Source organism: Mus musculus, chromosome 12 (assembly GCF_000001635.26).
Source record: "Mus musculus strain C57BL/6J chromosome 12, GRCm38.p6 C57BL/6J".
Taxonomy (NCBI): domain Eukaryota; kingdom Metazoa; phylum Chordata; class Mammalia; order Rodentia; family Muridae; genus Mus; species Mus musculus.
In genome coordinates this window covers 59,638,324-59,710,412 of record NC_000078.6, presented here as the reverse complement: position 1 = coordinate 59,710,412, position 72,089 = coordinate 59,638,324, and the positions used below count along the sequence as shown (strand labels likewise).

The window sequence follows — 72,089 nt, the reverse complement described above, 5'->3', positions numbered from 1 at the left end:
TCGCAATGAAAAGAGACAGTCTGTGGTTCCAATAAAGTGGATGTGTAAAACCATACCTCCCGCCCCCCACACCTCAAGGTGGGCCTGAGATTAAATACCATTTGAAGGGAGGAATGTCTGGGAAAGAAAGTTTATTGGCTAGGCCCTCCAGGCTTCTAGGTACCGCACTAGAATGGTGATCTCTGTCTTGAGCATAAGTGACCACAGGCCATGTCCTTTTCTACATGTTGGGGACTTGGGGCATTATTCTTACACGACTTATAGCCACAAATCTATGGGAGCTGTGGCTAGTGACAGGGGTCTGGTGCCTGGGAGCACCTACCATTCCTTCAAGGTCTCCTGGCCTTCTAGACTTAGCTCAACTGAGGACTAGGCTACTTTTCACCGTCCACCGCCTCACAGGCCTCCTCCTTCTTCCCCATCTTAATTGTGTCTATATTGTCAGTTGTTTTATTGCTTCTTCTCAATTATAAGCCTCAAGTGTAAATATTAGGTGATTAATAGTGTCAGTGCAAATTTGATTTTTCATAAGAACTTTCCCAAAGGAGGAAAACATCAGAAAGGAGGACTATCGAAACATTCAATTTTGTAACGCTGCTCAATTTCAGGTTTTGTCCTTGAAGCAGATACTGAGTCTTCCCAGACTGACATCAGGCTTGACATTTTTCTCTCTGAAACAAAGGTACTTAAGGTTCTCACATACACACATGATGGGAAAGTTCATCCCACCGAAAGTGCTAAAGGATTTAACTGTTGGAGAGGCACTGCTTGAAACGCATCATAAACTAAAACCATCAACAGAGGAGCTGCCGCCTGCCTATTCTCTTCACTATCCTAATGGCAAAAGCTTTTGACACCCAGCAATGTGTTTAGCAGTCTAACAGAAAATAACAAAATGAAAGATGAGAAAATTTGTAAGTCACCTTGCAAAGTCCCTTTGCTGAACTTGGAATGAAATTGGATAAAAATGACCACAATATAACCTGTTGAGTATGCTCTATTTTCATCTAACTTCAAGAGAGGATTAGTTGTTTTTACTCTTGAAACTTAAAAGCCTTAGGTCTATTTCCCTGTGAGAGGTAAGACAGAAACATACCTCTGATATTTGCTGTCAGCATTATAATGAACATTTTATTGCAACCATTATCTGAAGCCTGTTTCAGTTTTCATTGCTGTGGTGTTTACCACCCAAATATTTTATAAGCAAGAAATGTGAGCTAGGGAGATGGACTGAAACTGCTAAAATTGGAAATTATCATGTTTAATGCATCCATCAATAAGGTCACTTGCTGCTTTCCACATTTGCTTGAAAGCTTGTGAATTTGAGTAGAGAAAGCAAGCAGTAGATAGCCCAAGAGGGGTGGTGACATGGCAAGCAAGAACAAAAGAAGGCACAAGGGAGAGAGTCAGAGACAGAAACCAGAGCAGAGAAAGCAGGGAGGCCTCCAGGGAAAAGACAGACTGCAGGAGTCAGGGACTCCAGGTAGAAAAGAGGGAAAACATGATACAACTTCCGGGGATGCTTAGGCTTAATGAAAAAGAGATAGAGACTGATTTTGCAGTCTTCTAGAAAGAACTTGGAGAGATCAAGACAAAGGGGCTCCTGGACTAGAAATGTAAGAGGGTAAGCAGGTTGTGGAGCAATGAAGTTGTGCATTAGTTCATTGCTGTCAGAGCCGAGTCTCTGGGACCCCTCACACCGCTGTATACCCTGTGAGCTGTGGCTAATTACTCTTTTTTTTCTAACTACCTATTTGAGGATGCTTATAATAAACAGTCTGGAAAGACACAGATAGTGCCTCTCTCTAGAATAAGAGCAAGCAAGCTCTACTTGCCTTATAAATGTTTTAGATATAGTTTGTTAGGTCTGTGCTGACTTTGTAGAACCTAAAATAGCTCCAGTTCACCTGACCCTTCTTCCCCAACAATATGAACTAACCAGTACCCCCAGAGCTCGTGTCCCTAGCTGCATATGTAGCAGAAGATGGCCTAGTCGGCCATCATTGGGAAGAGAGGCCTCTTGGTCTAGCAAACTTTATATGCCCCAGTACAGGGGAACGCGAGGGCCAAAAAGTGGGAGTGAGTGGGTAGGGGGGTAGGGGGGCGGGGAGGAGGTATAGGGGACTTTTGGGATAGCATTTGAAATGTAAATGAAGAAAATATCTAATCAAAATGTGGGGAAAATGTGAGAATACTCTGTAGTAACACTCTGGTTAGCGCTGTTACTGTATTAAACTTCTCAGTGCCTGTGATACTTTCAACAAGCAGCCACGCAACTATTTAGCTTAGGATCATATATATATACAATGTATATTTATAAATATAGACAATATACATTATATACACTCTTTATATTCCTGTCAGTTTAGACAGTGAGAATGGAATTCAAACATACACACACACACACACACACACACACACACACACACACAAAGTTTCATAATCTTATGTCTATAATCCCAACACGAGAAAAACAGAAGTAAGAGAAGTGTGAGGTCCAAGCCAACTTGGAATACATAGTGAGACAATGCCCCCCAACCCCCCACCAAATACTATCATAAGTGTCTGCTAGTTACACAAGCTATAGATGTCTCCTTAAGCACTTGACGGTTCATTTTTTTAACACATCAGTGTAAAAATTTACTATGTTAAATAGGTGAGGAAAACACAATAGATTAATCTTCAGTGTTCTAGAAAAACATAATAGAGGGAGCTGGAGAGATGGCTCAGAAGTGAAGAACCAGTGTTGTTTCTAAAAAAGAACCAGAGTCCAGTCCCCAGCAGCAACATCAGGTAACTCACAAACACCGAGAACTCCAGTTCCAGAAAAAGGAACCCTCCTCTGACCGCCACCCCCCATAGATGTCTGCCTACACACACACACACACACACACACACACACACACACACACACACACACACACACACACAGAGGCAGTCACACATATACACATAAATCAAATTAAATTAAATCTTATAAAACAAAAAAGAACATGGCTGACCAAGTGTAGCAGGCTGGAATGGGAGTCTTTTAGGCATATATTAAAGATTGGCAGAGCTGATCGTATGCTAGATCTAATTGTAGCTTTCTGGGTATTTGCTATACCAGAGTGACTTCACAAGTTTGCAACAGAGAATGAAGATTTTTCTTTACCCACATCCTCACCATCATTTGTTGTGAGGGCTTTATGTTGTTGTTTGTTATTTTGTTGTTGTTGTTGTTGTTGTTGTTGTTGTTGTTGTTTTTATTTGCCATTCTCATTGGGTAAGCTTATTTCTCAAAGTAATTTTAAGTTTTATATCTCTAATTGCTAAGCACGTGAAAACATTTCAAAATCTTTCTTAGACATATTTATTTCTTCTGATAAGTCTATGTTCATATCTGTAAGCCATTTTTTAATGTAACTTTCTTTTGATTTTTTTTTTTTTTTGGTTTCTTTCTCTATTCTGAATATTAATCCTCTATCAGAAGTGTAGCAGGCAAAGACTCTCTTGTACTCTGTAGTTTTCTTTTTCTGTCAGTTGATTGTTTCCTTAGCTGTATAGAAAAAAATAAGTTTTATGAAGAGGATGTGGGTTAAAAGGAAGCCTCATTAACTGTTGGTGAGATTGAAAAGTCATACAGACACTATAGAAATCAATGTGGAGAGAATTATCAAAAATTAAATCTATATGATCCAACTGTGCTACTCCTTGGCATGTACCCAAAGAACTCAATGTCCTACATTATAGATACCAACTCGGCTGTGATCATTGCTATTCCAGTCACAATAGCTAGAAGGTAGAAACAATCTAAACACCTAACAAATAGATAATGAAAATATGGTACACATATACTATGTTATTCAATTATTAAAAAAAAAAGAAATCCTGAACTTTGCAGGTAAATGGATGAACTAGGAAAAAACATACCACATACCGAGTAAAATAATACATTCAGAAATACAAAAATGTCACATGTTCTCTCTAACTGGACGTTCCCAGCTCAAAATCTTCAGATGTTAGTGTATATTCTAGAGGAAGTGCAGAAACTAGGAAAGTAAAAGAAGCCATTGCCAGGATAGTCGGGGGTTAGGGAACAATAAAGAGAGTAGCAGGTACACATGTCCTGTTTGGATACATGGTCAAAAGAGGCTATTAAAGTAGTTGGAAGGAGGGAATTATGGAAGAAGGACGGAGGGAATAAAATAGTAAAGATATGTCTGAAAAGTGATACAGAATCATTCTATTAGCTGTTTATCTTTATTAAAAACCTGTAATGTATATTATGTATGCACCTACAGTTTAAGTGAACTTTTCTCATCCGGGGGAACAATGCTTCCTCTGGGATCCATTGTTGTTCAGGACTATCAAGAGATCCTAAAGAATATTCAGCCTATTGCTAATTCCTTTGGTTGCCTTCCACAGGTAAAAAATTCCTATTGCTGAAGACACCAAACATTTCAGAAACAGGACCCACATGTGCCTGATCTGGAACTGACCTGAATGTTTCCCTACCAAGGATTAGCTGGCATGGTACCAGGAGGTAACACGTAAGCTTCTAAAGGAAGGAGGCAGGCAACAGTTCTAACCAGCTATGAACCACGACATTGACCAACCTGGCGTGATGGTCCTAAAGGTGCAGTAGGCACATGAATACTTTGGCAGTAACCAAAAGCTCTGTAATTGGACTTAAAACCCACTCAACAAGAGGGAGATCAGGCCTGGTACTGGAAACCTAGCTACCTACTCAGTGCTAGTAAAATCATGGATCTTGGAAGAGAATCTTCCACTACCACTTTACTTAACCAGGATAATCCTAAACAAATATCTGTAAGCATCTGTTCTTAAACCTACAGATAATGCAGCCCTCAGCCATCATCAAAGACACTTCCTATGAGAGAGAGAGAGAGAGAGAGAGACCACTACAGGAAATCACAAAATCAAATGCAGAGTTGTGAAGCCTAGTACCAATAGATATATCTGCAAAACACTCCCACACTTAAGGCTAAAGGAATAGTGTGAAGCTGAGGGTGAAAAGAGTGCAAGAGCCAGAGGATCATGGGGTTCTCAGTGAGATTCCATCTTCTAGCAATGTTAGATGCTACACCCATAACCTGACTCCATAAATGGAGGTGAACAAGGGTCACACCAATAAATATGCCAAAGTGGATGAAGGAAAGCCTAAGAGGCCTCAACCCTACACACTTTACTACAAGGAACTAAGGAATTTTAAAAGTGGGAGGAATAGTATTCTTCAGGGAAGAGCACACCAATTGGTTATTCAATACCAAAAGGTCAGCCTTGAAGGTATATATAGCAGTAACAATCAGACTAAGTTGGTTATATTTTAGGGAGTACATATGTATATGCATGTTCCTACTGAATGTAACCACAATTAATGGAGAAGAAGCCATGAATTTAAAGGAGAGTGAGGGTATATGGGAGGGTTTGAAAGGACTGAAGGACAGATAGAAATGATATCATTATATTATAATCTCAAAAAATAAAGGGAAAACATCAGAGATGTGAAAATATTGAAATAAATAAATATGTAATATTTTGAAAAAAATTATAAAATTTGTAGGTAAGTATACAAAAATTAAACATAAATGTTGAGAGGTAAGCCAGAGCTAGAAAGACACATACTGAATGTTCTCTCTTATTTGTAGATTCTAGCTCCAAAATTTTATATATGAGTATGTAACCTAAGGTAACTGAAAAAACTGGGAATGTAAAGGGGGTTTATGGAGAGATGGAGGGAAATATATCTAGAGAGAATGTGAGCGCCCAACTCGCCAGCAAGAATGATGCCACAATAGGATCCTTCTGCACACGTTTATTTTTTTTTCCATTTTTTATTAGGTATTTAGCTCATTTACATTTCTAATACTATACCAAAAGTCCCCCATACCCACCCACCCCCACTCCCCTACCCACCCACTCCCCCTTTTTGGCCCTGGCGTTCCCCTGTACTGGGGCATATAAAGTTTGCGTGTCCAATGGGCCTCTCTTTCCAGTGATGGCCGACTAGGCCATCTTATTGGGAGAGCATTGACTGCATAGGCGAAAGACCCTGAGTCCAGAAATGGTGGTGCTTATATAGGCCTAGGAGTGACGTGTCCATACCTGATTGGTTATGCTACCAGTACCTCATTAATATGCGTTGGGCCAGGCAGTGACTCTGCAAAAAACTCTTATGCACATGCGCACATTGGTTGTTTACCCATAATCATGGGCGGTGGCCAGTGGTAGCCAGCACCATCTTGTAATGGCGTTTGCAGCTTCCCACAAGAGACGGTTAGTAGAACATGGGTTTCTATGAAGAGGGAGCTTGGGAAAAATAAAGAGACTTTAACTAGGGGGAAGGGGAAAGAAATACAAAGAAAAGGAAAATAAAAGGGATCAATAATATTTAAAGTGTTTGAAAAATATTTTATGTTTACTTTTAAATTCATATAAAATTCATATTATTCATATGTGTAATAAACATGTATGTATACATATGCATATATGTTAATGACGTTGGACTATTTAAGGTGATATTGTTATCCCCAAGAGCCATGGACTATCTAACAAAAGCCCCAGTGCCAAGCATAGGAAGCCTCCCATCAAGTTGTAGGGCAGAAGGGTCTACAAGACTCATAAAACAAGGTAGGCTATTGTCGTTATCCTTGGCTTCTTCCCAGAAGCTGAAGATAGGAAAAATAATATATGTATAATAATATACGTACTTCAGACTCAGGATGTGTAGGAACGTATTTGTAACTGACCTCTGGACAAACTCTCACATTCCTCCAGGAAGTGCTATGCAAGCTTTCAAGGGGAAAAAGGACCAGTAACTCTTTCTAGCTGTGAAGCTTATGACCCACATGACAGCAACCAGCATGGCAAGAGAATCTAATTGGACTATCTTGGTCTACCAAATAGAAGTGAATTGATGCCTGCACTGTAAACCGTGGCTGGTGAGGTTGTGAACTCTAGAGGACATCCCACCCCTGCCAATTCCCTAACCCAGTATAACTGTTAACGGCAATCTCAATACTCATCCTTCTATTCGTAGATAATTGTAGCTCTTTCTCCTAATCAAAGAAGCTTCTTTTTGCATCAGGTGGATATCATTTCAGAAAGCAGAGCTAGTCAAAATGCAGAGATCAACTGACCATGGCGTGCCCAGCTGTCTTAGTTAGGGTTTTACTACTGTAAACAGACACCATGACTAAAGCAACACTTATAAGGACAGCATTTAATGGAAGCTGACTTACAGGTTCAAAAGTTCAGCCCATTATCACTAAGGCAGGAGCATGGCAGCATCCAGTAGGCATGGATGTAGAAGGAGCTGAGAGTTCTACATCTTGTTCTGAAGGCAAACAGGAGAAGATTGGCTTCCCAGGAACTAGGATGAGGGTCTTAAAGCCTATGCCCACAGTGGCACATTTCCTCCAACAAGGCTACACCTACTCCAACAAGACCTCTTAATAGTGCCTCTCCCTGGGTCAAGCATATTCAAACCACCAGCCTCAACTGACACATCTTCAATGCAATGCCTACATATAAGGTTCACAGAGTTTTATGGAAGAAGAGTCAGGAAGACTCTAAGAGTCAGAAGATCAAGATGTCAGCTGTGCAATAGTCATTCTACAAAAGACAGGGATACTGCACCCATGAAATTTCAACTATATTGTCGCCTAGATAAGACCTGTGTGCCAGTGGACATGCCAACATAATCAGGAGAATTCCACAAGGCCCTATCCCTAAATGAAGAGCTATAGGCAATCAATGGCTATTAATAGAGTGGGATCAATATTCTCTAAGGAAAAACTCTTGGATAGGGTTCCCATAATCCTCAGGGATCAGCCCTAAAGGGATACATAACAAGCAACACTAAATAGTCACAACAGCTTGTATACATGCAATAATAGTAATTAAAAGGAAGAGATCGTGAATTTGAGAGGAGGCAGGAAAGGTAAAGGAGGCGAATTGGAAAAGTGTGAATAGAAATTATGTAAATGCAGTACTCAAATCTGAAATACTCAGAAAATAAATTTTAATAGAAGAAAACCAAACAGAATCAATCAGTTCTCCTTTATACATGGCCTTTTCATACAATGTTCTTTTAAATAGATTACATGCAGTGATTTTTTAAAATATTCAACCAGGTAGTCAGATATAATAGTGATCCATATCTTCTTACTGTTAAATAGCATTCCATCGTGGTTACATCTCAGTTCATCTGCTTTATATTGATGAACAGTTTATGAATCCCTTCAGCCCTGAATGGCCCCAGCCTCCCACATGCTGTAAAGCCATTTTATGATAACACATTTTCATTTTTCTTGGGTAAATATCTACACACAGTGCCTGATCATAAGGGAAGTGTTTATTTAATCATGGTACTCAGAAGACAGGGGTAGGAGGATTGCCAAAAGTTTGAGACCAGTCTGGTCTAGATATGAGTTTCAAACCATCCAGCATTATATAGTCAAACTCTGACACAAAAACAAAGAAATAATTAGGCCTTTCTCCAAAGAGGCTGTACCATGTCTTCCTCAACAAAGCATAAGAGTTGATGTTATTTTATTTCTTTATTGGTATTTTACATTTTTGACGTTTATAGTCATAGACTTTCTGGTAATTCTGTAGCTGCATCTTTTACGTTTTTTGCATATGTTCTAAATGCTTGTAACTAGAAGCATTAATGATTACAAACCGTAAAAAAGAAAAAGAATTTATGGAAAATGTTTCCTAAACGCATAGCCCTTACCCAAGTCCCACAGTCGCACATGACAGTCAGAGAAGCAGATGACGAGCAAGGAGCGTCAGGTGTCTGAGCAGAACCCCACATCATTCTCCTGTGACTTAATAAAGAAGGAGCTTCCACTGACTGCAGACACCTGATCCTTAGCTTCCTGCTAAGATTAGGGAAGGATACACTTAAAACTACATTAAGCACTAACCACGGAACTATAATTGAGATATACCATTTTGATGGGCTGCAACCTGAAGCCATTTGCTATAGCATAAATTTTACTTAACAAAATTACTTGGGCTTGTTTGTTTTTATTTCCACTTGAAAAATGAGAAAAGCATTTCAGCCACTATGTGCTTGATGGCTTGGGCTTAGGCACATGTAATAGTGACCAACATTTCTTATAAAATAGAAAAAAATACATTATTTCCATGGATCATTTCATTTAAATACATCAAAGCTCCCCTTGTACATGAGGTAGTGATGTTATTATATCTCTTTTGTGAGGGTTTTAACAGTTGTCATAACTAGCCTCAGCTTTCACAGCATGTAGCCAGACTCTCAAAGCCTCTGAATATATTGCCCAACAAAATCCCACAAAGTAAAGGCTGCCATTGCTCATTACAGAGTAGTTTTCTCTCTCTTTATTGTGCTCCCCCCCTTATTCTCTGTACTATATTTCAAAGCTAAAACTGCTGAATTAAAAAAAAATGGTTACTTCTTCAGAAGAAAATTAAGATGTATTTCCTCTATGATTAGAAATCTTATCTCTCTGGCAATGTGGTTAAAGGTTGAGTCCCCTTGTGACCAGTGATGCCCTTTGGTGTATTGTTGATAGTCTGCAACTCAAACTGTGATCACTTCTGCAAACTTTTAACTGTTTGCACCCCCAAATAAATTAACCATACAACACAGGACAACAACATATTGTCAACTGTAGAAGTCAGTAAAATAAAGGGTATCTATTGCTAAGTTAGACACAGCTTGGCTAGTATGAGGGATAACAAACAGCTTCGGAGCTCTCTGTTCCTCCACAGACCTGCTGAAGGCTATGGGGTTTCACCTTTTATAGCTGAGCTTTGAAGTTGTCCTCATGGGAATGCACATAGCACACCACTTTTCAATCCAGCCCATCACCACTCAACAAGAACGCCATCTTTAATTCAAGATACTGTCTCCCTATGCAGCTCATCCAAGGAATTTCCCATTATATCCTGTGAAATTAATCACTGAAATAGCACCTAAGCAAAAGTGAAATGAGGAGCAAAACACATATTTCACCCCAATACAAAGGGACCTAATCCTTTAAGAGTAAGTTGCCAGCTCATTGCTTGGTCTATAATCCATCAACAAGGTCTATAAACCGATTAAGCTCGGTCATGCACAAATGATCACAGAAAGAACCACGTATAAAATGGGCCTTTGTGTTAAAGGCTTCTGGGAATGTCTAGGTTATCTTCATGCTCTTCAAAACGGAAAAATGGCCTGAGGCTACATCAATCAATAGCACGAGAAAAAGAACTTGAAATAACCATTTATGAATAAATGAATTAAAGTGACTGCAGATGCGGAAGAAACTTATTTAATGTTCCAAGGTCTTTACATAGGAAAGTCTGATCAGGCTGTGGGCACTGACATGAAAAGATTCACAAACTATAGTTATAACAGAAAGTAAAGTGTTTCCCCACCCAAGGTTAACCTCACTTTAATTTATTGACGACCTCTTTAATGCACAAGGCTAAGGTAGGCATCTGCTTTAATGGAGTCAGGACATCATGAGTAAAACACATGATGAAGCCCTGGCTGTACAGAGGTAAATAAAGAATGGAATGGATTGTAGTTGCTAAGGAAATATGGTTCTTGCCCTGTCTTTTGAGGAAGAAAAAGACCAATGGCATGCCATTCACTAAGCTGAAATAATCGTTTGGAACATGCTTATCAGCAATTGAAACCAGATCAGTGCACAGGCTGCAAATCATTAGGAGATCCAGGTCGCACACTGTAGAGCACTTGTGTTCCAAGGCTCAGTGGACTTATATTGGAGCTCAACTCACCTGAATGATTCATTCCAAATGATTCTTTGATTATACATCAAACTGCTAAAATGTTCTCCTCAGAAGCCCTGGTCAGTGCTTGGGGCAGTGTTGCCTATAAGTTAAATTATATCAAAGAAATAAGAACATATTATGTTAAAATGCTACCCTTGTGTGCCTCCATTTCTTTGCCTAAAGTGCATATAAATAAAAATACTAGTTCTTTTGGTTAGTTGCTAAAAATATGAGATTATCATAAAGAAGAATATGGGCGGGTACATTAAGATATAATATTAGATCTTAATGTATTCTATTAGAATGTTCATCATTTGACATAGAAAGAATCACTCAGAGAGCTTGTTGCAATATAGGCTCTTGATGTTCCCTAAAGACATGTGTTGAAGGATTCCTAGCAATGGTTCACTGGGAGACAATGGAACATTTTAGAGGTGGGAATAGGTCATTTGGAGAATGTTCTTGAATGTAACATTGGGACCGTGGACTCTCTTTTTTTTTCTCACTCTATGTTTCTCTCTTAGGGTGATCATTGCTATAATGAAACACCAAAAACAAAAGCAAAAGGGAAGGACAGGAGTTTTTTGACTTGTACATCCAAGATAATGGTCATCATGGAAGGAAGGACAGAAATTCAAATGTGGCAGGAACCTGGAGTCAGGAGTAGCTTCAGAGACCATGGTGTAGCAAAGGTGGGGTTGCTGCTAACTGTCTTTCTCTTTATGCTTCCTCTGCATGCTTTAATGTAGATACCCAGGACCACTAGACCATGGGTAGCATCACTACAATGGGCTGAGCCCTCCCCCATCACTAAATAAGAAAATGCCCTATATGCTTCCTATAGGGAATCTTGTTTTGTTTTGTTTTGTTTTGTTTTGTTTTGTTGTTGAGGTTCCCTCCTCTCTAATGACTTTAGTTTGTGTCAAGCTGACAAAAAGCTGGGAAGCACAGCCACACTGAGGTGAATATGCCCCTTCCACAAGTGCTTCTGTCACAGTGTATGAGTCTGCCACAAGCCCAAAGCAACAGTCAAACGACCATGAACTGAAACATCAGAAACTGTAAGCCAAATAAACCTTTCTTCCTTTTACGTTGATTCTCTCATGTATTTTGTGGCAATGCCAGAAGGTTGACCAACCAGCAGACCTAGATGAATCCTGAGATTCTGTTTTGCTAATGAGTCCCCTGGAGTTACTACGATCATACATTAAGATAAGCTCAGAATCTGTAAGGCAAGGTCCTTTCCCTCACTTTTGTACTCCATCAGATGTGTAGAAAGTGATGAGACTTGAATCCAGAGCATCAATTTCTACGTCTTCAGGAAGCATCTGAGTTGTAATACTCCATTGTTCCTTGTATAGCTTTTTAAATTTTATGAGTATATGTTATCCATTTAAAAGCACTCATTTTTCCCCTTTTCTCACTCCTTCCAAAGTATTACCTAAAGTTCCCAGGGTCACCTCTTGAGAAACTGTTTTCCAATATGATAATAATTTATGAATGAATAATGACTAAATTTTTTAAAAAATAACAATTTGTGGTGTGGAAAAGGATCAGTTAACTAACTCTCTTATGATAAAAAAAATTGGGGTTTCTGGTTAAACATCAAAGCTTTTACCCAATCTCCTCACATACTACTCCAAACCAGAATACACATAAGAATTAACCTACAAGCTTTTTCTGAGACACTTCATCAAATAATAGAAAATAGGTATTGTCAATATGGCAATACACAGTATGGATATTGGCATAGGTTATTGATGATTATCCTAATGCACAAATATACACAGGCAACCTACTTGGGGATGTTGTGTTCAGTAGTATAGGGGGTGAGCCCAGGATTTGGACTATGGTACCCATCATGACACAATGTAACTGGGCACAGTATTAGGATCTAACTCCTAGAGTGTTTGTGCTAAATCCATTCATTAATTATTTAATATTTATAAGGTACACATTCCTTCAACTGATAAGTGTTCCTGTTAAATGTTTACATTATTAAGTGGTAATATTTATTTAAATTGTGACACTCTTCTAGGACATGTCATTTATTTTTGTAAATACATGGCATGAATTTATGTAAAATTCTCAAGCTCACCTAAACCCACTGGCCTGTGTTTCTTATCTTACTCTTCACAACTCTATCATTTTGTACTTTAGTACCATTTAGATTTTTTTCCAGTGGTTTTCTGAAGTCTGCTTTTCTATATTTTCCTTTAGCTTCTACATTTAAGATGACTTAATGTTTTATGTACCAAATAGTGCTGGAAGGACACCTAAGCATTTGCTGAGTTTGTGTGAAAGCATTTGAGAGCTTCATGAAGCAGAATGAGTCATTTCACAAGTGCAACAAAAGGTCTTGAAAGGATTAAGATATGTAGCACCTCAACAGAATGAAACTCAAAGGAAGACACTTCAAGTTATTGAAGTGTTTGCGCTCATTATTCTCCCTCTAAAGGCCATACCACTCACGGCCCTTCAATGCTGTTATAATCAAGATGTCCATTTCAAGGGAGCATGTTTGAAAGTTATAGAAAATACAACATTAACAGGATAAATTCTCATTCATCCAAGTATATGAAGCCACACTACTATGCATTTGTACACATTTACATAAAGTTGGGAGGCACCCTAACCACTAGTAGAAGAATTCCTCCCATTAAGAAGTTTCTCGAGACTCTTCATGTTTTAGTCCTCTAGGGTCACCACCACAAAACCCACAGACATGACAGTTTGTGTAGCCAATTGTAAGACTCTAGTGCCCATAACACCTGGGATAATCTTTTCATGTGCATTCATTTTTCTTTTAGTGTCTAATATTTACACATGTTACCCATGTAGCATCCACAGGGCTATACGAATTGTTTCACATCTGAAACGAACAAGATAAATTATTATATCTCACATTTTCAACACCAAAATGAATATTAAGTGAATGTAGAAAACTAAAGTATAAATAACAAAAATGGAATTATGAAAGTAAGGTTTTCTCTTTGTTTTCCTAACAAATGAGTGAGAGAGAGGGGAAAAAAAAAAGACCAAAATTCAACTGTAAAAGGTGGAGGGATGAAACTAACCCAGCAATGTTTGGCTTCACAGACCCTAACATTTAAGAGATGGACTATGATTAATGCTAATGAGATGATTGTCCCATTTTTGTTCTTTTCTTATCAGTTCTCCTCTTTACTCAAGTGTAGTCAGCTTCCTTATGTGAACAGCACAACATTATCCCAGGGAAGCAGTCTGTTTCCTTATCTCTCACTCTGTTTTGTGTGGTTTGCAGGGATCGTTGCCTGGCTGGCTCTGTGGACATTCAACCAAGGTAAAATAAATGAATGAATCCTACTTCTTCTTTGCTTGGAGAAAATTTGGTATGATCTAGAGAAATCACATAGTATACTAAGAATATAGAATTCAAAGTATATTTTTCCCAGCTTTTGGTACGATCATCTTTGGAATGGCTTTAGGGCACGGGTGCAGGAATTTTTACTGACAGCACATTCGGCAGCCATTGAACACTGCTTTGTCTCTTGCGGTTAATGTTTTGTAGCATAAGGACCATGCAGGACTTTGGCTTCTGGCTGTATCTCTCTCACTGTGAGCATAAGCCAAATAACTACCCTTCCTAAAATCCAATGTCCTCATTTATGATACAGAAAATAATGAAGTAATGATAATTTCTACATGACAAGATCATTGTGAGGAATAAAAATAATGCTGAGAGTTATTAACACCTATTTAAAACAAAGCATAAAGTAAACACCATCTGTAATTAAAACTAGTCCTCCAGTGGGTTGACTAAAAGGCCGAAAACATTTAAGAAGGGCCTTGCTATTCCTCGGCATACAGAAACAGAGAAAGTACCACTTTATAAGGTATTTCAAAAGTAGAGATTTATTTTAAATAGGGCCAGTAATCAATGTGTATATCCAAATATTAAATAATAGGATATATAAACTTGACTACTTCCTGGTATACCTGCATAAAAAATCTTACAGGCAAAAATTTTTCATACAAAAATAAATAGTGCATAGAACTGTTTTAGATATGTGATAATCAACACAGTTGTTTCTGGGTCTCATATAAACTGTGCCTACTTGGGCAGTAAATGAGCTAACTTCAGGGTTCTGTGCATTTATCTAGGAAGTTCTCACCTGGGGAACTAAATAATGATTTGTATTTAATTTAAGTTCATGAACCAGCTGTTAACATTACTTATGCCTTAGTATTCTACCCTGTGTTTTTTAATCAGGTCAATAAATCGATAACACAAAGAAATACAGTTGGCTGTGAAGAGAGAGTGCTTCCTGTGGCAGTGCCCCTTAACCTTTAAAAGTAAGACCTGAATGTGTTGTCTCAGCCTCCCTTTTGCTCCCTTTAACTGCTAACATCTACTCTTGTGTTTATGCCCTGTTTTCCATCCGCTCCCCTGATGTTTACACTGGGACCATCATCTCCACCGGTCTTTACAAATGTGTACATTACCAAGTTCTGGCCAACGTTGTGTGTCCTTGTCTCATTTATTGTGGAAATAGAGTTTATAATTTTTGGCTATGAGTTACAGTGAAGATTGGATTTCAAGATAAATCTTTTCTTTTTTCTTTTTGGATATTTTCTTCATTTACATTTCAAATGCTATCCCAAAAATCCCCATACCCTCCCCCAACCCCGCCCTGCTCCCCTACCCACTCACTCCCACTTCTTAGCCCTGGCTTTCCTGTACTGGGGCATATAAAGTTTGCTAGACCAAGGGGCCTCTCTTTCCACTGATGGCTGACTAGGCCTTCTTCTGCTACATATGCAGCTCGAGACATGAGTTCTGGGGGTACTGATTAGTTCATATTGTTGCTCCACCTATAGGGTTGCAGATCCCTTTAGCTCCTTGGGTACTTTCTCTAGCTCCTACATTGGGGGCCCTGGGTTCCATCCTATAGATGACTGTGAGCATCCACTTCTGTATTTATTTGTCAGGCACTGGCAAAGCCTCACAGGAGACAACTATATCAGGGTCCTTTCAGCAAAATCTTGCTGGCGTATGCAATACTGTCTGCGTTTGGTGGCTGATTATGGAATGGACACCTGGGTGGGGCAGTCTCTGGATGGTCCATCCTTTCGTCTTATCTCTAAACTTTGTCAAGATAAATTTTTAAAAATTATAAAAATCAAGTTTTAATTGTTACATTAAGATAATATACTATGTCCAAAATTCTAACCTTAGATAATTAAGTTAATATTTACTATACCACTTAAGGAATAATACAAACACATAAATCTCTAGTTTCTAGGAGGTTGCTACTATTTTCAATAATTTCCTGATGTAGATTTCTTTTTCCTCACAGAAGCTCAACACCTTCCATGGGTTTTTAATTTGAATGTATAAAGTTGATGTCCTCCATCCAGCAATATGAGTATTTTTTTTTTGGAGTTAGGGTTTTAGGTAAATGAAATTACAACGTGCTATTAAATATTACACAAATATATGATGATAAAATTTCAAAGAAAAATAAAATTGATATTAAATAGAAATTATTATTAATAACACCCATTTAGGTGAAAATAAAATTCTGTTAATATTTTTTATTATTTCATTGCTAGTTCTTATTGTTGTATTAGACATTATGTTTATAAATATATGAGATAGTAAGAAGACTTTTTAATTTATTTTTTATTTTCATATATGTATATGATAATTACATCATTCCCCCTTCCTCCCTCCAATACCTCCTGCTCTCCCCACTCTCTGCCTTTCAAATTTATGTCCTCCTTCTCTTTAATTGTGAGTGTGTGTGTGTGTGTGTGTGTGTGTGCATGTGTGCACATGTGTGTGTGTTGAACAATTCTATAAATACAACCTGCTGAGTCTATTGAATATTGCCTATATATACTTAACTTTGGAATTGACCAGTAGGTGTTGTACAACCAATTATAGGGTTTCATCCCTAGGGAAAAGTAATTCTCCATCTCTCAGCAGCCATAAATTACCTGCAGCCCGTTATGCAGGGGTAGGGCCTTAATAATTTTCCCCATCTATTTGATCATTAATTAATGATATTTTCATTGCTCAAGTCTTGTTTAGAAAATCTAATATATATATATTACATATATTTACATAAAATATTACATATATTTAATATATACATATATATATTAAATAGGATAAAGACTATGCACTCTCTTCAGAAAGAAACACGTGTATATACACCCACAACAGTGTTTTTTTTTAATTTAAGAAAGGCTAAAAAGAATTCATTTTCATTTGATGAGTTCATATTGGTAGAAAGTGGTAGCATCAAGATTTACTATATATTCTAGTTGTTCACGCAAAAGCTAAATGCCTGCTGCACATACATCTCGATGAGATATGTAGCTCATTAAATGAAAAAGACACAACTAACAGGCATGAAGTAGATGAATAATGCCTCATAAACAAGAATGTTTAAGCAAAGCAAGTGACCAATGAGCAAAATGTTCATGTTGCTTCTAAGGAATTGTATCTGCAGTGTCTGCATCCTAAGGGCTTGTCCTTGAGCTACATTTCAAGAACTAGCTGTAATAAAAGAGATGATAATTTTTAACAAAGAGGCTTTAATCTTCCCCTGGGGAAAAGATAACGATCAAGTAGGAAAGATTCTACTGTGCACATGTTTTTAAATAATTAAAACCAGCAATCTGCAAAAAGGTCTTGTATTCCTAATGCTGTAGATCCACATTCAAAGGAGATACCAGCATAACCATAAAGTAATATTCATTTTGGTTGTGAGCAAGCAGATGCCCAAGGTCAGCACTGAGTTTCACAGATTGAAAGTGTTGCCCCACTTTCCACACCATTCCAGTGCCTTCAGAAAGCATCTGCAGTGACTTGTACCAATGTTACTGTTAGCACTATAGAAAATGTTTTCAAAGATCTCTAGGAACAGATGTGTACTTAATCCCTTTTAACTCTCATGACTAAATTCACATTCTTTCCAGTTCTCTGGGTTAGTTCCCATTAGTTTAATTTACCAGAAGGTGATTTGGGACAAAGAAATGATTTAACTAATCCAGGTTGAAAAAAGGTGGATCTAATTATGAGTCATAGAGACTCATTCTCACAAAGGGGGACAAAAAAAAAAACCTTCTGAAACTGAATGAGCATTTAGATGACTTTAAAGTAATCATGTATGGTGAGTATATAATGTCAAGTTGATTACCCGATAGTGGCCAAAAATGGTGAGCCCATTATTCAACTGTTCATGAACTCCTTTCACAGCCTGGAGTTCTGCTTAATCGTTTCTGTTGATTTACATTAGTCTACCAATGGGGTATCCAAATCCTAACGTTCAGAGGCAACAGGAAAGCGGGAGGAAACAGACAGAAAGTAACTATGTGGGCAGGTTCTCCTATTAATTGAACACTTATTTACCAGCTGGGGCCCAAGAACTACAGCCATCAGCTAAGTAAATAAGCTATTATGGCTGAAATACAAGGATCATCACAGGTAAATGTTGAGGTTTGGTCTTCTGCTTTCTATTGTAATGCTAAGTGTGGCCCCTCAGACCTGGTCATCCCAGAAAAGAAAGAGAGTCCACATATAAGATGCTAAGTGATCCTCCTGCCAAGATTGGTAAACAAAGAAGTCAACAGTTAATAGTTGTGCACTAGAGACACAAGTGGAGTTCAGGTCTCATGGGCTTGGGGTGGCAGGCAAACAAAGAGGAGAAAAAGAAAGTACGGAGGGAGGAGAAGCCACCATGGCTAAGGAATCAGAAGAATGTGGCCCTGAGGGCGGGGCAACTGGAGTTAAGAGCAGCCGGGATAAAACTTAGTGAGCAATAACTCAGGGTTGTTGATGGAAAATAGACTTTAATAGTATGGGGGATAGTATCTGCCCAGCTCTTGTGTTATTTCAGGCTTATTGTAAATATAGGGGTGTGTGCGAGTGTGTTTTATTCAGGAACTAAACGGACAAAAGCAGGGTAGACAACCCAAGTCAGAATTAAATACTTTCTACAATAGGTAAAGCTTTTCCTCAGTCTCAATTGTAGTTAACTTTAGCCTAGAAAAGCTTAGGATGACTATTCGTCAGCTTCAAAACTAACAATATTTATCATGACCACTACTGACATGCATGGATATGTTAAAATCTGGGGCTCAGGATGCTCAGCAACGTTTGTAAGCTTTCTGGGTGTAGTGTCTTTTATACTTAGTTGTCTTCTCTACCTGAAAGTGTAGCATGAGTACTTGTCTTAATTTTCAAATATTTTCATAAGTTTTTGATGAGAAATAAAAAAATGGACATTTCATGAATTCCATGTATCATTGTAACGATGACTTTGACATAAGACTTGTGTGCAACCAGTTTTACTAAGCCTACAATAAAACTAGATATATACGCAAACCAAATTTACATGGGTTCCAGATGTGTAGAACTAAATATATTGCTGAATAAATCATTTGACCCAAACAAAATACCAAGAGATAAATCTCTAAAATTGGTATTGATGTTCTCCCTTCTCCTGAGTGTTAGGAGCAGGTGTGGCGGCAGTCCTAAAGGCGCCAGGGACTGCAGCTAAGTCATATGACTTGCACCTGACTTCCTCATATAAGACACAAACATCTTGAGTGCTGCGCAGGTGTACCAGGATACAGGTGAATCCAATTTGGTGGAGATATGCCCCTGCTGCCCTGATTAGCTGAAGCTGCGTGCCTGGTGAGGTGGCGTGGCCTGCTGTGCGTGGATGGGAACTGAGAGTATAAAAGAGTGAGAGGCCCAGGGTTCGGGGGAGATATAAAAACAGGGGAGATATAAAAACAAGGGAGATATAAACAAGGGAGATATAAACAAGGGAGATATATGGAGAAAGAAGAAACAGGACTGAATAAACATGTGCAGAAGGATCCTGTAGCAGCGTCGTTCTTCCTGGCCAGTTGGGCACACGCAAGACCTGAGTATCAAAAAATATGTATAATGTCTTATTAGGGACTAAGTAATTGTCTTACAATATCTAAGCCTTCGAAGGCAGCTACTATGTCAAGTGAAACAAATTAAGTTTAACGGGATTTATTTCTCGCAAACAGTTCATTAATCAGACAGCACTGAGAACCAGAGATTCACAGTACCCTCCCAAGCAGTGAGAGATGTAAGAGCGCATAGGCTGACCATGGAGGCAAAGGTCAAAAAACACCTGACTGGCTCTTGCTAGGAATCTGCTTACTTCAGCACAAAATAATGAGCCACTGCCTTAAGTAGACTCGAGTTGCCATGCTGGGTATGATTGGTTGAAACTTGGATCTTTCTTGCAAAATACACTAATTTGTTTACATGCTAAGTATAGTCATAGCTTATAGACAAGATCGCAAAGTACAGAGAAAACTTCAAGCTACTGATGTCCTTTCTTTGCTTAAATACAGGCAATCATTCACAATAAAGTTTTGAAAGCAAGCATACAAATTTTATGGAAAGATATGTTAGTTATGCTCAAGTGAATTCTAAGAATCAGGCAAAGGCAGAAGGCAAGAGGATGCAAAAGGTACAGGATGTTGATAAATGCCTACAGTTCTGCCACAAATAAGACTATAGGCCTCACTTTACCTTTATTGCTGCTTGAAAAACAAGATATCTTAGGATCACAAAATTACATGATTATTGTAATGGGGGTGCTGGTTGTTGACTAGGAATTTACTTGCTTTGTTCCTTACCATAAAAAAATTGAGTAGCCCGGAATGAGAAAGGACCAAGCTTCAGAGAATGCGCAGTCCCTTCAGAATAGAAGCCTAAGGTTGAGAGTCCAGTAATAGTTTCTGCCTTAGTATGTTATAGGGCCTCTGGGTCCTCCCCTTCTGCTATTGGTCCTGTTTATGTACTCATCTTGTCGTGTCACAGACCAGCCCATGCCTTCCCACATTTTTTTTTCTCATGTCGTCTGGGAATAAGAAGCATTCATCTCAGGGACCCTGCTTTTGTCTATTGGTCTACTAATGTCACCTTCCCTTCACCATGATGCTGAGGAAAGCTATGAAAGCAGAATAAGTGGCACGGAGCAGTCCACAAGTAAACCTGGAGGAGAATCAGGGGCTCCGTCCTAAGCAAGGACTGAAGGGTCGAAGGCATGAGGAAATTCAAACTAGAGTTAACCATGAAGAAAAAGGATCTGGCTGTGCCAAGAAACAAGGCTGACTAAAATGCTAGAATCCTCACATTAGTGAACAATAGAAAGTTTCCTCACATTAGAGGAAAATAAAGCCAAAATTCTAAAATTATAGAATTAAGCCAAGTACTGAGGAATAAACTCAGAGCCTGATGCTCTAGGACAGTAGACTGGGCCTTCATGTCTGAGAGGGGAACAAATGGCTGGGAAATAAAGCCTAGAGCAGTAGCTCAAGAGTCAAATGAGATGCCCCAGCATAAAGTCTCCAGTATATAACCTTGGGCTTGGGAGGTTGAGGCAGGAGAATTACTATGAGTTCAAGGAATAGCCTGAGTTACATGGACAGTTCCAGTCCAACTGGAGCTGTGTAGCAATATTCTGTCTCAGTAAATCATGGCAGCAGGAATAGAGCCCTCTGTGTACTCTCTTTAATAGGACACTAACATTATCTGATGCCCTCACCTTGACGAGTTAGAAGTTCAATGTTCTCTTCTATAGTGGATTTTGGTGATTGTATCTAACATTTACTTTTCAGGATTAGAAATCACTCTACTTCCTCCTCCAGTCCAGTATCACCTAGACGTGATCTCGTGCTTTGAAGTCAATGATCTCCAACAGCACAGCAGACCTTGATTATTAGTCCAGGGCTGTCTCGGCTTCTTCCAGTGTTGTTAAATTGAACTATTACTTACTTAGTCCCTTTTGGAAATTTACTCAGAAATGACTTTCTTTTTTTAAGTGCCTGTTTTAGGATGTGGTGGTGCACGTCCATAATGCCAGCATGTGAGAAGCAGAGACAGGATGGTTTAAGGAGCATTGAAGCTTTCCTAGTCTATTTGGTGAATTCCATAAATAACGAAAGAAAGAAAGAAAGAAAGAAAGAAAGAAAGAAAGAAAGAAAGAAAGAAAGAAAGAGAGAGAGAGAGAGAGAGAGAGAGGGGGGGGGAGGGAGGGAGAGAGGGAGGGAGGGAGGGAGGGAGGGAGAGAAAGAGAAAGAGAGAAAGAGAGAGAGAGAGAGAGGGAGAGAGAGAGAGAGAGAGAGAGAGAGAGAGGAGAAAGAATTTTCTCATGCCTACATTGGCACACATATCTAAATTCCATGTCATTCATTTCTTCAGATCAGGTTGCTTGTTCTGTGTATTCTTTACATTTCCATGCTCATCTACTTTCCAGATCATTCTGCTCTATGTCCAACATTTTAAACCACAGACCTTCTCTTTTTGGACAACATGACTTCTTTATTGCTGTTGCATAATTCTAAACATATTTTGACTTGTTTGAGAATCCATAGCATGTAGCAACCATCCCCTGCCAATCTTCTGTTTCCTAAGAAGTGATACCCCATCTTCTGACCAAGAAGTGGATCCACCACCATCTGAACATTTATGTCTATGAGTATCAACATCGTCCTTTTACAAAAGTTAAATATGTTTGCAGATTGTCTAGCTGAGGTTTTGAACTTGATATCCTTCCACCTCAGCTTCTTTAATACCCTGCCATACCTGAGTTTGGTTTCAAGGATTCTTTAAAGTGATATGCATTTTGTTTTAATAATCCTCTTGAAGTAGCTTGCCTAATTAAAATATAACTACATCACTGCCCCCACATCGTTTCTCTCGTGTCCACACATCTCTCCCAAATTCATGACCTCTTTTTTTAAACCATTTATTTTACATACATGTATAAATAATCATATAATTACAACCTGCTTAGTCCTTTAAGTGTTTCTTGATTGTCTGTGCTTCTGAGGTTAGCCATTCAGTAGAAGATAACCAAAGAGGGGACTCACCCCTGAGGAAGGTTAAGTCTCTCTCTTAGCAGTTGTTAAATGCCTATAGCTTTTCATCTAAAACTACAGTCCAGGAAATTTCCCCATCTGTGTTAGGATATCAACTATTGTTGGAATTGTTCAAGTCTTGTTTAGAAAGCCATGTGGTCAAGATCTCATGGGGTGTACCTTTCCTGTGATAGATGGAAGGCATGGTCCCACATCAGACTCCTTTGTTCTCTGTCCCTTACAAAGTTAATTTCCACATACACATTCTTCTGCAATGTTCCATGAGCTTTGGGTGCATGAATTATGTTCTAGATATCAACTGGTGCTCAGCACCTCACAGTCAGTTTTTCTCTTCATTTTGAATCCCTGTAATAGTCTCCTGCTGAAAAAAAAAGTTTTTGGGGCTGGAGAGATGGTTCAATGGTTAGGAGCACATTTTGTTCTTTCAGAGGACCCATGGTCAATTACCAGAATCCACATGATGGCTCATAGCCATCTGTAGCTATAGTTCCAAGGCACCTGGTACCCTCTTCAGACCTCCAGAGACATCAGGCATACACGTGGTACACATACATTCAGGCAACACACTCATACATGTATAATAAATCTTTAAAGCATTAGAGAAAAGTTTATTTGCTGCAGGGTGAAATCAGCACTCATATTTAGACATAAAGCTTAGTGGTTAGAACAGAGGAAGTATATTGGTTTAAGAAATCCATTGGTTAGCTATGCAGCTGGCTAGATTTATAGTACTAGGTATTATTTCTCCTATTAAGCAGATAGTATGTAGCTACTTAACATTATTTAGCCATAATAACTTAAGAGAGGAACTATTTTATCTTGGTTGGCTGGTTGGTTGGTTGGTTGGTTGGTTGGTTGGCTGGTTGTCCCCATGAACTTGAGTTGAACACAATGGTAGTAGCACTAGCGTGTAGCATGTACAGCTTAGTTCTTGGCATTGGTTAAGTATGGCAGACACTGTTCATACCGTGGCCAACTAAGAAACAGAAAATATGACAGAAAGCACAGGATCTGGTGCAACCTTTGAAAGCTTGCCCCCAAGTGACCTCACTTCCACCAGGCAGTTCCCACCATATAAGAGTTCTATAGCCTGTCGAAAACAGCATCACCAACTGGGGTACAAATGCTCAAAACATGAGCCTGTAGAGAACATTTGGAGATCAAGCCATAACCACAGGTAGGATAAAGTTAGGTTGAAAAATAATAGTACAGTTTGAAATTATTACGGGAAGAGAAATGTTTTCTTCCATAGCAAAACAAATGTAGTAGGCAGCTCAAAGAACGATAAATCATTTCACGAATCTTCTATGTACCTCTCCCCTAACAAATCATTTTGAGGAAAAAGAATGCTCTCTGCAGGATGATATTGTTGGATACCTGAAGAAGCATTAAGAATATTGTTATGGGGATATTTATATATTCTGGAATATGTACACACACACACACACACACACACACACACATATGCCAGTTACAATAATTAATGAAAGGATGCCATGAGTTTTTTAAAATATTTTTATTTGGGTGTTTATTTATTTATTTTATTTATATGAGTACACTGTAACTGTCTTCAGACGCACCAGAAGAGGGCATAAGATCCCATTACAAATGGTTGTGAGCTACCATGTGGTTGCTGGGAATTGAACACAGGACCTCTGGAAGAATAGTCAGTGCTCTTAACCACTGAGCCACCTCTCCAGGCTAAGGCCATGAATTTGAAGAAGAGCTAAAGCAGCTATATGAGATGGTTTGAAAGGAGGAAAGAGAAGGGGGAACTGACACAATTTTAATCCCATAAAAAGAAAAGAATCTTTTTTTAATGCTGTACTATAGCAGAATTCTATTATTCCAACTGAGCTATCCTTATTTTTCCTAAAAGCATGAGACTTGGTGAACACCTTGTAGTTTAACATCCTTTTACATCTTGAAGACACAGATATGCAATGTGAAAATCTACCATCTTTCAGCAATTTATCAGAGTGAACTCAGACTTTTTGCTGTATCCTATTTTTTTATATTTCCATATTCATTGCTCATGTTAGATGAAGAATTCCAAGTTAACTTATATTGCATGTCAACCCAAGCCTTGGAAGCTTTGAAAGTTTACCAGACCTTTCAAAGCAATTTAAAATTAATTCAAGGACAAGTCAGCACAGAGGGCCAAAGCTTGGCCTGGTTAGCTACTTGATGATTTCTCAACAATGAAAAGGCAAGGTGAGGGTGTCCATAATCTGTTCAGGGCAGAGCTGTCTGTAATGTAATGTAATAAATGAAGTAGGGATCTGGAGCTTCCGGTGAACATTTCTATTTTAACAATTTTAGTCCCCCTGTTAAAAAAGACAACAAATTATTTATATCTTTATGAAAGCTTTTCAAGAAAAACCTTATGGAAAATTGTAATTGTATATATAGTTGCCTACTGTGATCTTCCTGAAACCTTGTTAGAAGCATTAAAAAGTAAAATTTCTCCAAAAAGTCCTTGCCTACTTTTAAGTGACTACCTATGCAAATAATTTATTTTCCAAAAGTTATTTACTCTTACAATACTTGCTAAAGCTCTTGGAATTCAGTCACACCATTCTCTCTGTGGTTCACACCGTTGGACTAACAGTTGTCACAGTGAAGGAATGTCTAAATAAAATGTCATAAAGTTACTAAGCACTTAATAGTTTGCCAGGTATATTTATATATTTTGCAGTACAACAGTTGTTTTAGAATTTAACACTCCAATTTACAACTGGAAAATATTGAGTAGTATTTCTAGGACCAGAGTAATATTCTGGCCAGACAAAACCAAGGTTTTCTTTGGAAGTTACTAAGTACTTCTAACTTGGTCTTCAATGAATTCCAGAAGTAAATGCCTGGTGAACATCAGACACCCAAGAACTAGATTGCAATGCCCCTGTTCAGTCACCTTCCAACCACAGCTTGCAGTCTCAATAAACTTGGACCCCCCTGAGATCTCTCAAATATTGGATTACCAACAAGGCAGCATAACCAGCTGATATGAGGTCCCCAACACACATAGAGTAGAGGACTACCTGGTCTGTGTTCACTCAGAGATGATGGACCTAACCCTCAAGATACTGGAGCCCCCAGGGAGTTTAGAGGTCAGGTGGAGTGGGGAGTAGGGACATCCACATGGAGAAAGGGGGTTGGGAAGAAGGTATGGGATGTGGGACAGTTGAAGGGTGGATGGGGGGATAAAATGTGGAGTGTACAAAAAATAAATTAATTAAAATTTAAAAAAGAAGAGGGAAAAATACTGGTTGTAAAAGAAAAGGAAAAAGAAAGAAAATCATAGGCAAAGAGGGTAGATTATTGGCCATCATTGACTAAAGGGTAGATATTTTCAACAATAAATAGAAAAAAGCTTGTTGTTGGCTACAATCACCATGATTATAGATATAAATATCTGCTGGAAACAAGTTTTAAGCTTGTGTAGTGCTCTGGCCTTGGTGTTTCTCATCCACTCAGATTCATATGTTGAAATCCTACTTCCCACAACTCAAGATGATGATGACCTTTGGCCTACTCACTTTCCACAAGTTGGATTAATAATCTTGTAAAAGGAATACATTTCTCTTCTACCAAAATAGGTAACAGCTCGACATAGGAGGTGGGTTCTGGCCAGGCATCAAGTCCACAGGCAGTTCAACCTTTGGTTTCCTGGTCTTCCACTCTGTAAGAAATAACCTCTTATATAGTTTATAAGATATGCAGTCCATAGTATTGATTTATAGTAGTTCAAACAGACCAAGATGAAACGTCAGAGCATTTTCCATCTTAACTCTATAACCAATATTAAGTCATCAATTTTACTTTATCTGAACAAAAATGAAGTTCAGTCTTTTAAAATACAGTTTTGTTAAATAATCTGCCAAAATTTTTACTTAAAGTAGTATTTGAGATAGAAATAGTGGAGGCATGTTCTAGTGGCTTTTCATTCCTGCCTTTATGTAATGTTGTGGTCAAGATTCAGTTCACTCTATTTCCTTCTACTCTATAAACGGCATATTTCAGTGCATATTTCATATTGCAGTGGGGTGGTCCTTGAGTCATTGTAATAAAATCAGATGGTCATAAATTTTCTCTCAAATTGTATTCCTTACAAACTGTGATTCCTCAGAAATCGGTTTATAATTTTCTACTAATCTACATTCAACTCTAATATATACAACTTAAGAGAACTGACTGAAAATGAAAGGATTTTTAAATGGATGGACATGTCTGAAATATCACAGCTTAGAGAAATGTAAACATGACTTGTGCACAAACCTCCAGCTTGATTCTGGGGGAAGCACAGCATTTTTGAACCTCCTCTCATGTATCATCCACAACTTGGACCCCTTTCTGCAAAAGAAAGCAGTCAGGCCAGCCACTATCCCGAGGCCTCTTTCCTTGGTTTAGAAGATGTCTAACTTTGATTTTCTTATAATCTAACACTTTTATCTTGTCTGAGATGTCAATAAAATACAACTATATGTACTATGCTAACTTTGCATTATAGTGAAAAAATCCAATGAAATGTCAAATATAGTCCCTGGCTCCAAAATGAGAGCTACTAGGAAGGCAGTTTCATTTGTAGCTGGGACCCTTCAAGGGAAAGTTCTAGTAAGACTCAGTGAGAATTTAATCTTCTGGTCCAGGGTTCATCCAACAGGCTACACATGGGAGCCATCTCCAGTAACACAGGGAAAATGGCCATAGCTCATGAGCCATGTCTGGAACCCTAAATCACTGGTTTGGAGGACTGGAGAGGTTTCAAAGCCTCATGATTTTTTTTTACTGTGCAGAAGGCATTAACAACTGTTGTATGCCCTTCATTTCCTTTACTGCTTCTGAATTTAGGGTGGTTCTGTCTCTGTGACAAGTTTTGCCAATGAGAGGAATAGTTTGATGTAGCAATGCTAGAGAAGTGATAGTAAGATCTGTTGGAAAGAGACTCAAAATTTTAACAAACAAGAATCCCCACAATAAAGTCAAACCCAGACCATCAATAGAGCCAAAGGTGTGAAACTGAATTTTTCACCCAAAGTGTGAGGCAAAGCTGGACTGAGCCTGGAACTCTGGGGCACTCAGAGCCAATAAATGAAGGGAACATTTTCTCGTTTGCAGGATCATTGTCCATGAGCAAGAACAATGAAGCAGCCTACAGTGGACTCACACAATGTTGTAAGAATGGGTTGGGGTTGATTGTAAGGGCAAATGTGTGAAACAAGACATTCAATGCAGATGCTGTTTATGAACGTTTGTAAGGAAAATTACTGTGGTAGCAATGTGGCAGAGGGATCAGGGAGGAGCAAAGCTTAAGATAAAACAACAGAGATGAAATAATAAATGCCATTGGTTAACTCTGATATATAACAGGTTCCACACGATACCAATCTGAACTGGGAAAAATTAGAGTCTATAAAACGTAATCTATAATGAACATTGATAGCACACTCCAAAACTTCTAGGAGTCAGGACTGTGAAGGAGGTTACTTAAAAGGGACACACTAGATTTCTACCAGTTACTATTGGTCATGGCTGTGGTAATCACTGGTAGGCATGGAATTTCTTGGAATAAATCCTGCCTTTGGACAAGACATAGCCACATTGTGCCTCACTTTTCTTGATGTGGTAACTTCAGAAAGTATTAGTACTTACCCCAACAGAGGAGATGAGGGGATAAACATATGGCTCAGAGGTTAAGCACTTAAAAGCTCTTCCAGGGACCAGACTTCTGTTTCCAGCACCCACATCAGGCAGCTCTATCTCTAAAGGATGGAATGCCCTCATCTGGCCAACACACACAAACACACACACACACACACACACACACACACACACACACACACCTTTTAAAACAGGAACTGAATGCATTATCACACACAAAGGAGTTAGAAAGTTTCCCAGTATAAACAGTAAGGACTGAATGTTTTACTGTTACCATGGTATTTTCCTTTTACTGAAGGTATATGATGTTAGTTATATACCAGTGGTAATTTTAGGCAGAATGAATAGTAGGTACAAAACTAGAAGAAAGGGCATGCCAATTTCAAAAATGCTGGGCATAAAAATGTAAACTGAGATATACCAACAATCTAAGATGAAGGGGTAGACAGGTATAGTCAAAGGTACAGAAACATTCCAGTTTTCAGCTTCCTCTACTTTTCTTTGTTTCCTTGTCCTTCACCTATGGGCAATGATTTAGTTTGATAGCAGAAGCAGTCACAAGTTCAAGTACTCAGGGATTACAGAGTGAGCCACCAGGCCTGCTTTATAATATTCTTTCCATTTTAGAAAACAATCCCTTAGGAGCCAGGAGTGTAGTAGATTAGTGGTAGAAAGCTTATCTGTGTATGTAAGGCTCTGAGTTCAAATCATTTAGCTTTAGCTACATCACAATGGATACTTTCTGAGCTTTTTTGTTCCGAGGGTGGGTTTTTTTCTCATTCCATATACAATTCTTACTTTAATTTCTTTAGATTTCCACCTTTTAAGTCTCACTTCTTTTGTGTCTCTCAAGCATGAGCAAAATCTGTCTTCCCCTTTCCTGTCTAATTCCTCATCCTAGCACTCAAAGTGACTTTCTGCTTGGAAAACAAATCTCAGCCATCTGAGTGCCTTCAATATGTAATCAGGAATAATTTTCTCCACATATTTGATCCTTTTCAGTGCCTCTAAATGATTACAATAAATCTTTAGATTGTGTCTAGAGCATCCTTGTGCTTCAGACTATGCTTTATTTTATTACCTTCAAAGTCTTGTATGATGCCAAGTCCTTCCAAATATGTGCATCTTTCATGGTAGCAAGCCCATGTAAGTCACATAGACAGCATTGCTCACACTGCCTCTCTGGGGTCCTTGTGCATAAGCTTCCTAAGAATTCATCTTTCTACAGCATAGGCTTTGTTTTACTTTTCAAGGGGAGTAAAAGAACGAATAAAGCTCGAGACGTCTCTAATTCCAATGCACTTCCCACTCCAAATCTTTCCTCTCCTTACACACTGTTATAAAAAGCTTCAGTGTTCATCAGATCCAGAAATGTTTTTCGTCAAATTGTTATGAAGTAATTAATGCTATTCACAGGTATTTCACATCCCCAAAAAATAATATAAAGGTGTAGTGGTCTATGATATAAAGAACGGAGAATGCCACAAAGTTATTGGCTGTCTTAATTTTTAAATCTTATTTTTATTATGAAGCTAAATATATGCTTATGAGCCTACTTTCCTAATGCAGTGACATTTGAGTCGGAGTGCCAAAAAAGGCTAATAATGACTTTGTATATGTTATTAATAATTTTTCTAGTTACTTTCCAGTAAATACATTTATTTAACATTTATATTTTTGTGCAAAATCAGTTTAAGTGTTACCTCTTGAGTATAATTTTGCTAAAATGACATATATTGCATATTTACAATGTGCTAAGAGATTCACAGAAGTAGTTTCATTTCATAATGACAACCATGTGTCAGGATCCTATCTTATTCTAGCATTATAAAATAGAAGGTAGTTTTGCTCATTTTGCAAATAGAGAAATTATTGTGTGAAGCTGCTGCTATGGGTTAGTATTCATTCAAATAGGACCTGTGCAGGAATTAATTCCAGTGATAGTTAATATGTCCATGACTATCCTCACAAATCCAAATGCTCACAATACACATCTATGAGGAAAGAATACAAATCTAGCCACCCCCACCCCCCAGAAGGGATTATTCTGTTCTATCAAAATGTGAGAACCGTTGTGTCTTTGCAACTACTGCTGGATTGTCTCATCTGACATGATCAATATCATACTTGATCACTATGTTGTGTGGAGCGTCAGAGTAACTCTCACGCAGGACTAGATGGGCAGATCCAAAGTCAGGCTCCCAAGGAGAGAAACAGATCATCTCACTGCTTCTCCTGGAGATATCTAACAGCCTTTGTAGTACAATTTCCAGCTTTAACTTAAGTATGTCACATGCCTGCTTGCTTTTATTATTGTCACCTTTAATTCATAAATGACATGAATCCAAGGTAGTGAGCATAGAACCTTCCCTTGTCAACCTATTCAACCATGCCTGCCATTTCCGGGACAGAAATGATCACAGTTTGCCACATCCAGGATGGACCCAGAACTCACTCTCCTTGGATACCAGGGAAAGACTATATTTTACTTCCAAATTTCATGCTTTGTATTTTTTATTTCAGAGTAACATGGTTCTTCTAGAATGTGTGTGTTTCTGTGTGTGTGTGTGTGTGTGTGTGTGTGTGTGTGTGTGTGTGTACATGTGCATGCTCACACACACACACACACACACACATTTGAGAGAGAGATAGAGTACACAATATTTGTTCCACTGTCAAGCCGTATAAAAGTAAAACATGTCTGGAAGGTATTCAATCTCATAACATATGTCATATGTGATGAATGTGTTTAAACATGGTATCAAAATTAAGTTAGAGGCTAAATTATATTAAATTGTGATGATACACAATAAACCTGATGATAAAACTGAATATCGAGAAGCTAACAGCTTCTGGGTCAGGCAGAAGCCACAGAGCTTCTGGGGCAAACCTCATTTCAGGCTCCAGACATCCTGGCACCTTCCCTGCCAGAGGAGAGGTGTCCACCCCGACCTGGAGGACTTCACCACAGCATCTGGGGGAGCCATTATGGGTTCCCGGATTCCACCAAGACTAGTCTGCGCAGGTGAGAGTGTGGACTGCAGAGGCTAACAGCTTCTGGGACAGACAGAACCCACAGAGCTTCTGGGCTTCATGGGACACAATGAAAGCATTTCTAAGAGGAAAACTTATAGCTCTGAGTGCCTCCAAAAAGAAACTAGAGAGAGCACACACTAGCACCTTGACAACACACCTAAAAGCTCTAGAACAAAAGGAAGCAAATTCACCCAAGAGGAATAGACTGCAGGAAATAATCAAACTCAGGGGCAAAATCAACCAAGTGGAAACAAGAACTATTCAAAGAATCAGCCAAAGAGGAGCTGATTCTTTGAGAAAATCAACAAAATAGTTAAACCCTTAGCCAGACTCACTACAGGGCACAGGGACAGCATCCTAATTAACAAAATCAGGAATGAAAAGGGAGACATAACAACAGATCCTAAAGAAATTCAAAACACCATCAGATCCTTCTACAAAAGGCTATACTCAACAAAACTGAAAAACCTGGATGAAATGGACAAATTTCTAGACAGATACCAGGTACCAAAGTTAAATCAGTATAAGGTTAATGATCTAAACAGTCCTATATCCCCTAAAGAAATAGAAGCAGTCATTAATAGTCTCCCAACCAAAAAAACCCCAGGAACAGATGGGTTTAGTGAAGAGTTCTATCAGACCTTCAAAGAAGATCTAATTACAGTTCTTCACGAACTATTCCACAAAATAGAAGCAGAAGGTACCCTACCCAACTCATTCTATGAAGCCACAATTATTCTGATACCTAAACCACAGAAAGACCTAACACATATAGAGAACTTCAGACCAATTTCCCTTATGAATATCGATGCAAAAATACTCAATAAAATTCTCGCTGACCAAATCCAAGAACACATCAAAACAATCATTCAACCTGAACAAGTAGATTTCGTTCCAGGGATGCAGGGATGGTTTAATATATGGATATCCATCAATGTAATCCATTATATAAACAAACTCAAAGACAAAAACCACATGATCATTTCCTTAGATGTGGAGAAAGCATTTGACAAAATCCAACACCCATTCATGATAAAAGTCTTGGAAAGATCAGGAATTCAAGGCCCATACCTAAATGTGATAAAAGCAATTTACAGCAAACGAGTTGCCAGCATCAAAGTAAATGGTGAGACACTGGAAGCAATCCCACTAAAATCAGGGACTAGACAAGGCTGTCCACTCTCGCCCTACCTATTCAACATTGTACTTGAAGTCCTAACCGGAGCAATTCAACAACAAAAAGAGATCAAGGGGATACAAATTGGAAAGGAAGAAGTCAAAATATCACTTTTTGCAGATGATATGATAGTATATATAAGTGACCCTAAAAATTCCACCAGAGAACTCCTAAGCCTGATAAACAGCTTCAATGAAGTAGCTGGATATAAAATTAACTCAAATAAGTCAATGGCCTTCCTGTACACAAAGGATAAACAGGCTGAGAAAGAAATTAGGGAAACAACAACCTTCTCAATAGTCACAAATAATATAAAATACCTTCACGTGACTCTAACTAAGGAAGAGAAAGATCTGTATTATAAAAACTTCAAGTCTCTGAAGAAAAAAATTAAAGACAATCTCAGGAGATGGAAAGATCTCCCATGCTCATGGATTGTCAGGATGAATATAGTAAAAATGGCTATCTTGCCAAAAGCAATCTACATATTGAATGCAATCCCCATCAAAATTCCAACTCAATTCTTCAACGAATTAGAAAGGACAATCTGCAAATTCATCTGGAATAACAAAAAAAGTTAGGATATCAAAAACTCTCTACAAGGATAAAAGAACCTCTGAGGGAATCACCATGCCTGAACTAAAGCTATACTACAGAGCAATAGTGATAAAAACTGCATGGTACTGGTATAGCAACAGACACGTAGACCAATGGAATAGAATTGAAGACCCAGAAATGAACCCACACACCTATGGTCACTTTATCATTGACAAGGGAGCTAAAACCATCCAGTGGAAAAAAGACAGCATTTTCAACAAATGGTGCTGGCACCATAGGTGGTTATCATGTAGAAGAATGCAAATTGATCCATTCCTATCTCTTTGTACTAAGGTCAAATCTAAGTGGATCAAGGAACTCCACATAAAACCAGAGACACTGAAACTTTTAGAGGAGAAAGTGGGGAAAAGCCTCGAAGATATGGGCACAGGGAAAAATTCCTGAATAGAACAGCAATGGCTTGTGCTATAAGATTGAGAATCAACAAATGGGACCTCATAAAATTGCAAAGCTTCTGTAAGGCAAAAGACACAGTCAATAAGACAAAAAGGCCACCAACAGATTTGGAAAGGATCTTTACCTATCCTAAATCAGATAGGGGACTAATATCTAATATATATGGAAAAAATTCAAGAAAGTGGACTCCAGAAAATCAAATAACCCCATTAAAAAATGGGACTCAGAGCTAAAAAAAAAAAGAATTCTCAGCTGAGGAATACCGAATGGCTGAGAAGCACCTGAAAAATGTTCAACATCCTTAATCATCAGGGAAATGCAAATTAAAACAACCCTGAGATTCCACCTCACACCAGCCAGAATGGCTAAGATCAAAAATTCAGGTGACAGCAGATTCTGGTGAGGATGTGGAGAAAGAGGAACACTTCTCCATTGTTGGTGTGATTGCAAGCTTGTACAACCACTCTGGAAATCAGTCTGGCGGTTCCTCAGAAAATTGGACACAGTACTACTGGAGGATCCTGCAATACCTCTCCTGGGCATATATCCAGAACATGTTCCAACTGGTAAGAAGGACACATGCTCCACTATTTTCATAGCAGCCTTATTTGTAAGAGCCAGAAGCTGGAAAGAACCCAGATGCCCCTCAACAGAGGAATGGATACAGAAAATGTGGTATATTTACACAATGGAGTACTACTCAGCAGTTAAAAACAATGAATTCATAAAATTCTTAGGCAAATAGATGCATCTGGAGGATATCATCCTGAGTGAGGTAACCCAATCATAAAAGAGCTCAAATGATATGTACTCGCTGATATGTGGATATTAGCCCAGAAACTTAGAATACCCAAGATACAAGACACAATTTGCAAAACACATGAAACTCAAGAAGAACGAAGACCAAAGTGTGGACACTTTGCCCCTTCTTAAAATTGGGAACAAAACACCCATGGAAGGAGTTACAGAGACAAAGATTGGAGCTGAGACGAAAGGATGGACCATCTAGAGACTGCCATACCCGGGGATCCATCCCATAATCAGCCCCCAAACGCGGACAACATTGCACACACTAGGAAGATGATGCTGAAAGGACCCTGATATAGCTGTCTCTTGTGAGACTATGCCGGGTTCTAGCAAACACAGAAGTGGATGCTCACAGTCAGCTACTGGATGGATCACAGGGCCCCCAGTGGAGGAGCGAGAGAAAGTACCAAAGGAGCTAAAGGGGTCTGCAACCCTATAGGTGGAACAACAATATGAACTAACCAGTACCCCCGGAGCTCGTGTCTTTAGCTGCATATGTATCAGAAGTTGACCTAGTTGGCCATCAGTGGAAAGAGAGGCCCATTGGTCTTGCAAACTTTATATGCCCCAGTACAGTGGAATGCCAGGGCCAAGAAGTGGGAGTTGGGGTGGGAGGGGAGTGGGGGGGTTGGGGGACTTATGGGGTAGCATTGGAAATGTAAATGATGTAAATACCTAATTAATAAAAAAAACTGAATATCAATATGAACTCATTATGGATAGTGTGGATAATTTGGTTTTTGATTTGAAGCTATCTGGGTATCATAGCTTCCTGTTCTTTTGTGGGTTTTTTTGGTTTTTGAGGTTTTTTTTTTTTTTACATTTTCATGTTTCTATAGAACTAGACATTGGAGTCTTACTTTGACCATCTGAGCCTATAAGACTGCATTAAAATAGGGTCATTCCCAAAGCACTGGCTCTACTCATCCAGACTCTGACACCATCATCTCCTCTTCTATCTCATGTTGAGTCTTCAGTGTAACACAAAACTATTATGTTATGTTTCTACCATCTTTTTTTAATTGGATATTTTCTTTATTTACATTTCAAATGCTATCCCCTTTCCCGGTTTCCCTCCCTCCTGGAAACACTCTATCACATCCTCCCTCTCTCAGCTTCTATGAGGGTTTTCCTCCACCCACCCACTCCCACCTCCTCACCCTTGATTTCCCTACACTGGAGCATCTATCAATTCTTCATAGGACCAAGGACCTCTCTTCCCATTGATGCCTGACAAGGCCATTCTCTGCTACATATGCAGCTAGAATTATGGGTCCCTCCATGTGTACTCCTTGGTTGATGGAATAGTCCCTGGGAGCTCTCTGGGGGGTGGGGGGGAGGGTATGTGATTGGTAGATATTGTTGCTCATCATATGGGGTTGCAAACCTCTTCAACTCCTTCAGTCCTTTCTCTAACTCCTCCATTGGGGACCTTGTGACCAGTCCAATGGTTGGCTGTAAGCATCTGCCTCTGTATTCGTAAGGCTCTGGCAGGGACTCTCAGAAGACAGCCATATCAGGCTCCTTTCAGCATGCACTTCTTGGCATCCACAATTGTGTTTGGGTTTGGTAACTCTTGGGCTCAAACTCAGTTGCCAGTCCTACAGTCCCCATTGGAGGCTCCACTCCCACGTGCTCTAGCATGCCCAGGATCTTAGGGTCTGAAGTGAGGAGGACATAACACCTGTTCCAACACCACTGGGAGTAACTGGGACCAGCAGGATCCAGGGACGCAGAGTGTTGACTTCCGTGAAGACTTATACAAGAAAGACTCCTAAGAAAATTACTTGAGGAGTTTGGGTGCTTAGCTCTTGTGTTATTGAGTATAGTTGTTGAGATTTACTACAACGGGATTCTTTTTTTCTAGACACATGCCCTCTTTACTGGCAGAATTGTCCCAAGACACTTGCAATTCAGATACTTTTGTTATGTTCCTATATATGATTCATACAAACTGATTAAAATATGATGATCATACCAATGTATAATTCAAATTTGTTATACTTACTTTTTTTGTCTGAGAGAAACATCCTTCTATAATGTCTTAATCATATCTTCTATAGTGATTTTTTTTCTGAACATCAAAATTCTAGAAAGTACTTAATGGCTTTTGATATATATGCACCTACATATAAGTACACACATATGTTATATATTTATAGCTATACATATATGTATACACACATTTTTACATATCAAATGTTTTATATTCCTTGCCATAAAGAATTCAAAATCTTCTAGAATTATTTGGGGATATATAAGTACATAGTTTTTCCACATATATTCTCTTTCCATATACACATATATATGCCCCTATACTCTATTATATTTATATGTACATATGCCATTTTTATTCTTCATATAAAATATACATATAATGGTTTTGCTCTAGCATAGCTGTTCAAAATATTTTCAAAGCATTATTCAAACACCTCGTGGCTGACATTTATAAGTGACATAAGCTTGACATATTGAAATGTTACCAATGTTATAAAAAAGTGAACTAAAGGGTTTTGAGCACGTGAGCAATTTTATCATGTTCATTTAGATAATATTGATACGTTAAATAGCTTAATAATGCTAGCTCTATAAATGACCATTTAGCTCATCAACTCAGAGAAATATAATCTTTGATCAAAGCTTGTATGCAATTTATGGCCTTACTCAATTTTAAAAATATACTCTTATTGTAGAACAAATTATTTTTCAGTAAAAGAAGGAGAAATTTACTATCTAGGTAAATTTTTATTCTTGCTAAGAAAATTTTAAGTAATGAATGCCCTGCAAATGCTGTCAGTCTTGATATGTACAGTCATGAATTGGGCAGTAAAACAAAATAGCAAGGTCACTGAGGTCACATCTCCTTACAAGAAACTTATATTTCTCAATTTTCTTGCCATGTTTCTGATCTGGGCACTAGAAGGGACACTGAAGGCCCCTACCAATAAATCAAGACCAGCAGATTCTCCTCGAGAACTCTAGCACACCAGGACAAGTACCATGTCAGGATGTGACTCTAGCCTTGGCACTTATATTTCTCAACCTACTTTGTTTTCAAAAGGAATAACAGGAGAGATGATATTACATCACTATAATTCTTTGTTGTGACCACTTTCTCTAGCCCTTAGAATTATGAAGAAAGAAGTAGTTTGCAGGGCTGTTCATGTGGTTTAGTGGTTAAGAGTGCTTTATGCTCTTCCAGAAGACCTAAACCTGGTTCCTAGCACTCACATCAGGCAGACACAGCTGTGATCTAACTCCTGATCCAGACAATCTGATACCTGATGCTTGCTCTTGGACTCCATGGGCATGTGTGCACATGCAGCCACACACAAACACATACTACACAAACAAAAATCTTTTAGAAAAGGAAAACTTTTCCCACTCAATTCTTCATAGAGTTAGAAAGGGCAATTTGCAAATTCATCGGGGATGACAAAAAACCCAGGATAGTGAAAACTTTTCTCATCAATTAAAAAAAAAAAAAAAAAAAAAAAACTTCTGGTAGAATCACCATCCCTGGCCTCAAGCTGTACTATAGAGCAATTATGATAAAAACTGCATGGTATTGGTAAAGTGACAGGCAGGTAGATCAATGGAATAGAATCTAAGACCCAGAAATGAACCCACATACCTATGGTCACTTGATCTTTGACAAAGGAGCTAAAACCATTCAGTGGAAAAAAAGATGACATTTTCAGCAAATGGTGCTGGTTCAACTGGAGGTTAGCATGTAGAAGAATGCAAATTGATCCATTCTTATCTCCTTGTACAAAGCTCAAGACCAAGTGGATCAAGGAACTCCACATAAAACCAGATACACTGAAACTTATAGAAAAAAAAAAATTGGGAAGATCCTCAAACAAATGGGCACAGAGGAAAATTTCCTGAACAAAACACCAATAGCTTATGCTCTAAGAACAAAATTTGACAAATGGGACCTCAGCAAATTACAAAGCTTCTGTAAGGCAAAGGACACTGTCAATAGGACAAAAGAACAACCAACAGATTGGGAAATGATCTTTATCAATCCTACATCTAATAGAGGGCTAATATCCAATATATACCAAGAACTCAAGAAGTTAGACTTCTGAGAACCCAATAACCTATGGGGTACAGAGCTAAACAAAGAATTCTCAACTGAGGAATACCAAATGGCTGAGAAATGTTCAACATCCTTAGTCATCAGGGAAATGCAAATCAAAACAACCCTAAGATTTTACCTCACACCAGTCAGAATGGCTAAGATCAAAAACTCAAGTGACAGCAGATGCTGGCAAGGATGGGGAGAAAGAGGAACATTCCTCTATTGCTGGTGAGATTGCTAGCTGGTAAAAACACTATGGAAATCAGTTTGGCAGTTCCTCAGAAAACTAGACATAGTGCCACCTGAGAACCCATCAATACCACTCCTGGGCATATACCCAGAAGATGCTCCAACATGTAATAAGGACACACATTCCACTATGTTCATAGCAGCCTTATTTATAATAGCCAGAAGCTGGAAAGAACCCAGATTTCCCTCAACAGAGGAATGGATACAGAACACGTGGTAATTTACATAATGGAGTATTACTCAGCTATTAAAAACAATGAATTCATGAAATTCTTAGGCAAATGGATGGAACTAGAAAATATCATCCTGAATGAGGTAACCCAATCACAAAAGAACACACATGGTATGCACTCACTGATAAATGAATATTAGCCCAGGCGTTTGGAATGCCCAAGATATAATTCAGAGACCACATGAAGTTCAAGAAGAAGGAAGATCAAGGTGTGGATACTTAGGTCCTTCTACAAAGTACCCATGGGAGGAGATACAGAGACAAAGTGTGGAGCAGTGACTGAAGGAAAGGCCATCCAGAGACTGCCCCACCTGGGGATTCATCCCATATACAGTTACAAACCCCAGACACTATTGTTGGCAAAGTTGACAAAGTGCTTGCTGCTGTCTCCTGAGAGTCTCCACCAGTGCCTGAAAAATTCAGAGGTGGATGCTCTCAGTCAACCATTGGACTGAGCACAGGACTCCCAATGGAAGAGTTAGAGAAAAGACCCGAGGAGTTTGAAGCCCCAAAGGAGGAACAACAATATGAACCAACCAGTACCCCAGAACGCCCAGGGACTAAATCACCAATCAAAGAGTACACATGAAGGGACCCATGGCTCCAGCTGCAGGGAACAGAAGAGAGGGGAGGGGAGGAGAGAAGGAGAGAAAAGAGAAAAGGAAGAGAGGGGAGGGGAGGGGGAGGGGGTGGGGAGGGGAGGGAGGGGAGGGGAGGAGAGGAGAGGAGAGGAGAGGAGAGGGGAGGGGAGGGGAGGGGAGGGGAGGGAGAGGAGATGGAGAGGAGAGGAGAGGAGATGGAGGAGGGGAGAGGAGCACGTGTTGTGAAGACTGACTTCTTATCACATACTTTTGGCAGCAAACTCTCCCAGACATTCACAAGCTGGAAGCAGGCCTGAATGAGAAAGCCAGTCTAACCTGCAGTACCAACCCATTTGATTCATGCTTCATTGTCCTCTGAGATCTATCTCCCTCCTCTGGAAAGAACTACTGCAGCACAGGACTCCAGAGAGAGGTGCTTTCACAGGAAGTGACATCACAGAACTCCTCTGCCTGGTCTGTTTTTGCCTAGAACGCCTAATGAAAGAAGGACTCTCTCTTAAAATTACTTAAGTGATCTGGAATGTAAAATGCCCAGATGTGAGACTAGAGCAAGTTCCTCTCTCAGAGTTGTGGCTTTTTCTTAATGAGGGGAAGTGTGTGTGTGAAAGGGGTAGAGGATCTCATTCAAATGTTTTCCTAAATATCAGAGTCTAGCGTCCATATTTGGTGTGTAGTGCTTAGAAAATACTGTACCAGGTACAGAGAATAATAAAGACCCTGCTCATTTATTACGCAAAAAAAAGAACTTTGATATGTTCATTAGTGCTGAAAACAAAGCAGACAATTCAATATCCAAAAAGTATGTCAAAATCATAGATACTTTAATTCTTCTTTTTTTATTTTATCTTACTTATTTTGTATGTGGGTGTGGGTGTGCCTGTGCACATTCGTGGGTATAGGTGAGTGTGTGTCTGTGGTAGTTGTGGTGCCACATTACATATGTGGAGGTCAGAGGACAATGTGCAAGAGTTGGTTTTCTCCTACCTTGTGGGGTCTGGAGATCAAAGTCAAGTTGTCAGGCTTGGGAACAAAAGCCTTCTACTATACTACTGACCTCTAAATGTGGGATAAAATAAAAATTCTTCACAACCAGCTGGAAGACCAATGACAACAGAATAAAAGATTTGATTGGCATGTGACCGTTCTGTATTCTTAGTGAGCCAGAACAGCGTTTTTAGAATTTCATGTTGCAAAAGAAACAACATACCTTTTATATATAATACATTAATGTATATATTAGAAAATGAGAAAAGCAAACCTTGAGGTGATAAAAATATTTAATAATTGTGATATGCTATGTCTCGTATTAGGAATTATTGTTATTTAAGACTTGAAAATCACTATAATATCAAGTAAAGCACAGACCCTATTAACCTCAATATTTCTAAACCTCCAATTAAGGTAAGCTTCCTGTTCAGACTCTAAGTAATGTCCTGATGAGGAGCATTTCCCAAAACAATGATTTTCAAAAATCTGACCTTGAGGTTGCTAACAGGTCACTCAAAGTGGCAATCTGAGATGGGAGCAACAGGAACTCTCCGAATAGGTGGATGGGGCCAAGGAGGCAGTGAGACATATCCTTCCTGGCCAACAACAGGGAAAGAAGTCTAGGACAAGGGGAAGGAAGAAGGAGTGGAAATTCAGGAAAGAGGTTGCTTTGAGTAGCTGTTTCCCTCCTCAGAGAAATGTAAGCTCTCTTAACCAGAAGAGTGCCACAAAGAGGCTGGCACAATAAATTTATATCTGTTCTTTTTTCACCCTTTAATTTTGGGTGCCTGGGCCATTGGCTCAAACCAGTAAATGGCAGAAATGCTGAAGCATACTAGGTGATCCTATAAGGTTCATCCTTCTGGGACAGAGAGTTAGATTATGAGTTAAGAGTTGGCTATAGAAAGGCAAACACTTAGCACATTAATACTAAGGTCTGTTCGGTAGATATTTTTTGATTCTACCTTATCTATTGATTCAACAAATATTTCTCTGTAGCTAATATGTGTTAAGTCCTTTATTACAAGAAAGCTTGAAAGACTGCATGAAGGTGTAAGAAATTTAAAAACATAAATATAATATATTACAACTCCTCGATTAAATTGTTATGAATGGGTGGGGCAGAAATAACTATCTCTGCCTGGAAAAGCCAAGGTAGTGAAAGGAAGCATGATTCAAACTTAGTGAAGAACAACTGAAGATTTCTCTGGGCTGAGTGTTGATAAGTCTAAAGACTATTGATAAGTCTCTGTTCCGATCAGAGAATGCTATGGAGTTATAATCACTAAAAATTAAAGAGGTACATAGAGACTTAGGACTGTACAACTCTAAATTTTGTTCTAAAACTATGACAAATTTTAATGTTATTTGGATTCGTATTTCAAAATTACTGACCATAAGGATTATTGGTGACTTTGAATCTAAACCCCTAATCCATTTTTCTTATTCCATCCCACCATCCTCAAAATGTACATTGTTCTGGCATTGTCTTGAATAACTTTTTTGTTTTCTACTAAAAGATTGACAACATGATTAGTTCACCGTAGCTTTGTGTGTGCTTTCTGAAGCTGTCCCTACTCATACAACATAAAGCCTGCTAGAAAGGACTCCACAAAGCAGCCCAAATAGCCCGCTAGCACATTATTGTATAACAAAGAGCAATCACTTCAGTTGTATTGGATGATAACTAACAGAGCAAACTGTATAGACTTTACCCCATAGGGCTCATGTACATCTTGAGTGCCCATTTTCATAGAAACTTAATTCTTTCTCTGCTGCCTTGTCCAGCACTTTTCTCCAATTAACTTCAAAACAAGATTTCCAGCAAAAGGCTTCAGGGCACAACCTATCTTTGGGTGGCATTTAAAAATTACATGCTCTTCTCTGCCTGATTATGATCAGATCAAACTGTGAAAGAACTATTCTGGATTACTGAACATAATGAATCAAAAAAGTAAAAATATGCCTGTGGGGATAAAAGTTTATTCTCCCGAGGTCTTTATTTTATCCTGGCTGATCTTCCTCAGATCAATTCCTAAAAGAAAACTTTCGAAAATAGAAACAAATGGCTTTGCCTGAAATATATTTCCTCCAACAAACAGACTTTAGGATACTCTTCATCTCTGACTTGGTAACTGAATAGCACAAGGTCCTAGGGCAGCAATACATAATGATATTCCTTTGGGCTTTTTTTTTAAAGCAGGGTTCTCATCTAATCCAGGCTGACCTGGAATACACTGCATAACCAGGGATGGCCTTTTGATTCTCCTACATTTGCCTCCCAATCGCCAGGATTACAGTGCCTCCATTCCTAACTTTATAACGCTTTTCAACAAGAATCATCTCCAAGGAAATGTGCATCTAAGCATGCTTCAAAGATGCTAACGTTGTAGCTTTGTTTGCATAGAAAATGCTGTTTTTCCTAGACCTTTGTATGGTGCCTCTATTTTCCCACTCAGTGAGATCTTTTTCTTCTAGTATTGGGTTATGTATTATCTATTCGGCTGACTTGCTTCCTTGTCCCCTGTGTGCCTTCCCATTTTCTCCTGTGCTTGAATTTCCACTGAGGACCTCAATGCATTTCTGACTCCTTTTCTATTTGGTGACTTATCATTTCAAATATATTTTTATAGTTCCAGAAATCAGTAAATTTATAGAATATCAAATGAATATCTACTATCATTAATGCCAGCTATTTAAAGAAATATTCAGTTTATTTTCCTGGTCATGATGTTATGGCCAAAATCTTATCACCAAAATACAATGGAGATACAGCACTGGAAGAAGATACAGAGTTGTTCTCAGTCAACAGTGTTTCAAAGACCGATGTAAGAATTGCCCCCACCCAAGGGGTAGCCCTGTATAATGTATTAAAATTCTCCTTCAAACAGATTTCTAGCCTGATTCTCATCTCAACACCCTGACCACCATCTCAACTTGGATCTTAGACATACTAGTACAACTCTAAAATAAAGAGTTATTTCTTATTTTGATAAAGTTAATAAATAAGTATGTGGTTATTAATTTCCTCTTCTAACCAATATAATGTTAAGTGTTTCTCCTACTGACTTCCTCTTCTAACCAACATAATGTTAAGTGTTTCTCCTACTGACCTCTTTAAGCACAGGCAAGGCTCGAAAACAGTAACTAATACCCAATGATGTCCTTGAATTCTCAGTCTTTCATGTTGCACTCCCCACATGCTAGGAGTTCATGTATTGCTGAATATCAATTTCAAGTCTTTTTTCATGATAGGTAACCACTGTACAAACTAAGTTATAGCCCATCTCTTCTCCTATCAACGAAAAATAAAATAGCCAATGAAAATACATGAGATAAATGAGTATGGTGGCATGTAGTTACAGTCCCACCCCAAAGAAATGGAAAACAAAACAAAACAAAACAAAACAAAACAAAACAAAACAAAACAAAACAATCCTGTAGACTGGAAGGATGGCTAAGTTGTTAAAAGTACTTGCTGCTTTTGCAAAGGACCCAGGTTCCATTTCCAGCATCTACATAGCAGTTTACAGCCATCTGCAACTCTATTTCCAGGAGATCCAGTGCCCTCTTCTGGCCTCTACCAGCATCAGGCATGCAAATGGTACATATAGAAACATGCAGACAAAGCACTTGCATGCATAAAATAAAAATTAATTTCTTAAAGACCAGATTTCATAAAATGAATGTGTAAGTTTTAGGATACAGGCTTCCACATACAAGATCCATGCAGGCCATTAGATCTGCTTCTATCAGCTATAGCCAATTAGAAGACCAAACTTCGAAGCAGTACAGTGCATAAGAGCACCAAAAAGCATAAAAAAACACCTTGATGTGGCAGTCCATGACTATAATTCAGGAATGTGGAAGCTGAAGAAAGTATTAATTTATAATCAACCTGAACTACACTGTCAGACCATATCATAAACAACAACAAAACAAATATTACATTATTTATCTCCAGGGGCTTCATATGTTGAAATTTATTTAAATGGCAAAGACAAGGAAAAGCACAAAGAAATGCAGAGCTCAACATGTTAATTAGAAGACTGATACTCTTCAAGATTCACTATTCACTGCCCCTAGATGCATTGCAGGTGTGGCTGCTGTGTCACATATGTATCAGTAAGTGGCAGAAAGGAGAGATGATATTTCTATGCTCAGTGTCTGACCTGTGAACATCTGAATAATTAGTAACCTAACAGTCAGTCCCTAAAAACAGCAAGCCTGAGACAACCACTAGTCCAGTGCTGTGCAAAGACAATGGGAGAAAACCACCAGAGTGAGTCCAAGACCTGAAATTTATGTCCAGGAACTGAAATGACCACCAATCGTGTGCCGTAGGACCTGCACAGGGGGCTGCCTATGATGACCACCAGTACAACATCTCAAAAACCTAGGCAAGGGGCATGCCCAAAACCTGAGAATGGCCCTGCCCAGTGCCATTAAGCACAGGTGGGGCATGGCAATATTGAGACCATTGCTGAGTTGACCCCAGATACTCAAGAGAACCAGGGTACCACTAAGAGAAGTAAGTAAGTGGTAGAGAGATGGGAGAGAAAGAGAAATAGGAGGATGTGGGCACAATGAAGAGAGGTAGAACTGATGACTTAAGGATAGTGAGGAATATCCAGTGATGCTACCTGGGACCCCAGTGGAAGTCTGGCCTATGATGCCAGAGGCCACATCTGGGTCCTTGGCCGTGAAGCAGCAGGGGTCTGTTACCCCCACAGTGGTAACAGGCAGATGTGTTGGTTTGGGCTGCCACATGAGAACATATTTATATCTGCAAGCTGTGCACAAATGACCCTCCCCATCTCCTGGGCATCCTAGAAGAGCTGGCCCTAGAATCATGAGTGCAGAACTCACCCCTGTCTTAAGCGAGCTGTAGTACTCTTCATATGGCCCTACATCTCACTTGAGCAGGACAGTAGAGCTGGCCCTAACTGCATGAGCCAGCCCTGAGGGCATGGGTGCAGAGGAGCTGGCAGGGCTGACCAGGCTTTGAATTAACTCACCCCAACATCTACCCCCTTGATTAACTGTGGCAGTGCTTGAAGGGACTGATCCTATAGTTCCAAAACTATAGTATCTTCATGGCACAGTCAACAATAGGATTTCTGAGAGGAGTTCCAGTGAAATTCCAGTGTTGATAATGTAGCAGAAGCCAGAGACCTTGAACCACACCAACAACTCATTGTAATGAGCATTTGCAAACAAAGAAGTATGGACAAAAGGGTATAGTTTGGGACACACTGTGACATACTACAACTTCCACAAGATTGTTTTTCTTCTCGTTTGGGAAGATGTTGCAAGGTTTAGGGTGGGTATAAGGAGAGGGGAGATGAATGAGATTGGGGTATATGATATGAAAATCACAAAGAACCAATAAAATTTTAAAAGTAAAAAAAAAAAGACTCAATATTCACCAAATTGATTTATAGTTTTAATATAACCCACTAACAAAGTAATTGTAAGTATTGGCAAACTAATACAAAAATGCCTATGAGAAACCGAAGAATTAGAATGACCAAAACAATTTTGCAGAAGAACTATGGGCATCATGTATGAATTAATTTGAAAACTTACTGTATAGTGACAGTGATCAAAATGGTGCAGTGTTAGTAGAAATGTAGGCATGTTGTTCATTAAGTGTAACAAAGTCATTAGAAACAACACATTTGGACAATCGCAATCTAAGGAAAACACAGAGACAATTTAAATGAAAATGAGTATGCTTCTTTTTTTGTTTGTTTGTTTGTTTGTTTGTTTGTTTGTTTGTTTTGGTTTTTTGAGACAGGGTTTCTCTGTATAGGTCTGGCTGTCCTGGAACTCACTTTGTAGACCAGGCTGGCCTCAAAGTCAGAAATCTGCCTGCCTCTGCCTCCCAAGTGCTGGAATTAAAGGCGTGCACCACCACGCCTAGCATGACTATGCTTTTTAACACATTATCTGAGGGAAACAAACAGAGTTCTGTAAGGTAAAAGGACTTTAACTCATCTCCAAAACATAACATAAAATATTGCATGCATCTGAATTTTAAATCTAACATTGTAATGCTTTGTGGGAGACATAAAAAAAAAAAAAATGTCAGGAATAGTCCAAAGGAGAAGCAGGAAATCTTGCTGAGATGGGTCTGCCTTGGATTAAAATCTAGGGTGAATTTTTTTTTTCTGGTAGTCAAGGCCCAGAAGAAATTCATTTTCTGAAAGATTCCTGCTATTGATATGCTTTTCCTGTTATTATTAAATACATATAGCAATCACTAGGTATTAGCCCACCGTTTTGAGAACATCTCTCCAGAACAATGAAGATGTACTGTATTGTAATAACAAATAGATGATTTCCTAATCCTTAATGATGATCCTATAACAATTCCTAAAATTATACTAGCAAGCTCTTTTATAGTGGGACTGCTATTAGGTTCTCTCTGATAATCAAAACTGCAATGAGAACTCTGACAGTCTTTAGTGTCATGAGCTCACTGCTTCTGAGATAGCAAGTAGGCATGTGCTACTCAGAGCACATTCCAAGAGGTTGTAAAACCATTAACCAAAGGTCATAAAAAGGAAACAAAAGATTTACTATAGGTACAAGGACAGAAAATAAAATATTGACTGGGTTTATTTATACAAAACTTCACTAATACCTTAGTCACAAGAGTTATGGTTTTTAACTCTTCATGAACCTGCAGAGCTGGTGACAGGTGATGAATGTTTAGCCAGATAATTACTCCTAATGGATATGCATGTACACATTCTCTGCTGTAAATTTCTTATTCAATTTCTGATTTGCATTTATGTGTAAACTTGTGCTAAACTTTTTAACTATGTGATCATATATTCTGAAAGATGTATGAGACTAATGCTGAGGACAAAGAAAGGAAACAGAACTGAGATGAGGACACCTTTTTCTTTAGACAGAACACCTTTTAGACAGAACTGAATTGAGGGGAAATTTTTAGACAGAACTCAAGAGAGAACTCTTTAGGACAGAACTTAACTCAGGAACTTAGAAATAAAGCCATAGGAGAGTAATGGTATTGAGAGTAAGGTCATTATTGTGACATCAGAGCAGGAGGAGAGAACAAGATTAGAAGGAGAATGCAGAGTGGAATAACTTAGAAACTATAGGGAACATAAAAAAACCAAGAGAGTAATATGCAGAATGCTAAGGGAAAGAAGAAAAAAGAAGCTGCAGAGAGAGAAGAAGGAGAAAGCAGGCTTCTCCTTACCATGGGACAGAACAGGTCTTTCCTTAATAGCAAGGCAGGCTTAGTCTTGTTAAAGAGAACAGAGTTTTCTTCTACAGACTTGAGGTTAATTCATTTAGCAACAAAAGGGTAGAAGCTTTTTCTTTCTCTGTGCAATTCATCCAGAGTGAATTCTTTCTGCACTGGCGCTTGGTCTTTCGCTCCAAATGTATATGTAAGTTTGGATGTGTGTGTGTGTGTGTGTGTGTGTGTGTGTGTGTGTGTGTGTGTGTGTGTGTTTGTGTGTGTATGTGTGCAAGTATATAATTATGAGAATGTATGTAATGGGCCCAATGGGCTGGGTAGAAATGTATAAATGTGCATGCATGAATCTGTATATGAATTTGTGTTTATTTGCTTATGTAAAAGTTTTCCATCTGCACATATGACTTTCTTCTCCTGGTTCAAAAGAAGTTTATTGATCCAAAATTTCCCCTACCCTGACAAGGGAGAGGCATTTGGGCAAAAGGGCAAAAGCTCTAGCAATTAATCCTTTACTTAGTACTCTGCCGTTCTACAATAAGGTGCTAAATGCCAGACTGCAGTTTCTGGCCTCAAAAGCACTTAGTCAGGTCAGCTACAGTAGCAAAGTAACCTAGACTTAGATAGGTAAATGGGTTTTTATTATTATTATTACATAGCAACCCTAAATATCTCATAACACCAAGTCTTACCTCCACCAACACTCTTTTCCCTCTGCTGCCTCAAGAGGAACCAAAAACAAGAAAGAAGACCCACCAGAGCCAGCCAAAAGAAATTCTTGTGATGATGTGTTGTAGAAATTCTTAAATATAGCATTAAAGTTATGACCTATAAAAAGGAGACAAGTGTAAGTTCAACATCAAAATGAAAAGTTTTGCTGTGTGAAGTTTTGCATGGGCTCAGAGAATAAACAGATAAGCAAGGAGACTGGGGAACACATTTGTGAATCAAATATCTAGCAAATGTCTTATGCAAAGTAGAATTCTCTAAACTCACTAATAAATAAAAATGAAAGAGCTAGGAGAAATATTTGAACAACTGCTTCAATCAAAGAAGGCTTACAGATAGCAAATGAATAAAATGAGAAGAAATGCAGCACAATTCATTAGAGAATGCAGTTTAAAGTGGGAGATACTGTTCCCCTACTCAAAAGGGAAAAGGCCATAAAGCTATTTCAGCAGCATTGTGTTGCTGAGAATACAGAGACACCATAGTATTCACACTTCAGTTCTGGGACTGGCAAACTGTGTGTTGGCTTTAGGAGAAAGTCTGCAGATTTCCAATAAAGGAAAAATATACTGCTTTTGTATGGTGTGTAACACAGTCATCCCACTTCTACATTATTTACCCAAGAAAATTGAAAACCCCGCTAACACCCAAACTGGTATGCAGACATTTACATTCAGCTCCTTTGTGATCATTCCAAAGAGTGAAACACCAGTGTATTTCACATGCTAACTGGAAAGGCTTGGTGGCACATCTGTGGAGCCACAAGGTACTGAAACACACAGCAGCACAGACAAATCCGAGAAACACTGTGAAAGAAGCAGACCCAAAGTGTGATAGGTTTCCACTTGTCACATCCTGGACAAATCAGCCTCTGTGTCAAGGAAGAACATGGTGTTGTTGTCAGGGTCAAGGGTGGGAGTGACAAGGGAAAGAAGAGGGATGGGTGGGGCAACGAACCTTTCGTGTCTGGGTGCAATGGCTACTTGACAGATCACTTGTTAAAACCCTTACATCTGTACATGAGAGAGAGTTAACTTGGTTTGTGCAAATCTAAAAGTGCACACGAAATTTTTAAAAAGAAACACTCATAGTGTCCTCTTGCTCTTGGGAGTAGGAGGTAACAGATTGAATTCTTGGGATACGACAGCCAGTAATCAACAATTATCTATGAACTGAAAAGAAGATAATTTACTAAGGTGCTTGCATTTTTCGAATAGCTGAACTGGTTTGTCTGCAGTAAATTTTAACATCAAACCAAGTATAATTTTGGGAGAATAGCTGTTGTTTCTTTCTATCTAAGCACCATTTGGAACAGCAGTTGTAACATTTGAAATTGGTAAAACTCTTGAGTTTTTATACAAATCCAATAATGGGAAAAGAACTACTCCAGGTCTACCCTATTTCTAACTTCAGGCTTCTTTTACTTTTCCCCTCATTCATGCAGGAAATTTCTATAAATTAGTTCAAGTATTAACCTTCCCCTTTCTTCTAATTAGCAATAGTACTAAAGAAAGAGAAAGCAAATTATGTTTCCAAATTATAAATCTACATTTTCCCCCAACGTCTTCCATTATAGGGGCATATATGATAAGTACAGATTGTAGACTGACCCCCAAAAATAAACAAAACCATCCAGACTGTCTTATTTAAAGGTTAAAAGCAAATAGCACTTGAATAAGTGTGTTCTGTAAGCAGCTGCAGCCATGGAGTTTACTACAGTATGAGTGTTTATTAGCATGACTTACAGTTGCCTTCTCATTTGAATAAAATAATTAAAAGGTATCTCCATTGGGATAGGGAATTTAATTAAGATAATAAATGTGGTTGTGCTGCTGGTGCTGATGTGTACTTACCATAGCTCACTGTTGACCTGAAGAGCCTTAAATGTGATGAGTACCTGTAAATAAGAGAAATGTTCATGTGACCTGAAAAGTTAACAGAAGAAATATCATTCCATGCCCTGATAATGATAGAACAGGGCAACCATCTATATGTTTTACTTGACCTACTATAAAAATTGCTCCTCAGTGGCAAGAGACTACATAATTAACATATATAGACTATTCAATAGTGCTTGCAACATACTTTCTTCATTTAAATGAGGTGATTGTGGTTGACACATGAGTGAAGCCAGCTGTACTCCATAAAACTTTAGCCATAAGTGCATTCAAAACAAACAATGGAAACACTAGGACTCAATGTAGGTACCCATTATTACAAAACTACTGATATAGGAGATGGAGCCAAATGCATCTTATTTAGGTCCAGTTTGGCACCTCTGGGAGTTTAAATATCCAGCAAACTTGAAACCAAGAAATCCAGAAATATCCAGAGAACTCAATTAGGAGGCTGCTGGCATCAAGGGGCCCTGCTTTTGTGGGAGGAGATTCTGTGGTTGCTGAAGTACTCTCACCTTTTTACCCCCTTTGCCCCTATTTAATGCCAGTGTCTTTTCTACTTCTACCAAAATAAAGTAACTCCAACTTGTTCTCCATCCCCCACTATCTGACTTAATTAAGATCAGAGAGGCACAGGGCAGAAACCGAGAGGCAACTATCTATTGTATTCAGGTTCAAATCATCACTATGCTTTTCTACATTTGAAAGACTTAGGAATACAAGACTTTTCTTATCATTTTTTCCTCTTTCATATGTACACGTGTCTGATTCATGAACATAAAAAAACATACTCAGATGTGTGTAGGTGCATGTGTGTGTATAGACCCAAAGATGCCATTGTCTCCCTCAATCACTCTCCACTGACTTTATTGAAGTAGGACCCCTCAGTTGAACCCAGAACTTGATGATAGGGCTAGTCTGGCTAGCCAGTTTCTCCTGAAGATCCCATGTCTCTGCTTTCTCTGCCTTCTGGATGCCAAAATTACAGGTGGGTGTGAGGTCCAACCTGTAATTTATGCCTAGCTGGCATTTACTTAAATTCTGGGTATTTCAACTCTGCTCCTCACATATGTGAGTCAATCACTTTAACCACACAACTATCTCCTCATCTCCCAAACATTTTCATTGATACATTGCTATTATCATTCAAATTGTATACAATATAGCTTAACCATGTTCTATTCACTTGTTCTTCTCCTCCCAGGTCATTTCAAACCTCTCCACCTATCTAACTTCCCAATCAGTTTTGAAGGAGCACAATCTCCCCCCCCCCTCTCAGAAAAAAAAAAACCACCAAAATCAAAACAAATAAACAACTGGATACCAAACAAAACGCTTACCAAAACAGGGTGTCTATTTTGTGTTGGCCAGTACACCTGGGCATGGGGGCTGCCCTGAACTGTGGTTGATATAATCAATGTTATGGAGCAAACATTAATGTCTTCATTATCTATGTGCTTTTACTTTCAATTTTTAAAAATATCACTGACTAACAAGAGAGGCAATGGTTTCGTGATTTCCTAGCTAACTGACTTTACAGTACTATGCAGTGTTAGCCAAGCACAAATGCACATATCCCTTATGTGGTACTCTTCAGTAATAACTGCTGAGGACTCCAGCGTTAAGTTCTCATTTCCTGCCAGTGAAGTAGTAACACTCAAAGCTCTGTATTTCTAGCAGCGACCTTAGCATTTAAATCATTCAGCAAATTGCTAAATAAGCTCCCAAGCATCAAAGTACCAAGAAGAAGCTGAACATCTATCTGGGGAGAAAAATCCTCCCCAAATAATTATTACATTCACATCTTGCTGAGTTATAACTGCAGTGCACTCAAGCAGTGTGTGGCTCAACCTTGGTTCTTTATCCCATATGGCATCAGAGTGGACCTTTTCTCTCCACATAGCGATTCTAGAGACATAAAGTGCACGCAGGGAGGGGGAAAAACATAGCTTTAGGTAATACCGCAGCACCTGTCTTATGAAAGCACAAATGTCCATGGACTCCATAGGCGGCATTTGAGCTTTCCTTTAGGGCTTATTTTTATGGGAGAGGAGATTACTTTTATTGAGTGACTACAGCAGGCAGACAAGCACAACCTCTTTGCCTGCTCAGGGCTGCTTCTTCTAAACTTGTGTCTTCTCTACCCTAGATTTAACAGAATTATGGTCTTCAGTCCCACATAGCATGAGTAGGATATCATGACACTAAGCTTAAAGCTGTTATGCCAAGTTTGATAGCTTTTACCTCTAGGCTAAGAAGGAATGAGAAAATATAAAGTGACGGCCTGGACTTTATTTGAATTTCTGAAGGCTTACCTAGTGTACTAAGTTCCTACATATGTCTAGAGAATATCAGCAAGGCTGTCAAGTTCTCATGCTAAAAATGTCACGCAACCGCACAGCAGAGGAATCTTCCTAGGACATTTAAGGGTAGCAGATGCAGGTCTTTGATAAACTGATCCGAATTTAAGAAATAGGGCCTCCAAATTCAAGAACTACTTGAATCAATGAGTACCTACATTGTTTTCATGCATGTGCACACATTGAGCACGTGGTGGTCCACACATCTGTCAGCCAAAGCAAAAGAAGCCATTCAGAAAGATATGCGTAACTGAAACCTGCCCTTTTTTCTACAATTCTCTGTGGCTTTCGCGTGGTTTATGCTTTGTGATATCTATCTTATAGGTTTACATTGCCACATGAGGGTGTCGCTTTGAATTATTGCTAAATTAATAGACCTGCAAGACCAGGTTTAAGTAGAAGGCTTATGAAAGTGTTTACGGCAAGATCTACCAGGCTTCAGGCAGGATTAAACTTGACTTTTTATGGTTTGGGATTGAATTGTTTAATGAACCAATAAGCACTTTATTTTCTGCCTTCAGCCATACATTTTTAAATGATGCTTAACTATTTATCATCAATGCAGTCTGCCACAGGTAGTAAATATCTGAGCATATGTGAAACCCAACCCTTCAAGAAAGTTATGCTTTGTGTCCAGTGGAAAATACAAAACAATTTTAGACTAATGTTTCCAATACATTCGTGGGATTAGAAGCATTATTTTCAATGTACCAAACTATTGGGAACTTACATTTAGTCCTAAGAATGTTTAGACAAAGATAAAATTTGAATAATGCTAATTGCATTCTTTCTTGTAAATCAAAAGCAAATGCTGTGATATACACTAATCAGGACCTTCAAAAGTATGCTCACTTGTTTCCAAAAACCAAAAAGGGGAGATAGGAGAAAGGTATAAAACACTATTGCATGTATTTGAAGACCTAGCAAGAAAGAGTCTTTTACAAAGTACTTGGCGTGCTGAGAAATCAAATTATGAATGACTTCAAAAATCAAAAGAAGAGTCATTTCTAGGGGTGTTTTCAGAGCCAGTACACAGAATTTGGCAATGTTATAGCAGGAATTCTGGTCACGTGGATTCAGAAGAACAGAGGGATTATGATAATGACAATTGCCCACTGGAAACTGCGTACTGTGTTTCATGGAAAAACTACCCCATAAGAAAGTGTTCTACATCTACTGTATGAAGGATTTCTTAAACACACGGTTGCTAAATAATAAAAATCACAAACTCTGCAAAACTTAAAATGTCACCAGGCATAATGGCACATATCTATAATCCCAGCACTCCAGAGGTTTAGGCAAGAAGACTGTCATCAGTTAAAGGACAGCCTGGGATACACAGTAGTACTAAGCCAAGCAAAAATGCATAGCCAGATCCTGCCTTAAGAATAAATAAATGAGCAAATTAATAAACAAAACATCATTTTGTAAACATTAAGTGAAAATCTTTCATTAAATGGAAAATACTTATATTTGTAGAATATCTTAGTCTTGACAGTGATACAACTATATCATAGTTTAATCTTCAAAACAAGATGAGGAAAGAGTTAAAGCTATCCCAGTAAGCAAACTCATGTAAGGCTCTAAAGACAGTAAATTTCAGAACAAAGAATTACATACACATCTTCAGAATACAAAATGTGGGGACTTCATGGTATATTCAGTATTGAGGATTCCATCAGAAGACTTCTACAAATTAAACTACTTTGAGATTGAGTTTTGTCCCAATCAGAATGGCTAAGATGAAAAAGGTTGCAATAAATGCTGGCTTCCAGGTGGAGAAAGAACTATTATTAATTTCTGGTGAAAAATACAAACTGGTGTAACCACCATAGAAATCAGAGTGGAGATTCCTCAAAAATGAAGAAATAGGCTTACCAGCTGTACCACTCTTGAACATGTGCCCCAAGGACTCTATATCTAACTATAAAGACACCTGTTCATTCATGTTCCCTGCTGCTCTATCCACTATTGCCAGATGCCCATCAACTGATGAACAAATAATTAAGTGTGGCATCATTTATGCAGTGGAAACTAACAATTAAATGGATGGACCTGGAAATAATCATCCTGAGGAGGTCAACCAGGACCCAGAAGACAAACATCATATGTTTTCAGTCATTTGGAGTTTATAATTTCATTCTTTCAAGAGTTGTGTTTCTCCCTAGTTGCTAAATTCATATGTGGCAGTACAAAGAGTACTAAGCTTTGGAGTAAACAGAAAAATTAGACTGATTCCATTACTATAATTAATTACTCATAGGCAACTTACTTTGCCTTAATTAACTTCTTTCTGCATATATAAGAAAAATCTGTAAACTATAATAAGCTCATACATCCACTGAATAAAAAAATAAAGTAATAAATGCTAAATGGTGACAGTGTACTAGAAATTTGAGCTGATATGGTTTATCTAGTTTATCTCCATATCCTCAAAAGCCTGGCACTACATGCTTTGTAATAAATACTCAGTATGTTTCTTATAATTGGTACTAGAACTTCTAAGTAAGCCACAGTGTCCATGTGCAACAGCACATAAACTAATCAAACAACCCGATGCTTTGAAAAATAGTTTGTTTCGTTATCGTTTGTTGTTTGAATGTATGAATGCACAGATTAGTCAGTAGTGTAAAGTCAGGTAACAATGAAGCTCCTGATTTTATTAAAATATATTAAGACATTAAAGAGAAAAACTGAGGCTACTCAAAAACATTAACACTTTTCTCATGGGGTGGGGATATAGATCAGATGATAGCATACATTCAAAGCCTGCATGAAGCCTTGACTTTGATCCCAAACCATACAAACCACACTATAAACCTATAATCCAAACACTTGAGAATTGAGAAAGAAAGATTAGAAGTTCAAAATCATCCCCTTAGCTGCACACATCAAGTTTAAATGGCCAGCACAGGCTACATAATACCTCACCTCAAAAAAAAAAAAAAAAAAAAAAAAAAAAAAAAAAACCCTATTCTTTTTTTTTTTTAATTAGGTATTTATTTCATTTACATTTCCAATGCTATCCCAAAAGTACCCTACCCACTCCCCCACTCATTCCCTACCCACCCCCTCCCACTTCTTGGCCCTGTAATTCCCCTGTACTGAGGCATGTAAGTTTGCACGACCAATGGGCCTCTCTTTCCACTGATGGCGGACTAGGCCATTTTCTGACTCATGTGCAGCTAGAGACACGAGCTCCATGGGGGTACTGGTTAGTTCATATTGTTGTTCCACCTATAGTATTGCAGAACCCTTTAGCTCCTTGGGTACTTTCTTTAGCTCCTCCATTGGAGGCCCAGTGATCCATCCAATAGCTGACTGTGAGCATCCACTTCTGTGTTTGGAGGCCCCAGCATAGTCACACAAGAGGCAGCTCTATCTGGGTCCTTTCAGCAAAATCTTGCTAGTGTATGTAATGGTGTCAGCGTCTGGAAACTGATTATGGGATGGATCCCTGGATTTGGCAGTCTCTAGATGGTCCATCCTTTTGTCTCAGCTCCAAACTTTGTCTCTGTTACTCCTTCCATGGGTGTGTTGTTCCCAATTCTAAGAAGGGGCAAAGTGTCCACACTTTGGTCTTCGTTCTTCTTGAGTTTCATGCGTTTAGCAAATTATATCTTGTATCTTGGTTATCCTAAGTTTCTGGGCTAATATCCACTTATCAGTGAGTACATATTGTATGAGTTCTTTTGTGATTGGATTACCTCACTCAGGATGATGCCCTCCAGTTCCATCCAATTGCCTGGGAATTTTATAAATTCATTCTTTTTAATAGCTGAATAGTACTCCATTGTGTAAATGTACCACACTTTCTGTATCCATCCCTCTGTTGAGGGGCATCTAGGTTCTTTCCAGCTTCTGGGTATTATAAATAAGGCTGCTATGAACATAGTGGAGGATGTGTCCTTCTTACTGGATGGAACATATTCTGGATATATGCCCAGGAGAGGTTTTTCGGGATCCTCCTGTAGTACTATGTCCAATTTTCTAAGGAACTGCCAGACTGATTTCCAGAGTGGTTGTACAAGCTTGCAATCCCACCAACAATGAAGGAGTGTTCCTCTTTCTCCACATCCTCGACAGCATCTGCTGTCACCTGAATTTTTTATCTTAGCCATTCTGACTGGTGTGAGGTGGAATTTCAGGGTTGTTCTGATTTGCATTTCCCTGATGATTAAGGATGTTGAACATTTTTTCAGGTGCTTCTCTGCCATTCGGTGTTCATCAGCTGAGAATTCTTTGTTTAGCTCTGAACCCCATTTATAATGGGGTTATTTGATTTTCTGGAGTCCACCTTCTTGAATTTTATATATATATATTGGATATTAGTCCCCTATCTGATTTAGGATAGGTAAACATCCTTTCCCAATCTGTTGGTGGCCTTTTTGTCTTATTGACAGTGTCTTTTGCCTTACAGAAGCTTTGCAATTTTATGAGGTCCCATTTGTTGATTCTCAATGTTATAGCACAAGCCATTGCTGTTCTATTCAGGAATTTTTCCCCTGTACAATCTTCGAGGCTTTTCCCCACTTTCTCCTCTATAAGTTTCAGTGTCTCTGGTTTTATGTGGAGTTTCTTAATCCACTTAGATTTGACCTTAGTACAAGAAGATAGGAATGGATCAATTCCCATTCTTCTACATGATAACTGCCAGTTGTGCCAGCACCATTTGTTGAAAATGCTGTCTTTTTTCCACTGGATGGTTTTAGCTCCCTTGTCGAAGATCACATGACCATAGGTGTGTGGGTTCATCTCTGGGTTTTCAATTCTATTTCATTGGTCTACTTGTCTGTCGCTATACCTGTACCATGCAGTTTTTTCCACAATTGCTCTGTAGTAGAGCTTTAGGTTATGCATGGTGGTTCCACCAAAGGTTCTTTTATACTTGAGAAGACTTTTTGCTATCCTAGGCTTTTTTGTTACTCCAGATGAATCTGCCAATTGCCCTTTCTTGGTTGAAGAATTGAGTTGGAATTTTGATTGCATTGAATCTGTAGATTGCTTTTGGCAAGATAGCCATTTTTACAATGTTGATCCAGCCAATCAATGAGCATAGGAGATCTTTCCATCTTCTGAGATCTTCTTTAATTTCTTTCTTCAGAGACTTGAAGTTCTTATAAAGATCTTTCACTTCTGTGAGGAGCCGCCCTCGCATTCGCCATTACAAGATGGCGCCGACATCCTGTGTTCTAAGTAGTAAACAAATAATCTGCGTATGTGCCAGGGTAGTTTTCCACTCCCTGTGCTCTGCCTTCCCTGTGACGACAACTCAGTCGATGGGCTGCAGCCAATCAGGGAGCGACACGTCCGAGGCGGAGGACAATCCTCCATAAAAAGGACGGGGTTTTGCCATTCGCTTCTCTTCTCCTCTTGCTCCTGAAGAAGTAAGCAATAAAGCTTTTGCCGCAGAAGATTCCAGTTGTCCTGAGCGTGTTCTTGCCAGTGGGGACAAAAGCTCTGGATACACTTCCTTAGTTAGAGTCACACCAAGGTATTTTATATTATTTGTGACTATTGAGAAGGGTGTTGTTTCCCTAATTTCTTTCTCAGCCTGTTTATCCTTTGTGTACAGAAAGGCCATTAACTTGTTTGAGTTGATTTTATATCCAGCTACATCAGTGAAGCTGTTTATCACGCTTAGGAGTTCTCTGGTGGAATTTTTAGGGTCACTTATATATACTATCATATCATCTGCAAAAAGTGATATTTTGACTTCTTCCTTTCCAATTTGTATCTCCTTGATCTCCTTTTGTTGTCTAATTGCTCTGGCTAGGACTTCAAGCACAATGTTGAATAGGTAAGGAGAGAGGGGATAGCCTTGTCTAGTCCCTGATTTTAGTGAGATTGCTTCAAGCCTTTCACTATTTACTTTGATGTTGGCTACTGCTTTGGGTTGGATTGCTTTTATCATGTTTAGGTATGGGCCTTGAATTCCTGATCTCTCCAAGACTTTTATCATGAATGGGTGTTGGATTTTGTCAAATGCTTTCTCCACATCTAACGAGATGATCATGTGGTTTTCTGTCTTTGGGTTTGTTTATATAATGGATTACGTTCATGGATTTCTATATATTGAAACATCCCTGCATCCCTGGGATGAAACCTACTTGGTGAGGATGGATGATTGTTTTGATGTGTTCTTGGATTAAGTTAGCGAGAACTTTATTAAGGATTTTTGCATCGATATTCATAAGGAAAATTGGTCTGAAGTTCTCTGTCTTTGTTGGGTCTTTTTGTGGTTTAGGTATAAGAGTAATTGTGACTTCATAGAATGAGTTGGGAATAGTACCTTCTGTTTCTATTTTGTGGAATAGTTTGTGAAGAACTGGGATTTGATCTTCTATGAACGTCTGATAGAACTCTGCACTAAACCCATCTGGTCCTGGGCTTTTTTTGGTTGGGAGACTATTAATGACTGCTTCTACTTCTTTAGGGGATATAGGACTGTTTAGATCATTAACCTGATCGTGATTTAACTTTGGTACCTGGTATCTGTCTAGAGACTTGTCCATTTAATCCAGGTTCTCCAGTTTTGTTGAGTATAGCCTTTTGTAGAAGGATCTGATGGTGTTTTGAATTTCTTCAGGACCTGTTATTATGTCTCCCTTTTCATTTCTAATTTTGTTAATTAGAATGCTTTCCTTGTGCCCTCTAGAGAGTCTGGCTAAGGGTTTATCTATCTTGTTGATTTTCTCAAAGAACCAGCTCCTTGATTGGTTGATTCTTTGAATAGTTCTTCTTGTTTCCACTTGGTTGATTTCACCACTGAGTTTAATTATTTCCTGCCTTCTACTCCTCTTGGGTGAATTTGCTTCCTTTTGTTCTAGAGCTTTTAGGTGTGTTGTCAAGCTGCTAATGTGTGCTCTCTCTAGTTTCTTTTTGGAGGCACTCAGAGCTATGAGTTTTCCTCTTAGGAATGCTTTCATTGTGTCCCATAAGTTTTGGTATGTTGTGGCTTCATTTTCATTAAACTCCAAAAAGTCCTTAATTTCTTTCTTTATTCCTTCCTTGACCAAGGTATCATTGAGAAGAGTGTTGTTCAGTTTCCATGTAAATGTTGGCTTTCTATTATTTATTTTGTTATTGAAGATCAGCCTTAGTCCATGGTGATCTGATAGGATGCATGGGAAAATTTCAGTATTTTTGTATATGTTGAGGCTTGTTTTGTGACCAATTATGTGGTCAATTTTGGAGAAGGTACCATGAGTTGCTGAGAAGAAGGTATATCCTCTTGTTTTAGAATAAAATGTTCTGTAGATATCTGTTAGATCCATTTGTTTCATAACTTCTGTTAGTTTCACTGTGTCCCTGTTTAGTTTCTGTTTCCATGATCCGTCCATTGGTGAAAGTGATGTGTTGAGGTCTCCCACTATTATTGTGTGAGGTGCAATGTGTGCTTTGAGCTTTACAAAAGTTTCTTTAATGAATGTGGCTGCCCTTGTATTTGGAGCATAGATATTCAGAATTGACAGTTCCTCTTGGATGATTTTAAAATTGATAAGTATGAAGTGCCCCTCCTTGTCTTTTTTGATGACTTTGGGTTGGAAGTCGATTTTATTAGATATTAGAATGGCTACTCCAGCTTGTTTCTTCAGACCATTTGCTTAGAAAATTGTTTTCCAGCCTTTCATTCTGAGGTAGTGTCTATCTTTTTCTCTGAGATGAGTTTCCTGTAAGCAGCACAATGTTGTGTCCTGTTTGTGTAGCCAGTCTGTTAATCTATGTATTTTTATTGGGGAGTTGAGTCCATTGATATTAAGAGATAGTAAGGAAAAGTAATTGTTGCTTCCTATTATTTTTGTTGTTAAAGTTGGCATTCTCTCCTTGTTGCTATCTTCTTTTAGGTTTGTTGAGGGATTACTTTCTTGCTTTTTCTAGGGCGTGATTTCTGTCCTTGTATTGGTTTTTTTCTGTTATTATCCTTTGAAGGGCTGGATTCGTGGAAAGATAATGTGTGAATATGGTTTTGTCGTGGAATACTTTGGTTTCTCCATCTATGGTAATTGAGAGTTTGACTGGGTATAGTAACCTGGGCTGGCATTTGTGTACTCTTAGTGTCTGTATAATCTCTGTCCAGGATCTTCTGGCTTTCATAGTCTCTGGTGAAAAGTCTGGTGTAATTCTGATAGGCTTGCCTTTATATGTTACTTGACCTTTTTCCCTTACTGCTTTTAATATTCTCTCTTTATTTAGTGCATTTGTTGTTCTGATCATTATGTGTCGGGGGGAATTTCTTTTCTGTTCTAGTCTATTTGGAGTTTTGTAGGCTTCTTGTTTGTTCATGGGCATCTCTTTCTTTAGGATTGGGAAGTTTTCTTCTATAATTTTGTTGACGATATTTGCTGGTCCTTTGAGTTGAAAATCATCATTCTCATCTACTCCTATTATCAGTAGGTTTGGATTTCTCATTGTGTCCTGGATTTTTCTGAATGTTTTGAGTTAGGATCTTTTTGCATTTTCCATTTTCTTTGATTGTTGTGCCGATGTTCTCTATGGAATCTTCTGCACTTGAGATTCTCTCTTCCATCTCTTGTATTCTGCTGCTGATGCTTGCATCTATGATTCCAGATTTCTTTCCTAGGGTTTCTATCTCCAGTGTTGCCTCACTTTGGGTTTTCTTTATTGTGTCTGCTTTCCTTTTTTGGTCTTGGATAGTTTTATTCAATTCTATCACCTGTTTGGTCATGTTTTCCTGCAATTCTTTAAGGCATTTTTGTGCTTCCTCTTTAAGGTCTTCTACCTGTTTAGCAGTGTTCTCCTGTATTTCTTTAAGTTTGTTATTAAAGTCCTTCTTGATGTCCTCTACCATCATCATGAGATATGCTTTTAAATCCGGGTTTAGCTTTTTGGGTGTGTTGGGGTGCCCTGGACTGGGCAAAGTGGGAGTGCTGGGTTCTGATGATGGTGAGTGGTCTTGGTTTCTTTTAGTAAGATTCTTACATTTACCTTTTGCCATCTGGTAATCTCTGGAGCTAGTTGTTATAGTTGTCTCTGGTTAGAGATTGTTCCTTTGGTGATTCTTTTAGCCTCTATCAGCAGACCTGGCAGACTAGCTCTCTCCTCTTAGTTCCAGTGGTCAAAGCACTCTCTGCAGGCAACCTCTCCTCTTACAGGGAAGGTGCACAGATATCTGGCATTCAGACCTCCCTCCTGGCCGAAGATGAAGGCCCAAAACAGGACCTTTCCCAGAAGCTATGTTGCTTTGGCCTGTCCCAGAAGCTGTTAGCTTCTGTAGTGCACTCTCTCACCTGTGCAGACTACTTTTGGCGGAGTCCTGGATCCAAGATGTCTCCTGCGGATTCTGAGGCAAAGCCCTCCCGGGCCGGGCGGACACCTATCCTCTGGCCGGAAGGTGCCTGGATATCTGGAGACAAGAATCTATTCTTTATTGAAACATTTATTTAACGAGCTAGTAAAATAAATATGAACCCAAGGAATAAAATCATGAGAATAAAACATGATTTTTAGAATGTCTAGACAGCTAAAGCAATGTGTAGCATCCACAGAAGAAAACACTTATAGGTTTGCTTTGTATTAGGCATACTGCTAGCATAAGAGGGGGCAGGGGGATTGGCACATATTCTTGGAGACTGGGGAAGGAGGAATAGTATGTGGAACTGTGGGAGGGCTGACCGGGAGGGAGGAATGACTGGACTGTAAAAATAATAATAATAATAATAAAAGTAATAAAAAATATAATTTCAATAAAAAAAGAAATAGAAAAGAATTCAAGTCTCACATGATTCTTGTAGGACAAGTGTTCTTATTATGATTTCTGCTACATAGCTAAGGCTTTCTTCTAGAGGCAAACAAGTTGCTGTTAGTGAGCACACAACCAGAGGGATCAGACTTAGCATCCAGTACATTCCAGACCCTCACACAATAGACAGGATGCCTTCCTTCCCCTCTTTGCTTCCTTTCCCCAACTCTACCAGGATACTCTGTTTTGGGGCTGTTTCTATTCTTTCCCTTTAAACATTTTATTACTATATTCTACCCTAGTACTATCAGCATCTTTAAGATCTCTTTGTCTCATCCAAGTAAAAATGAGCAGGAAATTTTAGTAAAATAAAAATGTGTTTGTCTTTACCCCACCTACATAAAGATCCTCATAACATTATGACTTGGGAGAAACATTGTGAAAACTCATCACTCATTCATGAACTGAACTGTGGAGTTTTATTGTCCAAGTGAATGGCATACCAGACACAAATACTCAAACTGGGCTAAATCTACGTGGCCCCAGCAGTTATTCATTCATGCAATGGGGTTTTCTTTCTCAAGATTCTTGACTGTTATAGAAGCCTTAGTTTCCAGTAGGACTTAGCTTACATAGTAGTCTCAGAAAGTACTTCCCTTGACCAGTGTGTTATTGAGCTCTCTATCACCATCACAAATGCTGAGGTAAATCAACTTATAAGGGAAAATGTTTGGTTTAGCTCTCAGGTTTGAAGGGGCAATAGTCAATTGATCCTGTTTCTTTGGTCCACTGGTAAAGACACACATCATGGAGAGTATATAAAAGACTCAGTAAAATCTCTCACCTCATGGCCAACAAATAAAAAAGAGAAAGGGAGAGCTGAGTTTATGGTCCCACAATCCTCTTCAAGAGGTATTACCCCAGTAACATGACATCTCCCACGGGGCCCCTCAAAGTTGCTACCATATCACAATCACATCATGCTGTCCGTCAGGCCTCTAGATCCATATGATAGAACCTGGACATCTAAAGAATTGTCCAGTGCTTTCTCTCTCAGGGCAATATTCTCTTTATACCCTTAACAATTTGTAATCTCTGTCAACATTCATCTCTTCATTTGTTAGAATTATCCTAGGAATGACCCTGAAGGAATGAAAATCATTTATACAACATGTAAAGTGTAGACTCATTTCCTTGACAGTTACAACACCGTCCTGTTGCCCTTACAGGCTCAGTAGCTTTCCCCCTTCATCCTTTTGTCTAGACCTGGAAAACATCAATATGATTTCTGCCTCTGTGCACTTATATATCCTGATGCTACGTGTAAGTTGAGACAAATATTATAATAAAGCAACATTTCTGTCAAGATTTTTGCAGTTAACATAATGCTTTAGGAGTTTATCAAAATTATGCCACTGTATCAGTACTTCATTTCAAGATAAAACAAAATTCCATGACATGTATCTACCGCAATGTAGATACATGTACTCACCAATTTATGGACATTTGTGCTTTTTCCACTTTGGGGCTCTTGGGAATAGCTGCACTCATGTTTTAAAGTAGTATGTTAAAGACATACACTGTGGTGGCAGGTCCGGTGGACGCGAGGTGGCGGTGGCCTGAGCCCAGTCCAGCCTCGTCCACCCGCGGCCAGCCCGGCCTGACTCCGGTACCGGCCTGACCCAGAGTGCTGCGGCCTTGCTATGGCCCGGTCCGGTCCGAAGCCTCTATAAGATGCTGCTCCACCTGCCAAGAGCACAGGCCTGGCCATGACCGACTTTAAATTGGGCATCATGCGGCTCGGCAGGGTGGCCGGGAAGACCAAATACACACTGATAGATGAGCAGGGCATACCACTGGTGGAGAGCTACTCCTTTGAGGCTCAAATGGAAGTAGATGCTGATGGAAATGGTGCTAAGATTTTTGCATATGCCTTTAACAAAAACTGAGGAAGGGGCTCTGGCAGGCTTCTGCATGAGCTGCTGTGGGAACGACACAGGGGAGGTGTGGCTCCCGGGTTTCAGGTGGTACATCTCAATGCTGTGACTGTGGACAATTGCCTGGACAACTTGCAGTTGGCACCATGGGCCTGGAGACCCAAAGCTGAAGAGACCTCCAGCAAACAAAGGGAGCAAAGCTTATACTGGCTTGCAATCCAGCAGCTTCCCACAGACCCTATAGAGGAACAATTCCCTGTCTTGAATGTGACCCGGTACTATAATGCCAATGGAGATATGGTGAAAGGAGAAAATTCCTGTACCTACTATAAGTGTCATTATCCTCCTTGTACGGTGATTGAAAAGCAGCTTCAAGAGTTCAACATCTGTAGGCATTGCCAGGTGGCTCGATACTATGGCTCTCAGTGCCAGCAGAAGGCCTGGCCTGCCCACAAGAAGCACTGTCAGGAGAGGAAGTGTCCCTTGAGCTTGAGCCAGAGCGATGATGGGCTGAAGAGCCGCCAGTGCTGCAGGTTCAAAGTTTCCAGCTTGTCGTGAGCACAGTGGAAGACAGACTGTCAGTTGAACCAGGAGGTGCCAAAGAAGCCAGCAATGGATCCAGAGCAACTGCCATGCAACCTCACAGCAACAAGAAGCCTGTGGGGACAGTGCCCCTCCAGGTTGCACCTCCAGCAGAGACAACGGGGAGGCTCCCTAGGACCTTTCTCATTATTGATGTTAATATGTTTGTAAACTCATGTATAGTTTTTTTGGGGGGAAGCAAGGGGAGGGTTAGCAACTTTAAATAGAATCATTTGTTGTATTCCTCAAATGGTAAACAGTCACCACTCAGCTAGAGACTATCATGTAGTAGAGCTTCTCTCCTGGACAGTGGGGGCGGGGGGAGGGCAGGGAGGGGGCGCGGGGGAGAGATGGGGTCCCCACTGAGAAGCTTGCACAGAGTCATGTCTAAACAGGCAGAATAAAGAGGTAGAATCCAAAAAAAGACATACACTGTAATATTTAATATTACACTGCAATATAAAATATACACTATAATATTTAATATACACTGTAATATTCTAGGTTAACTATGATACCTAGATTTTGCTTTGAAACAACTCAGTTTCACTCAGCTTGGGTCGTGGCACATGCTTTTAAATCTCAGTGCTAGGGCAGCAGAGACAAGAGAATCCCTGAGTTCAAGGCAATTGAGGTCTACATGGTGAGTTTCAGGTCAGCCAGACCTACATGGTGAGACATGCCTCAAAAAATAAAATAAAAAATGACTATATGGATCTCTTCTGCATTCTCTTTCTCTCTACAACTTCATGTGGAAGAAAATTTTCATAATTAAGAGGATTTTCAAATATTTTTAAGAAAAATATATAGAATTGGATAGTTTTGCTTGGATAAGACTAACAATATACATTTATTAGTATATAATACTTTACTCATAATTCCCCCTAATCACATTTCTCCAAAAGATGTCATTTATACAGAATGTAAGCTGAAATTACTGATAGGGAGAAGAACAGTCTAGAAGCTCAGTAAAAATTCTTACTCAATCCTGGTGACAATCTACAACTAAAAATCCACCCTAGCATATCAACCCATTGCAGGACTGGGCATATTCTTTTCCACTGAGGCCAGACAGGGCAGCCCAGTTAGGAGTACAGGATCCACAGGAGTACAGGGCACAGGGACAGGCCCTGCTCCAATTGCAGGGGGACCTGCATGAAGACCAAGCTGCACACAACTTCTACATATGTGCAGGGGGCCTTGGTCAAGGCCGTGTATGCTCTGATTTGTGAGTCAATCTCTAGGAGCCCTCAAGGGTTATTTGACTCTATTAGTCCTTCTATGGAGGTCCTATCCCCTCTGGGTCCTTCAATCCTTCCCCCAATCCTTCCACAAGACTCCCTGAGCTCTGTCTAATGTTTGGCTGTAGGTCTCTGAATCTGTTTCGCCCTTCTAAATTCCTGTCAGCAAGCATAACAGAGTATCATTAATAGTGCCAGGGATTGGTTTTTGTCCATGGGATAGGTCTTATGTTGGGCTGGTCATTGATTGTCCATTCTCTCAGTCTCTGGTCCATCTTTGTCCCTGCACTTCTTGTAGGGAGGACAGATTTTGGATCAAAAGTTTTATGGGAGAGTTAGTGTCCTTACTCCTTCACTGGAGATTCCTGCATGGCTATAGGAGGTGACCACTTCAATCTTCATATCTCCCACTGCTAGGAGTCCTGGCTGGAGTCTCCCTCATAGACTCCCTAGAGCCTCGGCATACCAGGTGTCTGGCATGTCCTAGAGATCACACACACACACACACACACACACACACACACACACGGATTTCCATTCACTCTTCTAGCCCTCTCTCCCAGGTTTGTTCTCTCTCTCTCTCTCTCTCTCTCTCTCTCTCTCTCTCTCTCTCTCTCTCTCTCACACACACACACACACACACACACACACACACACGGATTTCCATTCACTCTTCTAGCCCTCTCTCCCAGGTTTGTTCTCTCTCTCTCTCTCTCTCTCTCTCTCTCTCTCTCTCTCTCACACACACACACACACACACACACACACACACACACACACACACACACACACACAGAGTTCCCTGCCCCATCAAGAGTTGTTTCCCTACTCGTTGAGAAGTCCTTATTCATCAGGCTGGCTGAAGGCCTATTGCACTTTTGAAGAGTTTTACATGAATTTCAAAGTTAAAGAAGAAGAAATTATAAGTATTCTAAACTAAGAAAAGCCTCTTTCTTATTTCTAGCAAGGTATAATGAAGAACCTTAGCTATCGTTGATATTTACTAGAACTTCTGATGTAGAAAAAGATATATAAGATCTGGCTGTAATAGGTCATGCCTGTGGACTCAGCACTTTAAAACCAAGGCAAGAAGTTCATCATAAGTTCAAGACTCACCTGGGCTATAACCTAAGACCATGCATCAAAACAAACAAACAAACAAACAAACAAACAAACAGATTATCAAGAGTGCAGTGTTTTGTTTTGAAAACATTTATGGCATTAGTTAGTTAAAGGGAACATATAGAACAATAATCAGTCTGTAGTTGGCTTTGCTTAACTGCACAGAAAAGGTCCACTAAAGTGTAGTAAGTATTTACAAATTTAAATTCCTATTTGATCATATGGGGATCCTGTTAAACAACAAATTCCAATTCCAGATTCCACTGGGCCTGGTATCAGCCAGCTTGCAGCTCTATTTTCTCTCTTCTTTTTTTCTTTTGCATTTTAATTGTTGTTTATTTGTTTGTTTGTGTGTTTGCTGACAGGGTCTCACTATGTAGCCCTGGCTGCTATAGAATTGAGTATGTACACTGAGTATGCAGACCAGGCTGGCCTCAAGTTTACAGAATTCCACTTTGCCTTTGCTTCTTGCCTGTTGACATTATCAAGTGTGTGCCACCAAACCTGGCTGTAGATCCTATATTTCTAACAAGCTCCTAGGTAAAGCTCATCCAAAGGACTTAGCACCACGCATTTAGTGTCAAGCCTCCATATCCATCCTTCTCATAATGCAGTCCATAAATCAGCAACACTGAGAAAGATAAGAAAATGCAAAATTTCAGATTATTGAATCAAAACACAAATTTAATAATCAAAACCACAAAAACAAAAATTAAAAATACAAAACAAAAAGGGTTTTAACAGACCCTTCCCATTGGTCACTCCCATGCATGACAATGAATACCCGTGCCTATAGACTAAGCTTAGGTCCTCAAACATAGAGGTACTTTGAAATCATCTTGCACATTTCACAAAATAATACTGATTCCTGTGTTCATCCCTGTAAGTGATGAGTTAGTTTGCATCTATAAAACTTAATCCTGAGGAGTTGCCAAGTCTTTTCAGGTTTTCCTGATATGCACCAATACCTGAGAACCACTGTCCTAAAATGTAGGCTCAGCACAAACAGGAATTCAGCTGTCATTCCTGAATCCCAGGTGCCTAGAAAAATTCCTGGCACCATTGATATCCCACAAATATTTATTAAGTGATCATCTAGATATAAGGAAGGAAAGAAGAACAAATCTCTGAGTAACTCTACAGTTTTTCCTTGTGATATACCATGGCTGTCATCTTTCTGCTCAATGGGAAGTTGACTTTTAGCACAGAATGCAATGTAAATATGACCTGACCCATCAAACTATGTTTGAAATGCACCACATCATTAAAGCAGCATTGTGAAGCTAGGCATATCGACACAAAGCTAGCATACTAGAAAAGAAACCAGAGCGCCAAAACTAAATTTTAGCTACTAAATGTAAGAAAATACTAAGGTATAAAGTAAACAGCTGTATTGAAGGAGTGCATGGACAGAGAAGGACATGATCATAGACCAGTGTAAAACAGAAAGCATAGTTTATGCATCCTAGAAACTAAAAAATTCTTTCAAAATTTTGATTTGAAAATAGCACAATGCAATATCCCCAGTAGGTATAAGAAAGCATACACAAGTTTTAAAGGAAAGGTTCTATTCTACTTAATCCCAAAACAGAACATTACAGCAGCATTAACTTTTTATCATACAAACAAAAAAGCCTACCTCTACATTTTTGTTGGACTATAATAGATGTAAAATGAAGAAGACAGGGGGTATGCCAACTTTAGGAGACAGACATTTGTTGTTGTCACACTTGCCTGCAGTAACACATCCTGCTGCATGTTCTTCAGGGAACTTCATAATGTAGGGCACTGAATTTAAAGAGCTCCCTCCTAAATCAGGTCCTCAAGATGCATCTAACTAAAGATTTCAGTCACCAAGGGGTTAACTTTTAAGCTGACTCCATTTTCCTATAATACTCACAAAACTAAACCATCCCAAACATAGGAGAATCGCCAGTTGAGGCACTAGGAAGTTAATACCAAAGAAAGCAGTGCACTGAGAAAAGAAATGGCAAACATGGACTCATTTTCCTGAAATAGACATTGAAATGGAGCATCGTGCATAAAGTGGGGGAATAGCCCACTTTCAAGTCTTAAGATGAAGGTACAAAAATGTGAATAAATAAACCAGAAGGATAAAATGCGAAGGCACAACACTGGAATCTCTCAAGTTTCTCATTAAGGCCTTCATTTTAGTGGTCTGTAATTGAAGGTAATGGACATAGTTGAAAGACCTGTGCATACAGGAAGTAGCTGTGTTCACTATCACAACATTGTTTCTGTAACTTCAACATAACATAGTCTGAAAGTTGCAAAGGATTATTAAAGGGAAAATTAAATAGAACTAATTTGGGTGCTGTAATATGGGTCATTGCAAACATGAAGAAACTCCAAATATGGTCATATTTTATTTGAGACCTAATATTTAGGAAAAGCTTAAATCATATGTAATAAATTATTTTAAGGCTTTTCACAACTTACAAATTCCCTGAAAATATGAAAATGTATTTGTTATTTTTCTTCCATTTATTGATTATCTTTTGAATTAAATTTTTTATATTTTCTGTCTCTGTAAATTAAAAGGAAAGTCAAAATATAAAAATTTTAAACTGTCATGTTTATCAAAAATCTAACATCTCTAATTGTATTTTAATTTAAAAGTATATTATAGGGAAGTGGTGGGGAGTCTGGGGGACTTTTGGGATAGCATTTGAAATGAAGAAAATGACTAATTAAAAAAATATATAAAAGTATATTAAAATATTTAAATATATCCTATTAAAGAAGGTAATATACAAAGTCAGTGACATTCAAATCCAGATATTGTAGTGGATAGGAAGACCAGATATGAACACTTTTCCAGTGAGCAGTTATAGTTGGTACCCAAGTATCTAAAAATTATTAGGAAGAATAGAATGAATTCCCAAGAGAAAACATGTAGGCAAGGCCTGAGGTTTCACACAGAAAAAAGGTCTACTTCATTTAGTTTGAATGGAGCTCCACATGCATTGAGATTGTATCCTAGCAGAAAACACTAGTATTCAGGAAAGTGTCTACAGTTACTGAGAATTTAGGCTACTCAAGTTCTCAGCTATAAAATAACTCCACCAAATATTTGAAACTTGAAGAGTAGAATTGTCACTTTTTTCTTTAACAAACAAATGAAAAATACACAAATTCATGATGTAGAAACATGGACTACAAGGGGAGGAGGGGTGGGATAGGGGGTTTTTCAGAGGGAAAATGAGAGAAGGGGATAAAATTTGAAATGTAAATAAAGTATCTAATAATAATATAAAAAGAACTGTGGTCTGCAGGTACATTTTATAGACTCTGGGAAGAATGTCACCTAAGTACCCATCCTCATGCTGGCTTGGGTTTCATTAGCATTGCCCTGCTCACACCTTCACTCCCCAACTCCCATACCCAAGAACAGATTAAACACAAAGACTGGATAGGTATTCGGCAGCTTTGAACTCTGAAAACGATCACTTTGTATTTGCCACAAAAACTTAAATTATCCTGATGAAGAAGTTTTGAACATACCAAACAATCAAAGCTTGTTGCCTACCAACCATTAAGTATATTCTTCATCATCAGCTACAGCTATTGCTCTGCCCAAATGAACAACCAGCCAACAACCCTGTATGCCATTCATACTGGTCAACAGACTGAAGCAGAACTCCTTTAGACTGGAATACTTTCATTTTCCTGGACTACTTTTGTCTTTGTCCTGGAGTACATTCATGTGACTTTGCTTGACTCGGGTCTAAAACTCCAAGTATCATATCCCATAGAGTGAGTTTCCATTCTTTATATTTCTAGTGTTAAGGAAGTATAGCGAGAAGCATCATCATAGCAGATTTGGTAATGGTTGCTTGGGTGTGGCATTTAAAATCACAACCAACAAAAAGTACGAAAAATAAACTTATATTTAAAACTTTTCTACCAAACATACTCTCACATCCAGATGTGGTCACGCCCATATGTAATCCCAGTTCTTGAGGGGCTGAAGTGGGAAGATAGCCATGAGTTTGAGGCTAGCCTGAACTACTTATTGAGTTCCAGGACAACCTGTGTGAGACCTACACCTGGAATACAGAGTGAGACACAGTCTTAAAAAATGAAAGCAGAGGAGGGAGAAGAAGAGAAATAAAAGGAAAGAAGAAAGACAGACACTTTCTGGAAAGGTAAACTGTTGGGCTCCATTTGGGTCCTGGTTTGGAAGATGACGACAAACAGGAGCCTGGCTCAAGTTTGAAAACTGTCTCAGTCACTTCCATACTGGAGTGACTCAGCACAACCTGCTTAAACCTGCCTTTGCCTAGTTACTGCTGACATAGAGTAACTTTGTTGGGTCTGTCAGTCACCCATACCCTTCATCACCTCCCCTCCCGCCCCCCATACATCATCTCACCTCAGCAAAAACAAAACAAAAAAAGCACAAACAAACAAAAAACCCACCTCCTAGCCCGGCGTGGTGGCACACGCCTGGATCCCAGCACTCGGGAGGCAGAGGCAGGCGGATTTCTGAGATTGAGGCCAGCCTGGTCTACAAAGTGAGTTCTAGGACAGCCAGGGCTATACAGAGAAACCCTGTCTCAAAAAAACAAAACAAACAAACAAACAAAAAACCCCACCTCTTCTCTCAGCCCTTTATAAACAAAAAGACTGATACAATGAGTTCCTGCTTTGACAGACTCCCAGCTCAGGGTGGTTATTTTCCGGAGGGTGGAGGGCAGGAGATCCGA

General features: G+C 39.0%; 1 long non-coding RNA gene, 2 other non-coding genes and 1 pseudogene across 3 annotated transcripts; 2 read left to right on the top strand and 2 right to left on the bottom strand.

The window, feature by feature from the left end:
* Positions 1–26,208: 26,208 nt before the first annotated feature.
* Positions 26,209–50,416, bottom strand: Gm40430. Its single transcript, XR_872784.1, has 3 exons — positions 50,370–50,416; positions 48,480–48,615; positions 26,209–26,383 (listed from the first exon to the last, which is right to left on the bottom strand). It is a non-coding gene; the product is annotated as a predicted gene, 40430 (long non-coding RNA).
* Gm22673 lies at positions 37,293–37,423 on the bottom strand. Its single transcript, XR_003950329.1, has one exon. It is a non-coding gene; the product is annotated as a small nucleolar RNA SNORA3/SNORA45 family (small nucleolar RNA).
* Positions 44,629–44,759, top strand: Gm24377. The gene has a single exon (XR_003950355.1). It is a non-coding gene; the product is annotated as a small nucleolar RNA SNORA17 (small nucleolar RNA).
* Gm7727 (predicted gene 7727) lies at positions 64,063–65,117 on the top strand (annotated as a pseudogene).
* Positions 65,118–72,089: the final 6,972 nt, after the last annotated feature.